The sequence below is a fragment of the Microtus oregoni genome, unplaced genomic scaffold, assembly GCF_018167655.1.
Source record: "Microtus oregoni isolate MIOR12 unplaced genomic scaffold, Mior012 000008F_ref0000371, whole genome shotgun sequence".
Taxonomy (NCBI): Eukaryota; Metazoa; Chordata; class Mammalia; order Rodentia; family Cricetidae; genus Microtus; species Microtus oregoni.
In genome coordinates, this window is record NW_024543067.1 from 12,458,735 (window position 1) to 12,530,823 (window position 72,089).

The 72,089-nt window shown below is 41.3% G+C and overlaps 1 protein-coding gene across 1 annotated transcript; it reads right to left on the minus strand.

Moving 5' to 3' along the window:
* Positions 1–8,578: 8,578 nt before the first annotated feature.
* Positions 8,579–30,000, minus strand: Bpnt2 (3'(2'), 5'-bisphosphate nucleotidase 2). Its single transcript, XM_041656941.1, has 5 exons — positions 29,431–30,000; positions 21,455–21,617; positions 20,156–20,251; positions 15,143–15,304; positions 8,579–13,960 (listed from the first exon to the last, which is right to left on the minus strand). The coding sequence occupies exons 1-5, from the start codon at positions 29,815–29,817 to the stop codon at positions 13,689–13,691; spliced, it is 1,080 nt and encodes a 359-aa protein (XP_041512875.1). The 5' UTR covers positions 29,818–30,000; the 3' UTR covers positions 8,579–13,688.
* Between the last annotated feature and the right edge of the window lie 42,089 nt (positions 30,001–72,089).

Sequence of the window (72,089 nt, forward strand, 5' to 3'; positions counted from 1 at the left end):
TGTCATATCCTCCTTCCACAGCCAAACGTAGCCCATAGATTTACTCCTCGAAAGACCAAATCAGGGCCAGCTCAACCCAAATCTTTGGTTTATTGGATTTGTTGAAATAAGATTATTTCCTCTCATCATGGATTAAGACCACAATACTTACCAGTATGGAAGGGGACTTGTGGTCTCATATTCTGTTCTTCTCAGGGTGGCGCTATCACAAGGGATAAATGACAAAACCTTGAACCTGGGCCCCTGGGCACCAGTCACCAGGCCACACAGACCCATGTGCTCTTGTTAAAATCAGGCAGCCAGTCAATTAGACACTGGGCGGCACTTAGCACCATAAGCTTTTGCTGTCGCTAACAGATCTCCACAGAAGGATATGGAACCTGTTTGGTAGAGATAAAAGTTCTATAGCCTGCGGTCCACTCCTGGAGGAAGGATTTCTATACCTACCCCAGCCTAAAGAGCCACAGAAGAGCAAGCCGCGCATAGGGGAAACTGTCACAGCTTGGGAGTGTGGTCAAGCCCCAGGGTAAAGACCTGGAGCTGGTAGTAGTGATCAGAAGATCCTCATAGGTTGTCTCTGACCAGAGGTGAATTAGGTCCCTTACTTCATCATCATGGTTGGGCCTTGGAATATTCAGCTTTCTACTGCTTTAAGGAAAGCCCGAGGTAATCAACTTTAAAAGAGGAAATTTTTATTTTGTCCCAAAGTTTCTGTCCCCAGGAAATCAGCTAGGCTGTTTGGGGCCTGCGGTGGGGCATTGCGTCACGGCAGTGGGCTTGTGCTGCAGTAGAGCACAGGCCAGACCGGAAGTAAAGAGATGGAACAGACCACAGTGCCTTCTGAAGCATGCCCTCAGAGATCAAGCTTGATTCCACTCTGTGGAACCTGAGGGTTCTACCACAGCCTGGAGACCAAGCCTGCACCATGAGGTTTGGGTGACGCCTCAGTTGTGAACTGCAGCAGGCCGTGACTAGTGATGGTTGGGGTCTGTCCCATCCAGACAGCTTTTAGTTCCTCTAACCAGAGTTCTGTTTTTCATCAACAGACCTTGCCTGCCCCCCTTTGGCAGTTTTGTGCAACTGGCCTAAACAGACTAGATTACTTTCTAGGACTTTCCTGAGAAGTCATGCTTGTGAAGCCGCTGAAAGAACGTGGGTCTGGAGTCACTAAAGGTTGTGTCTGCCATCGAGCGAGGAAAGATTTTGACAGAAAGTGTGACGGTGACAAGGGAAATGGGTCAGTTGAGAAAGTGCTTATCAACCAAGCACGAAAACCTGAGCTGGGACTCCCAGTACCCATGGTTTTTAAAAGTCAGCTGTGGTACCATAAGCCTAGCATGGGGGAGGCAGAAGCAGATGGATTTCTGCAGCTTGCTGGACCACAAGCCTAGCCAATGGATGAGGGGGAGGGGGAGAGAGAGAGAGAGAGAGAGAGAGAGAGAGAGAGATCAAAAAAGTTGTGGAGAGCATTTGAGGAAGACAGCCATCATCAACCTCTGGACCCCACACACGTGTGCACACATACGCACTTACCCCCATCCCCCACACACATAGCCACACTATATACATTAGTAAATCTAAAGAAGCACAGTGTGAGAACAGGACAGCATTGGACTGGGAGAGCCAAACAAGGGAGAGAAACACAGGAGGAAAGAGCAGCAATCACTTTCCGCTTAAGCCTTCACTTAAGTTCTCTGCTTCCCTTCCCTAGCATGGGGGAAGTACCAGATGGATGAAAACTGTACGCTGAGAGGAGCATAAGCAAGGGTCCGGCAGGAAGCAAGCACAGAGTGTTATATCTATAGGTCTGTTTGAAGGTGGCTGGGCATTTAATCTCAGGTTACCCTCACCATAACCCAAGAACCAGCCCTGCTTCCGCGTGTTCACAGCTGAGGAGCTTGCCTACTGAGAGCCTCGGATAAGAGGCAGCCGGTGTGCGGTTTGCGTGTGCGTGCTCTGCCCCACGCTGGGGACCTCACCTCTGCTGTAGACTGCATGGCAGCTGGAGACCGGCCTGTCACTTTCACACCCAGAGACCCCCCTCTCTCGTTTCTAGGGGCTTCTAATTCCAGACTGACAAAACCCAGTGAGGAGACTTTCTTTGAAGGGTTGAACTAAGCGCTTCAGAGGCTGCAGCTTTCCCAGCCCCTCCCATCGCTTGCGGGGTCCTGGACTGACCTTGCCCATCGCCACTTTCTCTCAGTGGCAGTCCCCGTTCTGTTGTCGCACAGGACTGACTGCTTTAAATATTTCCTCGTTTTGAGATACGTAATCCGCTGAGGTTTCCAGAAAGTGTTTGGCTCGAGGTCCCAAACAACTGTTTGACACACTGCAGGACGTTGTATAGCCCCTCCGGAGAATAAAAAACGCATTCAGGAGAAACGATTTCCCTCCTGCTGCTCCATGCCACCCCAGCAGCTGCTTTAGGTAAAACTGCAGCCCCCTTTAAAAATATTTTTCCATGACAATGTTCTCTTTGAAAAATTACATCTGGTCCTCTGCCAGATGGAGATTTGATGTAACCAAAGATCTTAATCCAGCCAGAGAAGTAAATTCACCGAACACAGAGGGCGAAGCAGGGCCAAGGGTGCTGTTTGTGTTCCTCCTGTGAAATAAAGCGCACGGATGTGGACCCACTCCCACCAGAGCTGTGGAACTCTTGTTGCATGATAGGAAGTCTGGTTTGCGAAAGAAACTGCTCTGCCTTTTGGCCTGACAAGATGGAATCCTTTATTTCCGGGTGTTCTCATGTTTAGCCCCAGAGCAGATTGGCTTGCGAATAGTGCAGCAGGAGGAAGGGGTTGCAAGCTCTGGGAGGAAATGGAGACCATGTGAGGTGCTGGCCTCCATCAGTGAGTTCACTGTGAGTCATGCCTTGTCTCCTCTTGCTCCAGACTCCAAATTGCTCCAACAAAACAAATAAAAGTTGGGGGAAATTACAAAAGATAGAGAGTCAAATACCATCTTTAAAATACCAGGTTCTGTTAGGAATTCCTTTAGGAGCGCTTGAATCTGTGTTGAAAACATGGAAGAGTCAATCCACGAGCATTGTGCTTTCAAAGAACTAAACTTTTAGAAGTAATAGCAAAAATAATGGCCTGTATCCTAATACATTATTAAAATGTCAAATTCCCTATTATTTATTTGAAAAATATAGAACAATTTAAAAATACAGTAATAATGTTTTAAATATTATTGACTTCTGCATCCGTGGTTCCTGCTCACGTGTCAGTCACATGAACACCCAGAGTTGAGTCAACAGGACCCTAATGGCCACAATAAAGAATTCCTAAAACAAGCAACAGATTACATACTATACGTTCCCTTTATCTATCTGGTGGCAGTACTAGTAGCATTCAAAACGGACCAAAAATCCTAAGTCTCATAGGGAGGGGACAAGAATAATATGATCAGAAGCTTCATAGTATTCTTATTGGCCCTAAAAAACAACCGTCTAAGACACTGGGTGCTTCACACAAAGACAAAAAGCGTGCTAACGCTATAGACTTTGATTAAACCCGACTGTGTAAATAAGAGTGTATCAATCGATGAATGTTCTAAAGCCACAAAATGGAATCCTGTTTGTGCAGAGACTCGTGTTAGAAAATGGGTTGATTGTGTCACATCTGACTAAGAAGACGCTGGTCACAAAGGGTCACATATACAATGCCCTTCGTACGAAATGCTCAGGGTAGGTAAATACACAAAGAAAGTAAGCAGATTCGTGACTGCCCAGAGCTGAAGGGCGCAGTCTGGGGAGAATTTAGAGGCAGGTGTGGACACAGTTGCACAATTTCACACTATTCTAACGTCTGTGGAACGGTCCACTGTCATGTGATGTTTTCTCTGGCATGTGAGTCATAGCTCAATCAAGCTTCTATGCTGGAACAAATAAACAAACCCCTGGGAATTTGTAAGCATTTTTGGCTCTAAAGCACTGTCCGCGTTTAGAGTGAATCTCAGCACCACCTGGATGTGTGCAATGAAACCTCCTGGACCTCGCTCTTCCCCTTTCGCTGTTTCCCAGCCAGGCATTCTGGGATGGGGCTGAAGATTTATATGCTGAATGCAGTCCCACTTTCTAAGTACTGCTAAAAAGTAATATTTCTCTCTCTCCCTCTCATCCTACCCCCACATGCATATCTGTATATGTTTATGTGTGTGTAGACCAGAGACAATCTTGATTTCTAAGGAGCCACCTATCTTGTGTTTGAAGACAAAGTCTCTGCTTGGATGGAGCTCACCAAAAGGAAGCGGCAAGCTGGTCAACAACGTTTAGGGAAAAGTGAGTCTCTACCACTTCACCACTGGGATTATGCTTTATAAGTAATGCCAGGCCCTTTACAATAGTGTTATGGATTCAACTCGGGTCTTCATGTTCATGCAGTGGGCGTTTTACCAGCTGGGAAGTCTCCCCAGGCCCTAAAAAGAAAACTTTTAAATAAGAATATCACTTGTCACAAACCAAGCCCCGGCTCCTCTTTCATGCAGTGTATGTGTGGAGTAAGCTAATGCTTGCTGGGCTATACGAGCTTGAGCAGCAGCTGGAGTCAACCAAGGCTAGCCCTTCTCTGGGGAAGTACACTTATCCATCACTCAATATAAGTTCTGCTGCACAGCACCAGGGGCAATGTGTGGCTTTGGGAGCTGTTTATGATGAACAGGTGTGGACAAAACTCTGCAATCACCAGCTCCTGGGACTGAAGAACAAGCGAACTTTGGTGGAAAATGAAAACCCTCCTGTGGCTGCGATTCAATGAAGTATGTCTTGATTCTCTGATTTATCTTTTTTTTTTTCGGGTTCATGGCAGAACATATTGGCCTTGCAGTCCTATTAGAACATGTTGAATTAGCATGCTACTCTTTCTACTAAACAGGGGTGTTCTGAGCTGAAGATCCACTATATGTTTCAAGGGGAACATCCACTGTAGATACCCTTTTCTTTCTCTCTCCTTTCCTTCTCTTTCTGAGGCGTGGCTCCACAGAGTACCATCTGTATGACCTTGTCACAATATTTTTTCACAGCAATGTTTCTTCCTCAAGTAATTGCAGAATGTCCACTGTGGTCTCTTGCATTCCTTTAACTGGTTTACCTTCCTTCCAGGTGTGAAGGCTAAAGTTATGTTTTACATTTAAGTGACTTTGCTTAAGAGATCTACAAAACAAAAACACTTCTAACCTTAAGCCCCACTTGCCCAAAGACAGATGACATCCCAGAATTCTGGGGCTGTTCATGTAAGATAACAAGCCTCGTGTTTTCACTTCTATAAACAAGTTTGGTTGCCCCAACTGCACAGAATGTGCTTGATCACACATAGATGGGAGGTACATAGACAGGAAGTACATCAAGGTTTAAGTTTGCCAATGGTTGGACAAAGGCAGGAAATGCCTAGTCTTGTATGTTTTGCCTTTATAAGCACTGTGGTGGTTTGATTAGGAATACCCCCATAAACTCTTGTGTTTGAATGCTTGGTTTATAAAGAATGGCATTATTAGGAGGTGTGGTCTTGGTGGAATAGGTGTGGCCTTGGTGGAAGAAGGGTGTGGGGTTGACTTGGAGTTCTCATATGCTCAAGCTACACCCACTACACAGTCTCCTGCTGCCTGCTGATCAAGATGTAGAACTTTCAGCTCCTCTCTAGCTCCTTATCTGCTTACACAATGCCGTGCTTTTAGCCATGATGATAATGGACTAAGCCTGTGAAACTGTAAGCCAGCTGCATGTTTTCCTTTATAAGAGTTGCCATGGTCATGGCTGTCAGTCTGGAGTCAGTGAGCTCTCATTAGCCTCAGGTCAGCTGTTCCTGTGGGTTTCCCCATCATGGTCTTGGCCTCTTGCTTGTAATATTGCTCTTCCCTCTCTATGGACTCCAGGAGTTTGACCCAGTCCTTAGCTGTGGATCTCTACATCTACGTCTATCAGTTACGGAATGAAGGTTCTGTGATGACACTTAAGGTAGTCATCAATCTGATACAGGGGAAAGGCATTTTAGGTACCCTTTCAAATATTGCTTAGATTCTTAGCTAGGGTCTCTTTGTAGTTTCCTGGGAATTTCCCTAGTGCCAGATTTCTCCCTAATCCCATAATGGCTCCCTCTTTCAAGGCATCTTTTTCCTTGGTCTCCCTTTCTATCCTTCACCCAACTCAATCTTCCCAATTTCTCATGTTCTCCTCTCTGCTCCTCTTTTCCCTTCTATCACCCTACCACCCTCTCTTGTTCCTTCCTGGGAAAATCCATGTATAACTCTCTTAGGGTTCTCCTTGTATCCTGTCTTCTCTGGGGTTCTAGACTACAGGTTGGTTTATGGATAATATCCATTTAAGAGTGACTACATACTGTATTTATCTTTTTGGGTCTGGGTTACGCCAATCAGGATGGTGTTTTCTAGTTCCTTCCATTTGCCTGGAAATTTCAAGATGCCATTGTTTTTTACTGCTGAGTAGTACTCCATTGTGTAAATGTACTACATTTATTTATCCATTCCTCTGTTGAAAATTCCCTATTTAGATCTATACTTCACTTTTTAACTTGGATTATTTGATGTTTAGTTTCTTGAATTCTTTAAATATTTTAGGGATCAACCCTCTGTCTGATGTGGGGTTGATGAAGTTTTCCCATTTTGTAGGCTGTCGTTTTGTCTTGTTGACTATGTCCTTTGCCTTACAGAAGCTTCTCAGTTTCAGGTCCCATTTATTAATCCTCAATCTCAGTGTCTGTGCTACTGGTGTTATAGTCAGGAAGTGGTCTCCTGTGCCAATGCACTCAGTGTTATTTCAATCTTTCCCTTCTATGAGGTTAAGTGTAACTGAATTTATGCTGAGGTCTTTGACCACTTAGACTTGAGTTTTGTAGATGGGACTAGACATGGATCTATTTGCACACTTCTACATGTCAGCATCCAGTTATGCCAGCACCATTTGTTGAAGATGCTTTCTTTTTACCATTGTATACTTTTAGCTTCTTTATCAAAAATAGGTGTTCATATGATGGAGGAAGGTCATTGGTTAAATAAAAAGAAACTGCTTGGCCCTCATTGGTTAGAAGATAGGTGGGAGGAGTAAACAGAACAGAACGCTGGGAGGAAGAGGAAGTGAGCTCAGACTCCACAGCTCTCCGCTCGGGAGCAGACGCCTCAGAGAGACGCCATGCTCCCAGCTCCCAGGCAGACGCACACGATGAAGCTCCGACCCAGGATGGACATAGGCTAGAATCTTCCCGGTAAGCGCACCTAGGGGCGCTACACAGATGATTAGAAATGGGCTAAATTAATATGTGAGAATTAGCCTAGAAGAGGCTAGATAGAAATGGGCCAAGCAGTGATTAAATGAATACAGTTTGTGTGTTGTTATTTCGGGCATAAGCTAGCCAGGCAGCCGGAGTGCTGGGGATGCAGCCCTGCCACTCATATTACTACATTCATAGGTGTGTGGATTAATATAAGGGTGTTTGGTTTGATTCCATTGGTCCACCCATTTGTTTTTGTGCCATTACCAAGCTGTTTTTATTATTATAGCTCTATAGTAGAGTTTGAAGTCAGGGATTGTGATGCCTCTGGAAGTTCCTTTATTGTACAGGATTGTTTTTGGCTGTTCTGGAAATGGATGCTGAAAACTTCAGGATACTCTTAATGTATCTTAAACTGTAGATGCTCTTAATGCCACCGAATTTTACATAAAAAAAAAGATAATTTTCCTGGCACCGGGTTTCTCCCTAACTACATAAGGGCCCCCTCTGTCAAGATATCGTTCATTACTCTCTCCCCCGCCTTCCAGACCCCAACTCAACCATCCTGATTGCTCATAATCTCCCCCACCTCCAGTTTACCCAAGACATCTAATCTATTTCCTCTTCCCAGTGGGATCCATGCATTCCTCTTAGGCTCCTCCTTGTTACTTAGCTCCTCCGTGGCCCAGGAATCTACAAGAATGACCCCTAGCAATCATAGAGAGGTGCCTGAACTGGTCTTCTCCTGTAATCAGATTGGTGACCGCCCTAATTGTCATCCTTGAGTCTTCATCCTGTACCTCATGGAAGTAGATGCAAAGATCCACAGCTCTGTGATTTCAGTCTAAGAGATGGTTGAGCAATTATATGAGCAAAGGGGTCGAGACCACGGGGAAAACCACAGAGACAGCTGATCTGAGCTTGTGGGAGCTCATAGATTCTGGACAGACAGCTAGGGAGCCGGCATGCAGCTGGGCGAGTTGTGGAGCTTGGTCATTTGTGGGGCCCCTGGCAGTGGAACCAGGATCTGTCCCTGAGGAATGAGCTGGCTCTTTGGGACCTATTCTCTATTGTGGGACGCCTTGTTCAGCCTTGATGCTGAAGGGAGGAAACTGGTCCTGCCTCAACTGGATATGCATTATACTTTGTTGATTCATACAGGAGGCCTTACTACATCTGAAGGAGACTGAGGAGGAGTGGATGGGGCGGGGATTAGAAGGGAAATGGGCGAACGGGATGGGAGGAGAGGAGGGAGGGCAAACTGGTTAGTGTGTAAAATGATTTTTTTAAAAGAATGAATTAAGAAAGAGGTAAAATAGAAAAACACAGACACAGCATACCACCTTTTCAGACATGACCAATTTATTCAAGAAATTCAAATTTCATTTTTCAAAGTATATCCAGGGGCAGGGTTTAGAATAATTATGTCACCAGAAGCAATCACATTTTATACAGTTAATTGACCATGGGGGTGGTATCCAGAGGAAAGGCAAAACTTAAAAAAAAAAAAAGTTGTGTGTTGGGGGTGGTAATTACAAATATCAGCAAAGAAAACAACTAGCTTATACTACTGAGGCATGAAGCATGCTAACACTAGTAGTGACCCTTTAGTCCAATGCACCACACAATCTGGACCTAATTTGTGCAATACACTAGGTATTGGGAATATGGTGGAAACACACACAAATCAAAGACACACTCCACCTCTTTAGCAAGTGAACCAACAGCCTTTATAATAAAAGTGGTGTGGTGAGGCACAAAGCACTCTTTGAAGGCCATGGGAAGAAGTTCAGTTGACAATGGCTCCACTTTATTCTGGTGGAGTAGATTGGCAGATCAGAGCCTGCTAAGAAAACGTAGCATCTCTGCAACAAGAAACAGTTTATTTCCTCCACGGCTTTGAATGTGTGGTAAGAAAGTTTTCAAAGGTAAAATATCTTAATTTCTCTCACTGTTGACCCATTTTAGAAAATCAACTAACAGGACGTGAGGATGAGAAGTTTAGCAGAAAGGTGAGCTCTGGCGATGCAGGCCCAGCTGTTCGGGCAGCACTGCAAATGCTCACAAGCCAGAGTGGAGCTGCATCCATCACTACAGACGCCCTCTAGACCACAGGCTGCTCTGCCAGTGTGAGCACAAGGCAGGAAGGGCACCTCTGCAGATTGCTCCACATAATGAAGGCTGAAGGCCACATCTGGGGACATGAGATTGTTTACAGGTTAAGTATCTCATGTTAACTTACTGTGTTTATAGTTTAAAAAAGAAAAATGAAGGAACATCTCTCCAGAATGACAAAGGTACCACTTGTTTTACACCTTAAAATAATTTAATTAAATATATTGACAAAACATCACAACCTCGGCTTTTGCATTTTACACGGATACATTCGTTACATAATACTTTAGTAGGGAATGATCACAACCATGGTATATAAGCAGCTGTTTTAGCATTATTCATCATCCTTAACTTCAGTTTGACTTGTATTATTATCTCAGAGAAAGATGCCATTTCTTCCATTAAATTACCATCCAGCTCAAAAAAGAATAATTAAAAAAATCCTTTGTCAATGCTAAGTCAAATACATATACCTGCCAGGCTTTGATAAAAGACAACAATGCACACATGTCAGCACTTCACAGAATGTCACTGCAGAACTCCACTATTGTGAAGCAGCCCTCACAACTGTGGCTGGTCAAATCTATTAGTCACAATACACAATATTATTTAACTAATAGACCACCAAAATGCTACCACTAACAGCTATTTTTTTTTAACCAAAATTACCCCAGAGGACTAGAAAAGGTAAAGTAGTCCAAAATGATTTATTTAAAAGTAAAATGTGTAAAATGCAATCTCTCTTGGTCTTACATTTAATTAAGAACCAAATGTTGAAACATCATTTCAGACTTATATACATCATGATCCAGTTTTTAGAAAAATGGACTTCAACTGGAAATGCTACATTATGCAAAAATAACTTATCAGTTTAATTTTAATGACTTTCCCCAACTCTGATATAAAAAACATTACAAGAACTTAAAGTTTAATGAGAAAAAAGCTATTTTTCCCATTTATTAAAAAAAATTGTTTTGCATCAGTAACATACAATGCCCTATTTAAGGCACAACTTTTTTCTTAAGGAAAAAACCCCACAGATTAGATATTTTTTCTACATAGGTATAGGACAGAGCCACTTTGCAGGCATATCATTAAAGACATCTTAATCCAGACCTAATATGAAAAACTACTGCTGTTTCTACACAGCAACACTCTTATCTACACGGCCAAGACAGGTAGTTGCGGCTAGAATAGCCCCAAAGAGTTCTTGCTTTAACCTCCTGGGTTGTCCCAGGAGGCCAATTTCAGCATCACCAGGTTAAAATGAGTGACTTCTGTTTTGCATTAGCCCTCCACCTTACTTGTCGGGGCAGAGTGCTGCCACCTCCACAGCCAGAGTATTATCAGGTACTTGAACTCAGCACCTAAGAGCATGGGGTCAGGCAAGGCGAATGCTAGCCTCCCTCCATCACTGCTGTCTCTTGTGAGCGCCCACATCTTTCTTCTCTTGTAAGCCTGGCCCTACCTGTATCTTCTGAGACAATCTTCAGAACAGTGCAAAGCAGCCCTAGGAAACAGAGAATCCACACAACTGCCATATGAACACGAATCTAGATGCTCTCATCAGTTCATTAGATACTGTTAATACCTCATTTGAGTATTTCAGTTAAAAAAAAAACCATAAAACTGGGGAAAGGAGAAAACCCGCAAAGTTGAATATGACTGTCTTGTAGGGCCTTGTAAAGGCAACTGAAATGGAGGGGCTATAAGAATGAAAACCATCCGAGAAAGCAGGTTTCTTCAAGCGAGCTTACCTATCCGATTCACTGGTATATTCCAGGCTTGATTATATATAAAGATGAGTCGGGAGAAGTGCTTTGTGAAAACATTAGTTTTGAGACACAAGACAACATGAACTTTAAGGTTTTGAAGGTGATTTTCTTTACTTCTCAAAAATAATGGCTAAGCAGATCTCTTCCAGGATTGATCACTTTCACTGTGAACTTTACCAGGCTCAATTCAGTGTTCAGTGGCCAATATAAAGAAGAATGAGTTTATAGAAGAAATCTGGGTTAAGCGTGGGGCAAGGTAGCACAGGAGCTAAGAAAGGGGGCCCAAAGGAAAGATAGGGCAGGGTGCGAAGGGACTGATTGGCGGCCTCGGAGACAGGTGCGGCTCTGGTGTCTCTGCTTCTACTAAAGGGAAAAGAGGTGCACTTCCAAATGTAAACTTGCTTAGTTATGTTTAGAAATAAAACAATTTAATGTTAATTCTGAGAGATATTACATACTCCATGGCTAGTACACTCTGGCACAATAATACCTCATAAATAAATATAAATACCATTTTCCTTGTAATGTATATTGGCTCTTAAACAAATTTTTTAAAAATGAACTATAAATGTCTATAGAAGTATTTAAAATCGTTAGTAACTAGACAACACCAACAAATTATAAAATAATACTTTCAATTCTCAGCCAACATCTTAACTTTTGAGCTTAACACACATTGTTTATATCCTTAGTTATATAGATTAATGAAATTAAAATCTAAAACAGTCTTGTTTGCTAATATGGACTAGTTTTGTTTCTACTGAATAATAAGTTTCCGCACATTAGAACATTTTCATTATATTCCATTTCCTGTTCTGACATACAATGAAAACAATGTCTGTATCACAGGACTCTGGTGAGTACTGCTTCTGTCATCTCTGGAGAAAGCAGTGTTTCCTTCCTCTTGCCATATTGCTTAGTAATTAGTGTCAGAAACTGTTGTCAAAACTCACAACTCCTGCTAAATAAACAATAAGTTTCCAACTTCCAGAACTTTGACTTTTCACTGCATGAAGGCCAATACTAGCAGCGGCTAGGCCTGGGGAAAGCACTGTACAGCACCAAGATTCCGTCCACTACTGAGGAACCACCTGGGCCTTGCACCTCATGACGTGAAAACCTACATGAGGTGTGTCTATCAGGCTAGCATGGCCACTCAGCTCAATTTTACCTCTAAGATAGGAAAATAAATAGAAAACTGCTTTAGGGTTATATTTTTAAGAAAAGAAAATATGAGAAATTACTCATTCAAGTTTAGAAGGGTATCAAAGCCACATGTAAAAACATGATACCTCAATTTTCTAGATCACGCTAAGAAAAAAACACACCAACAAAAACAAGTTCTTAGAGCAACACAAAAAACACAGCTTGGAAAGCAAGCTTAGTCACAGCAACGTGACAAATGCCATCATCTCTTTTTCTAACCACATTCTGCCAACTGAGTGGGGGGAAATTTTCATCAATGTTTCATTAACAGTAATCTGAGAGAAAACAATGGGATTATGGTCAAAAGTAATTTCTTTGAGAATGTTGTTATAAGTCCATTAAAGTTAAAAAGGAACTGTGCCCATTTTTGATAATAAGGGACTCTCTACTGATAAACCTGGCAAGGATGCAAAAATTTGCTGAAACCAAATTCCTGAAAAATAACTAAGACCTCTAAGTCCATTTAATGTGAAATAACTTTCAATTATTAGAAAATCATTTATATTCTTATAGTGTCTTACAGTATATTTTATCTCTAATAAAAATATAGAACTCATAATGCTAATATTGAAGCTTAAAGCCAACTTCTAGCTCAACAAAGAAAGAATGGACGAATGCATCTTCCAAGGGAAAATGAAAGTCAACGTAACATGGCAGAAATGTTGGAACCATAGATAGACTTTGATCAAAACAAAGCCCACATCACGAAAACTCTAACTCTAATGCAGTTTATCATTTGTCTGGACTTTTTATCAGCTGGTGAATCTGTTAGTCAAGTTTCAGAGAAAAAATCTGTTAAAGCCTTTTCTACTAAATCCATAGAAATGACAGATGACCAGGCCACTTGTTGCAATTAATGAATATGAGACTTCTTGTGCTTTCCATCTGAGGAGTAAAAATCACCAATGACTTTATTTTCAGTAAGATACAACCTCAAAATTACACTACACAACTATACAAAACGAAGCCTTCCTCAAACCCAATTCTATACGAAATTCTCAACAGTGTAGACTCATCATTTGTTGAGTGAAAATGGTGACTCATAACAGTGTAGACCTAGCTATAGATTTTAATACACAAATATATATATATATACATACATACATATATATATATATATATATGTGCCTTGTGTATGACAACTGTATGAAAATAGTCTCAAAAATAAAGACAATACTTGAGAAATGAAGCAACCTAATTTCCCTGATTTTACATTCTATTTCAGGGAAACTAAGTCTCTGATGCTTCATAAGTACTTCCTAAGTTCAGGACGGCCTTAACCATGCATAGTCTCCACCAGTCCTTTGAAGCTTCCGAAAGTTCAGGCCGAACAATTCACGGAGTTGCACCCTGTGCTTAAAAATGCTTATTGATGTCCTGACTTTTCTAAATCCGGGAGTTTTCTGACCAGGGCTTGATGATTCATTTTAATGCTAGCAAGGAGTCCCCCTTCAATGCCATCGGACCCAGTGTAACTGATCTCTTCACCACTCAGAGTGGTCATATGCCCCCCAAGGGCTTTTAAAATGGCATTGCCAGCACATATATCCCATTTTTTGATGTATGTCACATGAATATATAGATCTGCTCTTTCTTGGCTCACATCAGGCACATCCAAGAGTGCTAAAACTTTATAACCTAGAAGACAAAGAAAAAATTAGGTGATTACTGAAATGCCTTAATAAAACATTTACAAGATTTTTAGGTATACAGTTGAAAAGACAGGATGAGATGTTCATGAGCATTCCACACTGCCTTTGTCTAATCTAAAATCAATCATCTCCAAACATAATCATGCTTACAAGTAACAACCCCAATATCAGGCAGTCAAAATAAGCTTACTATTTAAGTTAGTCTCAATTATAGCAGTCGGTCTAAGATACCAATTTTAAAAGAGTACTAGTTTAGTGCTTTTTAGTAATGAGGTATAGTTCCATTAGAATAAAAAAACAATAACAAAAAAATTTCAAAAAGGGAGGAGGACATTACATCTAGAAACTAGTTCATCTCAACCCTCCTAGCTATCTGGACATTGAGTTTTCCTAACCAACATAACAGGCATCCTGTAAGGAAAAATCTAGGAAAGAAGATATATACAACTCGCAAATTAAATATAACGCTGAATCATTTCTCCCATTCAAATACCTTAAATACCTTAGCACTGCTGAAAAGGAATTAGAACATGAATGTTTTCTGATTTAATTTATTTACCTTAATTAAAAAATTTCTGATGTGATAAATGTTCATCAAAAGGCTCTTTCAAGCCAAACCCACGCTATGGTTTGCTCTTGTACACACCTCACAGTAACAATATCTGAATATTTATTACTGTCCGCTTTCAACTGTGGACTCTGACTTCTAATCAAGTAGTATAAGAGCAAGGGATATATATTACAATGGGTGAGCACAGTACTTCTCGCTCACCCCAGACGAGAGAGCTGCAGAGGTCAACATTGCAGGGATTAGCCATTCTAGCAGTCCCTAGGATGACGACAGCTTCCCACTGCAGGACATCTCAATTCTTCCACTTTTCCTCCTGACAGGCCCACCATTAAACACATAGGAAATTGATTCTAGAGTCAGGTCATATTAAGAGCAGCTCTGCTGGTGTACAATTGTGGCAGTATGCTTTTGTGGTCATTTATGAAGGTTTCTGACACGGGCAATGATAATGCAGGAGTCTGAGCTTGTCTTTAAAGTACATTGCCTCCTTATTTTGTGTCCAAGTATGAGATAAATACTTTGGTATCCCGAGAGATCTTTGCTCCTGCTGGAACATACTATGGAATCACAAGATGGGGAGAAACAGAGGGAACATACCAGCACCGCCAGCTGGGATGATTGACGACTGATTTCCAAAGGTCTGTAAAGCAACCTGTTTGACCATCCCTGCGTGAGAGCGAGACACAATGATCTTTGGGGTCTTCTCATTGTAGGAGGAGCGGACTTTCACATTTGAACCACCATCCACCATTGCCCAAGCTGAAAAGCAAGTAGGATGCCCATTAACAGCATTGAAGGTTTACAATTCCAAAGCATTACACAAATTACAATCTTCAGAATCAAGTGACTTGGGAAAAAAAAGAATCATTTTCTACAGATTTAATCATTTCCCTCGAACAGATTTTTTCTTTTTAGCTAGAAAAATTACTTAAGTATTTAAGTAAGAAAACAGGCATGTATTGAAAAAAAAGCTTCCAAGTGCACCGTGTTCTTCACAGTTAGAATGACTATCAAATATTTGGCATAAGAATTCTAGTACTCTCTCCATTATCAAATGAGCATCTTCTGAGACCACCTCGTAACTTGACTCCTAACTCTACTCAGCCCATTTTCTTCCCTTCGTGCAAATGTCTCACTCAGTACACTTCTTGCCAAGCATCTTGCACACTGAGCTCATCAGCAAAGTCAGATTCATGATCTGTGACAAGGACACAACTGTTTGGATCATTCAAGTTTCAAAATTGATTTTCTTCTATCTCTACTTCTGATATACTCAGGTTCATTTATTTGCATATTTCTCATTCTCCCAAATGCTTTAAGAACATAAACTATTTAAAGAAGTGAGTTAGTTTTACTGACTGTCTTATCAAGAGCATGTCCTGGTAAGATGTTGTCTTGACATACTTGTGAGGAGGGAACCTCAACTGAAGAATTGCTTCTATGAAATGGGCCATGGGCATGTCTGTGCAGCATTTTCTTGACTGCTACTTAATGTAGGAGGGCCCAGCCTATGGGCAGTACTATCCCTAGGCCAATGAGCTTGGACTGTATAAGGTAGCTGATCAGTTAAAGAGATGGTTCAGCATTTAAGAGGACTTGCTGCTCTTCCAGAGGACCTGAGTTCTGTTCCCAGCCCCCATGTCAGGTATTTCACAACTGCCTTTGACTCCATCCTAGAGGATCTGATCCTCACTACCAGCCGCTGTGGGCACTCTTACATATGTGGCATAGACTCACAAGACACATTCAGATACAGAAATAACATTTTAAGGAAGGTAGCTGAATGTGGAAGCCTGGGAGCCAAGCCGGGAAACAGTGTTCCTCTGGAGATTTTGATTCATGCTTCTGCTTTGGCTTCCCTTGATAACGGATTATACTTTCCAAGATGAAATCAACCCTTTTCTCCCTATGTTACTTCTGGTCATGGTGTTTATCATAGCAACAGAAAGCACAGTAGAACAGAGCATAAAAATGCAAAGTCAATTGAGTATGGTGGCTCTTACCTATAATCCCAGCATTTTAGAGGTGGAAGCAACAGGGGTTGCTTTGAGTCAAGGCCACTGCAGGATGCATAGTGAATTCCAAGCCATCCTAGCACAGAGTGTAAAACTCCCATCTTAAGAAGAATGAGTCAAAGAAAAAGAAACCAAGAAACAGGTAGTGGTGGGAGAAGTTTTGAAAGAAGGAAGGGACTTTCCAGGGATAGCTTGAAATACATGTCTAGGTTGAAGTTTTCCTCACTCTGGTGCAAATAAGACAAGAAAGCAAATTTAGTCAAAAGTAAACCAGTTAGATTGCTATTCTAATACCATTCACTATGCCATACCATGTTTATCAATGAAGGTAGTTTATTCCTGGCTACAGGAAAAAGAAAAAAGAGAAAAAGTGGAGTCTGGGTTTCTAAGTCACCATGGATGATGGCAGCCAACTAAAAACTATACACAATAACAAGGAAGTGAATATATATATATGCCTCCCCAGAGTAAGTAGGAAACAGAGACAAATCCAAACCCATGAGATAACAAGGAGACAAACAGTGTAGATCAGCAGAACAACTGCCAAATACAGTTCCAATGTCTCCAATAGCAGGAGCTTCAGAGAAGTACCAAGAGAGCCAAGGTTCCTTCTTGACTCAATATAAGTCAGTAAGAAACACTTAGAAGGAAAGGCTTAGAAAGGACACGGAAATAGGGGCAGTAGGAGGAAGAAAATATCTTCGGCATTTGGAAAAGCAGCCAGAGCTGTGAGAAGGCAACAGGACAAAAGTAAAGTAGGCGCCTGGTAAGAAGGCTCCCATCCCACAGGAGAAAGGTCCTGGAGAAGGAGTAGCTAGTGGCATTCCATCAACACACCCAGAAGACTAGGTGTCCTATGGGAGAAGAGGCCTGCTCTCCGGAGCAAGGAAAGACATGGGGCGAAGTGATGCAGGAAGCTGCTCCTCATTAAAAGAACAGAAGGCAACAGCTTAGTGGCTGAAAGAAATCCACCTTACTTGACAGGACCTTGTTTTAAGTAAGCACCTTAAATCCATTCAGGAGCATGCAGAAAAGCGAAAATGCTGCATGTCCCGGGGAATACTGGTTAGCTGAGGCAAATGTAGTACTTGTAACTTTAAAGTACACTGGAGGAAAAAGCTCATGAGAATTTATCATAATTTTGTCTGTAATTATTTACAAAAAGTTTCAAAAAGTGGGGGAAAAAATCCTCAAATTCTCTAAATTCTTTTCTAACTGGTCTTTACCAACTATTCTGTTTTACTGAGAAGTGAACTTACAATGTTCTAGCTCTAGGGTTCAGTATTGTGTAGGATACTAGCAATTATGAATTCAGTATTTTAAAAGGTACTTCATGTTACATATGTAATACATTAATTTATAGCACTTTAATGGACAAATATTTTTTAAAGTTTTATTTTTAAACCATGGTTAAGTCTGTGTGTGAGTCTATAACATGGGCACAGATGTTACAAAGCCAGGGTAGCGTGCAGACCTCCTGGAGCAGGGGTGTCAATGTGGATGCTGGGAACTGGAACTTGAGCCCTTTGCAAGAGTAAACAGGTACTCTTACCCAGAGCCATCTCTCAAGCTCCAATGGATATATTTAAATTAGATTTGGGTGATAAGGTATAAGAGCAGCTACATATGTTTATTTTATGAAAAATAAAGAAAAGGCCTGCAGGGGCCAAGCAGAGAGCCCTGACACCTAGCATATAAAGCTTAAGGCAAAGCAGTGCCTCTTGCTCCTCCTACTGTATTAGTTACACTTAGCTACAAAGACTGTAAATCTGATTACTGTGGCTCAGAAAGTAAGGCTAAAAAGTAGGTGTGGTTCAGTAATCAAAAACCTAATGCCTGTTTTTTTTTTCATTTTATATGGTATATTGATATATATTTTTTTTTTTTTTTTTTTTTTTTTTTGGTTTTTCGAGACAGGGTTTCTCTGTGGTTTTGGAGCCTGTCCTGGAACTAGCTCTTGTAGACCAGGCTGGCCTCGAACTCACAGAGATCCGTCTGCCTCTGCCTCCCGAGTGCTGGGATTAAAGGCGTGCGCCACCACCGCCCGGCTTCCACAATATTATCTTGAAGTTCTTTACATTTAATATATTTTATTATTTAAGTATTTCATACATATGTAGAATATTTATATCTTTTAAATATAGCAGCTGTAAGAAACTAATACACAAATTTAAGGATGACACTAATATTATCCACAATACATGGTCATAGTTTTCAATACTGGCAATGTGGACACTGTCATAACTAAGAGCCTTGTCATCTTAGAGAATGATGGTGCCAAGGACCATAATATTTGTCCTATGAGTTGATGGGAATTAACCAATTAAAAGCACAACAAATCACTGCAGGCAGTCAGCAATAATATTTATACTAACTACTCTTCCCCCACAACAGTAATAACTTGTGCTGTCATAGTGAACATGAGATCACTGGCCATACTGTAAAGACCAGAAGGCCACAGGCCACAGGCAGCCTGAGTAACTATACTATCATTTCTTCTCTGCTGAAGAGACTCTACCCAGCTCAAGCAAGGTAAACATGGCTCTAGCAAGCCTTGCCCTTCTCTCCCATTCCCTCTGCCTTCCTAAAAACTGTTAGGTAGCACTCCTAGAGCTGGTCATCAGGTCTGTTCCCTTATTTGACCCTTTCCTCCTACCAAAGACCAGCTATCAAAGTACTGAGGTCCAGCAATCAAAAGCCCCCTTGGCTCACCTAATTAACATACCCAATTAAAATTACACACCTCACCCTAACCCAGCGCTTCCCCTATCACCTCTATAAATGGCCACTTACTTATGAGCACCACCTGTCTCCTCTTTAACCACAGGCAACAGATACTCCTTTCCCTGTTCACTTGTTCCCTTCCCTTTCTCCCTCATCCCCTATTGCCTGTATTTGTCTCTTATTCCCTGCCCTATGTTCCAGTGCAGTGCAAAAAGAAAAAGAAAAAGAAAATCTCCTTTAGGCTAAGAATTTGGCCTTAGGGTGTCTTGAACCAACTTCAAGGTTCCCTATTCCTGCATCCACTGACTTTGGTAGGGCTACACACAAAGGTCACACCCTAACTAAATAAGAACTTCCTTGTCATGGCCATCCATGTCTTCTTACAACACAGGCACCACTGAGCTGACCTCCTAGCAAACGTGACTGTGACTGTATGACAGAGGACCCGAGGATCTCTAACAGATGTGCCGTGGCTGCAGACAGCTCCTCTCCCACTTCTTAAGTCTCAGTGTCACTTTTTGTCACAATAGTGCGCTCTGAATACTAAACTGTACAGTTTCACAGCAGAAGCCATCACAGGAACCCAGGCCTCACCTCCAACGACAGCATGAAAGAAACACAAGATACCTTACTGGGGAATATTTCTACCTTATTAGTATTTCCAACAGATTTTTTTTTTCCCATAAAGCTCTGTTTTACCACATACTCTTAGTGTCAACCATAAAATCTGTATCCTCCCCAGACAAATAGTGTACAAGGGTAGGAGACAGACTTCAATTACTAAAATCCTAGTATAGTTAAGTACTACAGACAAAGGGTTCAGTACCACAAGTAGCACTGTGTCTCAAAAGAGCTCAGGTATACATCATACCTGTATATTCAGAAAATGGCTTGTGAATAACTCCTAGCACAGGTTTGCCATTCACAGCTACACACACCATGGTAGTGACATACTTCCGAAGATCCTCTGGGAGAAAACACAAAGGCATGGCTGTTAAAGTACTGTGTTTAACGCAGCACACAACATGATACTGACGTCGTCAGAACTGAGATGTGTACAACCCCTTTCAAAAGCAAAACTGCTCTAAGCAGGAAGAGAGCTGCTAAGTACATGTGAGATCTGGTTCTTGGGTTAGTCACTCAGTCCATCATTTTAGTAACTCCATTTCTTAGTATGAATTAACTAAGTCAAACTTAGTTTCCTTATCTGTAAAATACAGATAACAATTGTCCATCTTCAAATATAAATTAACCTTTAATCTTATAATCAAATTTAAAAATCAAGTTAGAAGTTTAAAATAGTTTTGTAGAAAGGGATATGCACACTAATTATTATTATGGACTCAAGCCAGTTCATTTTAGAAAACAAACTCAAAAGTGTACATTTCTGCTATTTACTCATATAAATCAGTTTTGCAATGTTAGTTTTATGTATGTACATATGAATGTATGTATGTATGTATGTTCACACACACACATACACACACCTGTGCCTTCCCTTAATAGTAATAATCTATTGAGTACACATTACAGTTCAAGTTCAGTATACAGAATGCCAAGGTGGAAAGTACAAACTCACATATTCTGGGGGTCTTGCCTTCTAGGGGACAAATAAATTTTAACATATACCGCCCAGGGTAAAGCAAGAAGTAAATACTGCGTGTAAGAGAGAGCCTGAGGAAGGACCAGAGAAATGAAACTTGAGCTGGCAAGAATAATGTAAATGTGTGTGTGTGTTTGGGGGTTGGTGGTGATAATCTTGTTTTGCTACTTTTCACTTTCTGGCTCCATTAAATGTACTACTTTAAATTCATATATCAGATGTATATATAACAAAACCTGAATTCTTAATAACCTACGTAAATATTATAATCTGGCACACACTTTCCTTAGTGTTAGGCAGACATGGGTAGTGTGCTGGTGCCACTGAAAAAGGCGGTGTCATTAGAGGAGCATGCTACGGTAGGGAAACAGATGAGAATTGTCCGTCCGTCTGAATGGTTCATGCAATATCCTGATAACCTAGCCTGCTTGTCTGGAAATCTAATCAGATTCTTAAAATCCAACTGGAAGGTTCTTAGATTTGTAAAGGATCTGCCACCATGTGTACACTATCTGCCTTGGTCCAGGCTCTCTAACAGAAAATGATAATGGAATGCTCGAGACTCACCCGTGTACTCCTGGGTAGCATCAAGCGGGTCAATCCAGACAGTCACGCTTTCCGCAGGGACTTCTTTAGGAGCAACTATTTCCTTCAGGATGTCCTCAGGAATCTTACGATTCCATACAATGACCTCCTTGTCAGATGCATCCACATGTTCCTCAGTATTTATCTATAGTGGAAATAGTTGATATTACAAAAGAGAAAACCATTATTATTTAATAGATCTCAAAAAATGTATCTCAGATAATTCATAAAAAATCTTATTAATGATAGCCTTAAAGTATTTCAAGGAATTTAATGCATTTTTTTAAAAGCATCATATAAAAGCATTGTAGTGACATTTTATCTTCAAATACTTTCTAATCTAATATTCAAGTTTAGTGTTTTGGTTAATGATGACTAGACTCCAAGTACAGGCAGAGTTCTAATACAAATTGAGAAACCATGTATCACAGAAGTAAGTTAGTCCTGGCTGGATCAGGAGTAAAGGGCCTAAGGGACTGAAACTGGGGCAGTCTACAGCCCAGTGCTAGGGAGGTTCATGGGGGAGGCGTGGGCCTTATGCCACCATTAGGCTATTATTATAGGACTCATTGTTAAAAAAGAGTAAAAAAAGAAATTCTAAAGCCTGAAAATAGATATTTTCTCGAGCATTGGACATAAGCAACTTCAGCTAGAATCAAACAGAACAACAATGCAAGTTACACAAAGAATGTGCCTTAAAAACAGAATTTGGGTGCTAAGGGGTAAAATTACTGAGTGGACTGTTTGTCTAAAATGTACCTTTAAGCAGTAAGGAGAAAGAAACCTGGAGATCACTAAATAGATAGGCTAGCATATTACAAAACCCAAATAAATTGAAACAAGAAATCAAAAAGGGCATAAAGATAAATGCCTAGCTATTTTTTAACTATCAAAGATGTATCTGAGGGAAAGAAAGTAAAATAAAAAATTCTTCTTATTCATAAAAGAAAAAATTAAAACATAAATCTGATTTATGATAATTATGTAAAATTGTGGAGTGAGGAGAGAATATATAGAAATATATTTTTACTTCACGTTTGCAAGTGTTTTGCCTGCAAGAATGTTTGTGTTATCACATATGCCCAGTACACTGGTGGCCAGAAGATGGTGTAGAACCCTCATGAACTAGATTTACAGAAGGTTTGTGAGCTGCCATGTGGATGCTGGAAACTGAACCTGGATTCTCTCTAAGGACAGCAAGTCCTCTTAACTGTTGAACCATCTCTCCACCCCAACAGTTTTCAGAGCCAGTACTTTCTATAGGCCACCATCTCTATGGGCACATGCAGTAATGTGCACAGTAAGAGCTCTGTTGAGCAAAGGACACTGCAGACCTCTTTCACTGGCATTTTCCACTGCTACACCCTGACTACTGAGCGAATACACTAGCTATGAAGTGACCCATGTTGTGTACTGTAGACTGTCTTGAGGCAGTCCTGAGTTCAATTCCCAGCAAACACATGCTTACATGAATTACTTTATTCCAAAATTGAGCACTCATACATGAAATAATGTAAATAAATCCTCATACCTACAATCTACATAATCACAACATACATGCAGAGGACCTAGGTCAGAACCACACAGACTCCCTATTGTTACTTCAATCTCTGTAAATCCCTATGAGCCCTGTCTAGTTAATTCTGTGGCATGTTCTCCTAGTGTCCTCAACCCCTCAATCCTTCCCTTCTGCAGAGTTCCCCAAGCTCTACCTAATGTTTGGCTGTGGATCTCTGCATGCGTTCCCATGAGCTGCTGGATGAAGCCTCTCTGATGATAACTAGTCAGGGGTGGGGCGCGGTAGTGTCAGGAGACACACTTAGCCACCAGGGAAATACAAGTCAAAACTACTATGAGATTCTACCTTATACCTGTCAGAATGGCTAAGATCAAAACCACAAGTGACAGCTCATGCTGGCAAGGATGTGGAGCAAAGAAAGCACTCCTCCATTGCTGGTAGGAGTGGAAACTTGTATAGTCACCACAGCAACCAACTGAATCTACCTCAAGACCCAGCCATACCACTTCTGGGTACATACCCAAAGGATGCTTTATCCTACCACAAGGGCACTTGATCAACTATGTTCATAGCAGCCTTATTCTTAATAGTCCAAAACTAGAAACAGCTTCCCTTCTTAACAACCTGCTATCTTGTTAAATCAGATTATGTCGATCCTAATTTAAAAGAAATAAACAAACAAAAACCCTCCCAATAACTTTCAGCATGTAAAGATTGAATACAGAGTTTTCACATCTACCAGGTAAATCCTAGATGATCCAATGCTAGCGAACACTAGGCAGAATGTCTCTCCATTTGCGTATTTATGTTTGCACTCAAAAACTTACCATCTTCTTACGGGGTTTTTTATACTTGCTGTACTTCTCCGCTAATTCAAACTCTCTCCAGCTTACTTAAAATGGTCTACAGATCTCAATTCAAATGAAAATATCTCAGTCTGACCTTCCCATACTAGCATAAAGATCCCTAACATACTCTTCGCACATAACAAGACTTTTTCCTTTTCAAAGACCTCATAAATTCCCAAAATGATCTTGTTTGTTTGCATATTAAATTACTTATCTTGAATAGCCAAGTCATAGATTCTCTTGCAAAACACCCATAAAATTTGGCACCATCTAAACCAAATGTAAATGTTCAACTAACACTCCCTAATTGAAGATACTATTCTTAACCTATAGTGGTTTGGGTTTTTTCCCTCCTTCATTTATTCTCCTCCACTCCTCTTCTGTGTTAGCAATTCAGCCTCCTGCATGCTCAATGTCTCTATTCTTGGATTTCAACAGGGAACCAAGTATAACAAAATCACAGAACCTTAGGACTTCCCACAAACAAGAGTTCTCACCATTCACTATCATCCCTTCTTATCCCAGACTGGCTACTCTCAAAGAAGTCATTAATGATTGGAATGGAAAATGAAGCTTTCAAAGAACCTATAATTTTAGTGAGTGATATAAAGCATTTCTAGAAACCAGAAAATTGCAAACTGATTATAGGCTATTCCTGTAAGTGATGCCTAGTCTTGTAATTTCCACCCATTCCTGGCAACTACTGATCTGACATTGTTGTTTATTAGCCTTAAGTATTATTAAGCATATATTTCTTTTGGTCAGCTGTTCTTCTTTGGTAAGTCTGCCTAGTGCTCACAAAATCTAATTCTTATTTCCTTCCCAGGCATATCAAAGTTCACAGAACTTATCTCCCTTGCAATGAGAAAACATATATTGAATGTTCTAGCCAATGAATTATGAACAAAAATGTGACATATCTAACTTTGTCGCTCATGAAAAGAAGAACAATTTTCCATGTTTTCCCTGTCATGTTGCCATGGCAGAACTACACATTAACAACAACAGGGTCAGAAAGACAGTATGAAGAACAGCTATGCTAAGAGTGCTTCTAGAGCATTGCCTGCTCAGTGTTTGGTGATGAATGCATTTCCTCTTTCATATCTAATACTGTAAGCAGTTTAAAAGGTAGAATAAATTCTTACATGTATGATTGAATTTAATTTGATTCTCTTTCTCTAAACCTCTACATTGAAGAGCAACAGAAGGAAAACATTTAAGTGGTTTGAGAGAGATAAATAAAAAAATAATATAGCAAAATAAAAAATGTAGATCTGAAGAGATAAAAGTCTTAAGGGAAGCATAAACCATTATAAACTATGGCTTGATACAACATCTCAAATCCACTCTAAGGGATAATAGGGTGCCCAGATTTCTGTGATCTTTGTGAGACAGCTATAAAACAGAAGATGGAATCTGTAACTTTCATAATGGAAAATGTTAATCGGTGCAACCACTTCAGGGTTAGCAATCATATTTATTGAGCATAAAGGTTATTAAGCTAGTACACTATATGTCCTTATATGTATATGTAACACATACAGACATATATACAGGTATTTAGGCTAGTTTTGTAACTTGGACTCCAGAAAGGTGAGACAAACTATTTTCTATCAGTTCTAAGAAAAGTTTAATGCCCCAAACACAATTAATGCTGTTATGATAGTTCAGTTAATTTGGGATTAAAGGGGCTTTTGGCTTTTAGAAGAATTACCCATCTAGTGCATTCATCCGTAAATAATTATATAATTAATATAGTTTTAAATATAACATCTCACACATAATTCTCTATATGCTATACATTATAAAGGACAATAGGGTACCAAGATTTTTGACTAAACATTATTTCTGAGTGTGGCTTGAGTGTTTCATGGTAAAATTAGTGTTTAAAAGAGCAGAGGCACCAGGTGGTGGTGTTGCATGCCTTTAAACCTAGTACTTTGGAGGCAGAGGCAGGCGGATTTCTGTGAGTTCAAGGCTAGCCTGGTCTACCAAATCTAGTTCCAGGACAGGCTCCAAAGCTACAGAGAAACCCTGTCTCGAAAAACCAAAAAAAGCAAATAAACAAAAAGAGCAGATGCAGTACAGTTCTTCAGTCTCCCGTAGTCCTATGGGAAGCCTAAGAAACAGAAAGGAAAGAGAAAGGGAATGTGTCCCTTCATGAACCATGACAGCTGAACTGAGCCAGGAGTCTTCTCTGTCCTCTGACAAAGACATACACTATTGGATCCGTGGTTCTTATGCCTTTGGGTTTTAGCTGAACCACACCACCAACTTTCCTGGGTCTCTTTGTGCAGGCTGAAGACTGTGACTGTTCAGCCTCCTAAAGAGTTAACCCTCCTACTAAATAAATATCAGCTGTTTTTTCTGGAGAATGACTACTTTCAAAATGTATAAAAGAATGTCCCCCTCCCCCCGTACCTGTCCTATTTTATTTTCACTTTAAAAGACCTTTTCTTTTTTTCCAGACAGGGTTTCTCTGTGTAACCTTGACTGTCCCGGAGCTCTTTCTGTAAACCAGCCTGGCCTCGAACTCACAGATCCACCGCCTCTGCCTCCTGAGTGCTGAGATTAAAGGCATGAACCACCACTGCCTGGCTAAAAGACATTTTCTTAACACCTTCCTCTTGACAAACCTTGTAACAGATACCTTCTATTATTTTAGATCTTAAAAACAAACACTACAAAACCCAAAGTAAACAAAGCTCGTTCTTCTCTTACTTCCATGAGTCAACTACTCACAGGCCCAGCTTCTTAAGTCTCAGCATTATTCCCTGCCTCTGTTCCTCACCTGCTCATCAGCTTTCCTTCTTCTACATCATGCATGGTACAAGACACCTTCACACAAAGGGGACTAATCAGCTCCAAGGGAGCTGGGTCTCCACTTATACAGTTTCATTTGGTTTCTAGTCTAATAAATTGGGACTAAAAGGAGATAGCTCAGTATTACACATGCTAAGTGCACTGATGTACAAAAATGAACACAACATCAGATCTGATATATCAATCAATACCTAGCCTGAACACTCAAGGCAAACAAAGGATTCAGCCACAAGAAAACAGTTATCTTCTATTAAGGCACTGTGTTAATACCTGAAATCCAAAAGCTACCCTTGGTAGTTAATCTTTTTGTTTTCTACTTATATGTACACACACACATACACAGATATTTAAAAACTTACGATGTAGCTGACTTTACCTTACATTAATAAAGCAGCTGTGCTTGCTACAGTCCTGTTGGGGAACATTAGCTGAAGATGTGCTGTTTGTTTATGCTGTGGAACATTTGCGCGAGGATTCGAGATGCCTTGCATTCTTTTATGTTGCATGTGTCTGACTCTGTGAAGCTGAGTTACTTTGCCTGTCTAAAACACCTGACTGGTCTAATCAAGAGCTGAATGGCCAATAACTAGGCAGGAGAAAGGATAGGTGGGGCTGACAAGCACAGAGAATAAGCAGAAGGAGAAACCTGGGAAGGAAGATCAAGGAGGAGAGAGGACAAGGCTGCCAGGACCAGCCACCCAGTCACACAGCTGGCCACAGAGTAAGTAAAGAAAGGTATATAAACTAGCGAAAGATAAAAGCCCAGAGGTAAAAGGCAGATGTGATAATCTAAGTTAAGAAAAGCTAGCTAGAGACAGACCAAGTTAAAGCTGAACATCCATAAGTAAGAAAAAGTCTCCATGTATTTATTTGGGAGCTGAATGGTGGGACCTCAAAGAGTAAAAGAGTTAAAAATAAAACAACCCCCCCAAAAACACATTTCACTATCACTACCTTAATAATTACATGTTTTTTCCACCAAGAGGAGCTCACACAAGCTCAAATGTTATGAACCTGACTACCATTTAGAAAACAGGCATGAATGAAATATACTTGTAAAAACTGCTATGAAGTTCTATTAAAGTCCTATGTGACCACTATCTGAGCCACTACCTAGATTATATTAAATGTATTCATTGCACTATTATGTAACTATTGTATATCAATAGCCCCTAAACTCCCATTTCTTTCACTACCTCTGAATGAAATTCAAGTGATTTGAGAAGACAAAGATATTTCACAAGTATATCTCACATCTAGATGTAAACAACGGTGTGATTTGTCACAGTAACACAAAAAGCAGTAAGGTACAAGAAAAAGTGGAAATATTCAGTGTTTTGTTTGGAAGGCATTTGGAAAAAAAAATCTAGTAAAGTCAATGACATTTGCCATCCAGCAGCTTAACAATTGAAATTCAATGTTTCACGGAGGCAAAAGGGGGAGACAATGACACAGAACCAGGAAGGAAAGAAAACCAAAACCATAATGGAAGAGGGGAGAGCGTTCTGTAAGTTAGGAGATTTTTCAATGACAATTCTTTTGAAGATCAGCAGGTCAGGAACCTTCCAAAGAAACCCGAGTTTATTTTTACTGTTTATCTAATCAACAAAACTATTGGAAGCAACTTTTATTTTCAGAAGCCAAAACCTATCTATTGTTAGGTGATACATTTAAAAGATTCTGTTACACTATGTTGAGCCCTTCCCTCTGAACTACAATAAACTGGAAAAGAGCCAGGTGGTGGTGGCGCACGCCTTTAATCCCAGCACTTGGGAGGCAGAGGCAGGCGGATCTCTGTGAGTTGGAGGCCAGCCTGGTCTACAAGAGCTAGTTCCAGGACAGGAACCAAAAAGCTACGGAGAAACCCTGTCTCGAAAATCAAAATAAATAAATAAATAAATAAAAAATAAACTGGAAAAGACCCAGTGAAAAGTCAGAGGAAGAAGCAGAGGCAAGTGGATCCTGAATTCAAATCTAAGCTTAATTCCAGCTCCACCTGGACTAAAGAACCCCTGCAAGAAAGCAGACACGCGCACTCACACACGTGTACACACACACACACACACACAGACACACATGCACACACCCCAAAAAGCAGCCGCACTGAAATGATTAATTTTAAGAGATAAGAAAATGTCAATTCTTATCTAAGAAACCTACCAAAGGGAAGGTCGATGTTACTTAATTCTCTTTGATATAAAGACTCTTGAGAGCTAGGATACACTTAAGTGAAATTTCGAGAAAGCCTATCTTCAAATATTTCTTGAAAGGCAGTCCAAACTACGGAGTATGAACGGGGTCTTGCTAGCACAGCTTCGGCAACTGGCAACTCGTGAGCACAACCCCTTCCTCCCGCTGCTCTGCACACTCAAGATTTCTACAGGCCTTGGCCTAGTTGGCGGGGTTGTCTGCCAGAAAACACAGACTCAACAGCCAGGTCCTTCTCCAGTCATCCAATCCTAGGAGCACACAAAGGCCCGAGAGGTCCAACCCCTTCACTCGAATAAGAGCCTGTTACAGACGCCCCTGGTTCACTCGGCCAGCACCCTGGCATCCAAGCCCACCCAGGTCTCCCCAGTGCGGACACATCCGCCCACCCACAACCAGGGAGGGGAGGAGGAGCGTGACCCTGAGTGGGAAAAGTCCAGGCTTGCCCAGCTCCAGGGTGCGTGACCTTGCACGCGTTACCTCCTCGGTATCTCCAAGTCCCCCACCCCTGCAGACCCGGGGCGCTCCCGATCAGCGAGGGCACCGGGGCCAGCACCCACCTGCACGTTGGGGAAAGCCGTCTTGAGCAGGTAGAACATCTTGCGGTTGGACAGCACGTCGCCGCTGGTCATCTTGTCCTCGGCGCCCTCGCGCGTCTTCCCCTTGGACTTCTCGTGGAGGACATTGCTCTCGCGGACCCGCCTCACCTCCTGGCCGCCGCGCTCGGCCGCCAGCACCGCCACGGCCAGCATCTCGCGCAGGTCCACCGCGCCCCCGTCCCCGCCGGCCAACTCGGCCGCCCCTCCCGCCGCCGGCTCGCCGCCCAGGCCGAACAGGCTGAAGCGGCCGGCCAGGAAGCCAGAGTAGAGGTGGTAGAGCACCCCGAGCCCCAGCAGGAAGAACACGGCCACCCCCAGCGGGGACAGGCGGATGCCCATGGGGGCCATGGCGCGCGACCGGGCGCTAGGGCCGCCTCCGGCCCGCCGCTCAGTCCGCTACAACGGCCCCTGTCTCCCGGCGCCCGTGCGCGCCATCACCGCCCGGGGAAAGCCGCCCCGAGCCCCGAACCCCGAGCCCCGCCGCCCCTGGCTAGCAGCAGCCGGCCACTCGGCCTTCCGCGTAGGCCAACGGCCGAGAGGTGAAAGGGGAGCAAGGGTGTATATCCGGGTTACGTGAGGAAAGAGGGCGGGGAATAGTCAAATAGACCCCGCCCTTGGGGCGGGTCCATATTTGGGGGCGGGGCCCGAGCGAGGCCGCGTGGCATTTTAAGTCTGTCACGCTTGTGCCTCTACAATTGTTTGAAATAGAGCCGCGGTGACGATGGCTTCCCATCAGTCTGATGACTGAAAGCACGACGGAAAGGTGTTTTAGTACGAACCGACCTGAGCCTCTCCCACGACACGTGTGCCGCGGACCAAGCTGGGCGGGGCTGACGCCGAGGGAGGATTGTCATTTGCTTTTTCAGTTTTGCTGGGCTTGTGATGGCTGAACAGACGCTCTCAACCTGTGGGTCACAGACCCCTGTAGGGTTGCCATGGCCCTTTCACAGGGGTTGCACATCAGACATTTACATTACCATTCATAACAGTAGAAAAATAGTTATAAAGTAACAACAAAAATAATTTTACTGTTGAGGGGTCACCACAACGGAGGAACTGTATTAAAGGGTTTCAGCATCGGGAAGGTTGAGAAGCACTGGTCTAAATGGTTATGTGTTGATGTATAGATTATTCCGTCTCTACTTGTGATCCTCTAAGAAGCTGTGAATCCGAGCTACATGTGCCTAAGTTTTACTAGGGGGAACACTGAAGGATTCTTTTCCAAGGAAATTTTAGCACAGACCTCTGTACAGAGATTAAAGGGGAAGAATTACTAGACTGGGACCACTTGGTTTAAAGTATGTCGATTGCATCATTATGAGCCAATAGAAGTTCACCAAATGTGGTATAATGCAGATGTATTTAAAAGAAATAACTGCCTTCTACAATATCACCAATTCTCAATTTTAGTATTTAGTATTCAAAAGTTTCTATTCATTTTTAAAAGCACATCTGATGTTACACTAAATAGCCAGGCATAGTAGTTCACACTTGCAAACCCAACGCTCAGGAAGGCAAGGCAGGAGTGCTGTGAGTTCGAGATTAGCCTGGGATACATAAAAGTTCCAGGTCAACCCCAGCTAACATATAAGATTTGGCTTCAAAAACAAACAAAACAATGCATAAATAAAAAAATACAATTCCTAAATATTGTAATGTTTATATAAAAATCAAAATCTCACCCATTTTGCTCCTCAGTTAAAAAGCATTGGTATAAAGTGGATTTTTAATATTAGTCACCATAAAAGCTACAAGTATCCAAACTAATGGCTATCAGTTATTTGTTGACCTTTTAGTTTCTACACTGATCAGGCACTTTGATGATACCTAGCTGAAAATTAAGGGCATCTAACACTAACCGCCCAGGAGACTCAGTAAAAAGACAATCCCACAAGCACTGACAGAGAGCCTACATAACTGTATGATGCCATGGTGAGTAACATCACAACAGACCTGAAAGTGAGGTCATAGAGTAGCTGTGGATTTCCACCGTAGCACAGAGATAAAGCCCGAGCTCAGCTCTGTAGGGTAGGCTACCTCGAGCTGACACCAACCAACCAACCAACCAGCCAGCCAGCCAGCCAGCCAGCCAACCAACCAACCAACCAACCAACCAAATAAGACTGAGCTCAGCTCTGTAGGGTAGGCTACCTCAAGTTGACATCAACCAACCAACCAACCAATCAATCAATCAATCAATCAAACAAAAAACTAATTGCAGGGAAAGCTGAAAAGCGGGATGTCTGGTAACATCAGAATAAATTGAACAGTGCTCTGTGGTGATTTTAGGAAGAATTTAGGGGTGCATTCACTGTACATGGTCTCAGTGGGGTCACTGGGGGAGACAATAATAGGCCCTTGGACATTTCTACCACAGGAAAGGTATCTATTCCCCAAGGAAGAAAAGACCAAAGCTTAGAGAATGAGGTTAAGGCCAGGCAGTAGCGGTGCACACCTTTAATCCCAGTATTTGGGAGGCAGAGATAGGTGGTTCTCTGTCAGTTTGAGGCCAGCCTGGTCTACAAGAACTACTTTCAGGACAGGCTCCAAAGCTACACAGAGAAACCCTGTCTCAAAAAACAAAACAAAAAAAAAAGCAAAAAAAAAAAAAAAAGAGTTTAAAGACCATTGCTCTAAGAAAGACTTCAGTATGTGGTAATAAGTAATATTAAATAATGATAGAATAGTAAGAGAAAGTATGAGCTGATAGAAACATTTAAATACTTATGGATTACTGGGGAGGCGGGGAAAGGTGTCCTAAGGATTGAACTCATGGTATCTTAAGCAAGTAATCCATCACGGAGCATCCCCTCTTGCCCACGTATTTTAAAAACCTTTATAAAAATAGTAACAAGGTGTCAGAAGTTTCCAACATTATGTGAAGTGGCTGTTGATTAATTGGCACGTGATCCCAGGCAAATGGTCTTTTTCCTCAGTGTTGAGGATGGTGAGCATCACCTGACAGTGTGTACGAACTGAGAGCCATGAGAACCCACTTGGAGGAGGAACTTCCCTTAACTAGTTCCACCTACTCAGAGCTGGTGGCGAATCTGTTCGTTGAACTTGATGTGCCTCACAGTGGTCAGTTCTGCCTGTTTCCAGACCCCTTTTAATTATTATGTAGAACAAAAACTGTCAGCGCCAATTCAAAGCTAAAGGATTTCGGCAACTTCATGAAGATATTAGAGCAGAGTCTGGCTGACTTGGGCCGGGGAGGCAGTTGTGCAGCTTCAGTCCTGCTCAAGTCACATCTTCAAGCTTTCAACTGACTTTAAGGAAACTGAAGCCAGGGAGAGATACATTACATCTACGGAAGATGCACCTAGGGGGGTCACTCAGAGAAAGCCCTTGCCATAGATGAGAAGACAGATCTCCTGCCTGAGAACCGCGTGTTCAAATCCATGAGCCTAGGAGAGACACTTCTCATTCAAACTACCACAGATTCGCCACGTTTGAAAATCTCAATGGTTCTAATTCTTTCTATTTAATCTGTGACTAGCCAATTTAACTCATACCACATCCTTCGTATTTAAATAATAAAACCCACAAATGTGGGGGGATCATTTTAAATTCTTTATTTCAACCTATACTTCCCAAACATATTTTAACTAAATAATTAACTGCCAAACCAATGACAGCAGTAGCAATAAAAAACTGTCTCTAAAAAGCTAGAAGAAGATAACAATGTGTAGTTATGGATCACCTTAATTCTTAAGTTTCTAAGCTTAAAATACATTCAAGGTCCTAGTTTGTTGATTTTGAGCATTTGAGATTTAAAACATTGTATAGAACAATAAGGAGAAAGACCATGACAAAGATGAGCTGGACAGAGAGTTAAAGTGAGACAGGATGTATTGTTGGGGACCGGAGCTTAGGAAAAGGATGTAAAAACATGAGCAAATATAACTATTCTTATAAATGACAACACACACACACAAAATAGTAACCTATAAAATGCAAGGGTATTTTAAAACGATGTCCATGGAAAACAATCCTGAAGGAAATCGTTCACAAAAATTGTGCTTACATTGTTTATTGTTAGGTGGCAGGCATATGGGTAACATTTCTTGTTTTTTTATTTTTGTAAATGCAAAAAAAAATTTCTTTTGGGGACAGAGTTTATTATTTATTTATTGTATGTGTGCCTTTGTGTGCCCATGTTTGTATATGTCACATGTATGGGTGCCCACAGAGGTCAGAAGAGAATGTAAGGTTCCCTGAAGTGGACATTACAAGCCGTTGTGAGTTCCTTGCCATTTCTCACTTCGAGCCCTGAAGTTTCTCTGTGGTTTTCAACTGTATTTCTGAAAACTCTGCTATGATAGCATCATATTTTTCAGACTTCCAAGCCCCTTTCCTGTGCCCAGTGTCTACTCTGAGGGCGTTTCCTATTTTAGTAGCTCTCTGTGGCTTCAGTCAGGGCTCTTCAGCCCACATTGGCAGAAGAGCATCGTGGCGATGTCCAAGGACAAATTGCCTGAGCTTGTCTGCCAGCGTTTGTTTTCTCTTTGCTGAAAGGGCTTCCAGTTCTTAGGAAAGCTGACTTCTTACGGGGCTTGTCTAAACATTCTTCTCGAGCCTGCCACTTTTCAAGGAGCTCCTTAGATTTATTAACCTTAGATGCTACTGCTACTCTACACCATTTTTTCTTCTATACCCAATAGTTGAAACTGGACAGTTTATGAAGCAAGGAGATTTTTTTTGGGGGGGGGGTGGGGTCTAAGAGCAAGGTGCCGGTGGCTTCAGCTCTACTTTTGGTAAGGGCCTTGTGCTGCTGTATGCATTGTGGGAAAGCAGATATCAAACAGCCTGTGCAAAGAAACAAAACAGGATAGTGAATCTTTATATTTTTCATAACAAGCCACTGTGGTTGCTGTTCAGTCCCATGAGAGTAAGCTCACTTGAGGGAGATGGCATGCATGCATTCATGAGCTCTCCACCCTTATGGTTCAAATTCCTTCCACTAGGTTTCACCTCTCAACACAGCCACACAGAGGAAACAGCTCTCAGCATGAATTTGAGTATGGACAAATACACTCAAATCACAGTAGTGACCAGGCTAACTCAGAAATGCCAACATCTGTCCTCTGTGTCCTCCCCTCAAAGCCAGCATGTGTTTCTGTTACTCCAACCTCTTTCAGAGCTCCTTCCACTGGAGATCCGCCTCCCTGTAGTAATTGCCATGCTGACAGGCACAGGAAACCTCGGTGCATTACTTGGATGAAGACCCGATAGGCTACACTTCAGACAGAACTCCCATAGCATAATTGGAGGTCAGTTCTCCCTGCCAACCAACTATGCCTTCTGTGTTGTTTTGTCTATTGTGTGTGCACAGATGCACATATGTGTGCATGTGTGTGTGCATGTGTGTGTGTCCTTGTGTATGTGCATGTGTGTGCATGTGCATGTGAAGCTTAGAGGACAACTCAGATGTTACTTCCGAGGTACTGTTCACTTTTGCTTTTTATTTATTTACTTTTCAACATGGTCTTTCATTGTCCTGGAACTCACTAATTAGACTAAGCTTGACTCTGTAGCAAATCCAGGAATTCACTGGCTTCTGTCTCCATAGCTCTGGTATTCCAAGTATGTTCCACCATGACTGGCTTTTTAAAATTTTTAATTGAATAGAATTATTCAGTATATTTTGACCACAGTTTCCCTTCTTCCAACTCCTCCAATATCCTTCCCACCCTCCCACAGACCCAACTCCACACCCCTTTCTCTCTCTGTTTAGAAAGAAAATGAACACAGTTAAACGACTACAGAAAGACCCCCAACTAACCAAACAGAAAACAGAATAAAATCCGCAAAAACCACACACATCATAAGAACATAAAGTCAGAAACCAAAACATACATGAAAAAGACCAGTAAGACAAAACTATGTTCAAACAAAGTATGAAACAAGAACGTTAATATTTCAATACATCTAAGTAAAAAGATCATGAGAGTACAGATTGATCTTTTTCTCCTTCAAATTATTATTAGAGTGTAGTTGCCTACACTCGAGAGTAGGCAACAGGCTCTGGGAGCCATGTGGACAGTGACCCCCCTGGAAGCAAGCTCCCCTCTTGCTCACTGAGCCACAGACTGGATCCAGCCTTGCAACTGTGTGTTTCCCTTAACAACAGCTGTTTCATGCTGGGCGTATAAACTGACAACATGACCACCTGACCCCTCCATGGTTTGGTTAAGGGAGACAGGTTTTATTATAGCTATGAGATAAAGAACGGCCAGAGGCATCTGGAAGATTCCGGAGCAGAGAGAGATATAAGTGGACTGAACATGGGCATGAGAGATACAGGAGCAGAACACAGAAAGAGTGGAACAAAGAGGGAGGGGGTCACACATGCGCACAAGCATAATAAAATAGCAGGGTTAGAAGGAGATGAGTAGCTGTGGTTAGGAAAGCCAGCGAGCCAGAGGATAGGGGACATGACGAGAAGAACTGAGATGCTAGACTGAACTTTCAAATGTGTGATAGGTCCCTGTGATATGGCGGGAACTGGAGGCCTGGGTATACCTTGGTATACTATTAGGCACCACAGATAGTCACTTTTTCCTTCCATTAATGAAAAGGAAAATGACTCCTTTGGGTGGAAAGGAACTGGCTTCACAATTGATCCTGAGGGATGCTGGCCTTCATCTAACTGTCAGAAATCCTCCTAGAGTCCAGGCTGAGCCATTTCTGGATATTTGGATTGGGGAATTGGAGTCTCCTCTGAACCTATCACCAGGCTCTGGAATGGCCATTTGAGATGCCCTGTAGAGTTTGTAGAGAGTTGAACAGACCTGTTCCCAAGGGCCCGATTGTGTGTATGATTCCCACGTCAATCATCTGCACAGTGTAGCTATTCTGCAAGGATATCAACAAGCTATTGTAAGACTGAGCATGGAAATCTGTACTCGATGGAATGGTGGCTTTAGTCTGGTGAGAAAGCAGAAACAGGTGAGCAGTCTATCCAGTGTTGTTCAGCTGCTGAAATCAAGAGTCGTTTCCAACATTTCCCTTTCTTTTACGGCCTGTTAAATCTACCAAATACTCTAATTTCAGAAATGTTTTTAATTTTTTATTTAAGAGTCCTAGTCTATTTTGTCTAGTTTATTAACCCATCTTCCTACTTTTCTTTGCTATAAAATATGCTCAGACTTAGACATTATTATTGTTATTATTTTGAAGACAAAGTCTCACTGTGTTGCTCAGGCTGGTCTCATACTCATAATCCTGAGCTCTGTTCTTTTTGAATTTTCAGATGTATATATTCCACTTGGAAAGCACACACCGGTCAGAAATTCAGTTAGGGGTTTTTAAGAATCGGGTTCTTCAAGTGATGGGACATGGAGCATAATAATCTAAAGGGCTAAAGGGGAACAATGGAATAAGAAGTGTTAAATTGGGGTGCAGGATGTGAGGGCAAAGAAAAGGAGAGACTATCAGGAGGGATAACTAAACTAAGGGTCTTTTGAAAAAGCCTTATGGAAACTTTTTTTAATTCAGCCCTATATAGTGTGTCTCACACAGTGACTATTTCGCCACTGACTGACCATATATGGCAGTGGTCATATAAAATACATTGCTTCACATTGTGTTTGGATTCTTTGCTTGTGTAATGCACTCTATGATGTTCAAATAATGAAAGCCACACAACAAAGTCTCTCAGTGTACATTCAAACTGTACTAAACAAACTGTGACTGTCTACTGGGTCCAGATGATGAAAGGCCTGTCTTTTGCCATTTTTTTCTTTACATTTGCTCAAGAATGCCAAAACAATAGTTTCCTTTTTTTTTTAGGCTAACATTATTTTAAGAAGGAAAAAAAAACTTACATAGAATTTCCAATATTCACTGTAGCAAGTAAAGATAATTTAAACAATGCTTTTTCATATGAAAAAGATACTTTAACACCCAGATGTATTAGAAGGACTCAGTTTTAGAATAAGATTCCTTAAACAAAGTATATTTAAGCTATAAAAGGACAGCTAAGTGTTAGAACACATACTTCACACGCAGAAGACATCAAGCTCAATCATCTGCAAAAACTAACCAACTAAATGAATAAATAAATAAGATTTTATGAAAATCTTGCTCAAAAATTCTCCTTTTTAATTGTGCAGCAGAGCAGTTCCAGCATTGTCTTAGGTCAACATCAGCCTGAAAAGGCAGTTTGAGGAGCACTAGCTCAGGACTGTGGAGCCATCTCCACAATTCGGTAGCCTCATGTCTGTTTCTGTTTGCTCCTGGACCCTCTGTAATCCAGCAAACCCTCTTTGCATGATTCCTTGACACACCCGTTTTAGGCTCTGGACATACTCTGGGAGCTGGTAGAACAAGGAACGTATCACCCAGTTCCCACTCAAAGCTCTAATTCTGTATTGGATTCTCGAACATTCAAACCCAGTTCATCTCTTTCCCAGCTCTTATTTCTGCTCATTGGTCTTCTGACTGAGTATCTGGAACCCTTTCCATACAGATCTGCAGTTTTTCTCAGGCTTGAATGTTGCTGATTGAGTTGAGCAAACCTTCGAAGCTTTATAAGTTCAACAAAACAAGGAACCTTTATCTCAGGTCTGTTCTCAATAGGCAGCTGTCCCTCCCTTCACCTGCTTCACGGGAAGGAACTGGAAAATAGGAGACTTATCTGTGTACTGTGCCATGAAATTTACAGCTTATAATAAAGTTATGTGTGAACTACATCTGCCATTCCCACCTGCACTTTTCCAGATTCTTGTTTGGAGAGCAGAACTGCAGTTCTCCCTTGAGGGAGAATATGTTCTTCCTGTCAGTCAAGCTGGGTCAGATCTGCACACAACCCTACCACACCAAGTGACTGGTAAAAAAATCTGTGTGAGGAGAATCAGGCAGTTTTCCAGAAGTGTGAGAACACGTGACGCTGAGAGATTTACGGAAAAGCACAAGGCAGAGAAGTCCCTGCGACTGAGTCACCCAGCTACAGGGCAACTTGAAGGACTGATTGCTTAATTCACAAGAAAGTTCTCAGAGCTGCCTTGCATCCTGCTGTTTTGTTTTGTTATTTTAATTGAGTCTTTCTGTTACTTTTCTGCTTTACTCCTTCCAAAATGTGGCCATTGTGCATGTGTGTTTCTGTGTGTCGAATGCATGTCTTGATGTGTACATACTTGAAGGTGTGCCCATGCTTGGAAGCTAGGGATAGACATTGGGTATCTTTCCTAATCACTGTCTTAGCTAATTTTCTATTTCTGGGAGAAGTTCACAACCAAAACAGCTTATAAGAGAAAGCATTTAGTTTGGGGGCCTTGTTTATGGTTTCAGAGTGTGTTGGGGAACATGGCAGCAGGCCTGAATGCACTGGAACACTAGCAGGGAGCTTTTACATCCTCATCAGCAAGTTGGAAGAAGAGAGACTGGGCTTAGCATGGGCTTTTGAAAGCTGGAAACACACCACCAGTGACGCATGCCCAGTTCCCAAATCAGTTCCACCAGTTAGGGGCCAAGCACTCAAATAGACGAGCCTCTGGGCGTCACTCTCAATCAAACCAACATAATCGTTTCCCACCTTATCTGTTGAGACTGGGTAGCTCATTGATTTGGCCAAGCTGGTTGGCAAACAAGCTTTAGAGATACAGATTCGCTCAAACAGTCCTGAAACCCACCTTTTATATGGGTTATGGAGATCACATCTCAGGTCCTCATTCTTGTTTAGTAAGTACTTTTATCACCTGAACCATTTCTCCATCCTATAGCTTCCCAGTTTTTGTTCACATTAATACGCATCTATTTCTGATGCTTAAATACCTTAAATATACTAGGTGAAGCAATCTTCTTGGTTTTTTTTCATTATTATAATAAAAGTTGTTAAAATAAATTCAGAGTTTACCTTGCAGCATGTCCTAAGCTTTCCTCATAATTCTTGATGTCTACAATGAGCTCAGGAGATGATCAACAGTTTTTCTGATAATTGACCTTTGCTCAGATATAAACTAATAGAGATGAAGCGGTTTACTTGAAATTACAAAGCATAAAGGCAGATCTTGACCTTTTGAGATGTTTCTAATCATGACCAGAAAATCAAACAGTGTGTTCTTTGGATTCTGTGGAGTTGTTTTCAAATTATACATTAAAGTTGCAATTAAAAATGACCCCTTCTGATCTTTCTGTAGATAAATACCATTCTGATTACTTGACCTCTCAAAATTTGGAACCACACCATGAACAACTAAAGCTTGCAGAAGTGTTTTTACTATCTTATTAAAAAGTCTCCTCCCCTGCATATGCCATGCGCAAGGCACCTCTCAGAATGGTGGGGTACTGGAATGCATCTAAAGAGTAAAGGAGAGGTGAAACTGCCTGGCAGGCCCCAACTGTTCAGTCACTAAGCACTATGGACAATCTATTCTGTGATGGGTGCTGTCCCTAGGCCTTAGTAATGCAATGGAGATGCGGACAGCACACATAAAGCCTTGCAGAGAAAAATGATACCCAGATACTTGTTAAAGATGCCGTAGATGGCAACAAGTCCCAGAGAAACAGACTCTTGTGGCAAGTGAAAGAATGGCTCCACCTCTGACTCCAACCAAGATAAGTGGGAATTTATAACCAAGGAACAGGGTGGGGACAGTGGATGGAAAATGCTATGCTGTAACAGTAAAGACTCATTATTTACTTTCCAGGGTTATTGCAGAAGGCAGACCAGCTGATAAAATGCCAAGGGCGTTGGTACCGAGAGTCTTGTGTTTTCACCATCAGTTCAGGACCTTTGAGTCTACAGATTGAACAAGCTGGAATTCCGCAAGCTCAGAGGATTTGACTAAAGCATTGCTTAAAGAAGAGTTTTAGTCAAGAAGCTCAGAGTTGAAAACGTTAAGGGGCAAGTACGTAAGGTAGAAAAATGATTTAATTTTGTAGTAAAGTATTTTACTTTTGTTGTTCACACAGATATCTCTGTAACCTTTCCTGCAGAAACAAACTATTCAGATAAACATATCACAGGTTACCTCACAGAACAGAGAAGAGACCAAAGCAATCTGAGGTGATACATATGCCCACCAGCGTGTACTTGGCAGTAAAAAGCATTTTGCATGTTGAGATGGTTAAAAAAATGTAATTTTACCCAAAGAATAATACTGTTACCAGAAAATCATTTCCCCCAGCTTCAGTTGCACAAATGACATTCTGAGTTCTCAGTCTCACACAGCTGCTTGCCGTGTGATCAGGCCCCGAATACGTGTGACTAGCATTTCCTCACTGACTTTATACTGTATACAAATAAGTTAAATTTGAAGTGCCAAGGAAGAAAACCTATTTATAGATAGCTAAGACAGGCTTGCAGACTTACCTCAAAGCTGAAATGTTCTGTAACACAAACCAAACACAGCTATGTTCACTATGAGTCCATAAACAGAGGTTCTCAGAGAGGAGATTATGCGGGGTAGTAGGAAGACCTGAAGGATGCTGTTTTGATGTCAGCAGAGGAAGGGTTGTCTTTCAGTTGTGAATTATCTCTTTGGGCATGATTGCAATAATTTGTTAATAAAGAGCTGGACATAGTTTTAATGATAAGTTGGTAAAGAGTTGGCCAACTTGCTAAACTCAGATGCTTCAATGTCATTTCTCTCCTGCACAGCTGATGGAGCAGTCTTGCCATTGCAAGGGTCAATATGAAGGGGTAATGACTTCCTTTTCTCATGCAGCATTTGGAATATTAGTGGTCTGGATATTTCCAGCATGTAAATCTAGCTGTCAATTACAATGTTTACACAATTCAAGAGCAAATAAATAGTCCAATGAATATTTTGTGTCTAAATGGAGATACATTAGAAGAATAAATTAAAAATTTAAAGATAACTGAGCCATGGCGGGTGTAGCCTTTTAATCACAGTACTTGAGAGGCAGAAGCAGACAAATCTGAGTTCAAGGCCAGCCTGGTCTACAGAGAAAGTTCCAGAACAGCTAGGGTTACACAGAGAAACTCTGTTTCAAAAAGCAAAACCAAAAACAACAAAAGAGAAGAAGAAATAGAGAGAGAGAGAGAGAGAGAGAGAGGAAAAGAAAAAAAGGAAAAAGAAAAAAAATTGAAACATAATAAGTGACTGATTATTTTCAGTTGAAAACATTTAATTAAATCAAGTTTTACTCTTCTATTTTTCACAATGAGGCTAGCAGATGATTTAAAGTTACAGGTGTTATCAGCACTGTGTTCCTTTTGACCAGAAAGGCTCTGGAGCAAAACTCATAGGACAGGTGAGAATAAACTTGTAAAGGAAATTCAGAGTAGTATAAACCTTCAAAGTAGAAAAATCAGGGGGACCCAGGAAAGGAGAGGATGGCGCCAATGTCATGTGCCATGGAGGATTTAAGGAGTAGCAGCGGGGAAAACTCATGGAGAGCCCCAAGGCCTCAGAACTGTCACTCAGTTCTCACAAGCAGGTTTTGCCTGCTTTTGGTTCTGGCTGCCTTGGCCTGCTAAGCTTCATAAGACAGGCCTAGTCCTCCATTTACAAGTAAGGTTTGGAAAGTGCTGAATGACTCCACAAAATAGAAAAAGAAGATTTTTATTTTTCTGTACTCCAGCACCTGGAATGTTTCTCGAAGCCAGTGTTGGTATAAGCTTGTTCTGCAGCCCAGCGCTATGAGACAGTCTATAACCTAGGGCCAAGGGCAGTCTGAGGTCACTGGGCTTGTATCTTTTAAGAGAACTGTAAGCTTAGGACCTTTCCTTCCTTCTCGCTTTCAGGCCCGGTCATGAGGCTGATGGACCTACTCAGCTGCGTGCCCCCACAATGACAGTACGTTCCCATGTCTCCAGTGCAGCCACCCAACTCTGGCTTGAACCGATAACTCCAAAACAGTCTATTTGTGTTTAGATTTACTTTTATATGCGAGTGTGGCACTCATGTCCTGAATGCACGAGAAGAGAGGACAAACTTGGCATTGGTTCTCTCCTCCAACCACATAGAACCCGATCGGCTACCTAGGCTGTCAGGCTTGCAGGCATTTAGCTGCTGAGCCATCATACTGGCCCAGCCTTTTTATTTTTAATTAGATTTGCATTGGGTATTTGTTAGGATTATGAAAACCGAGAGAAAACTTAATTACCTGTCAGGCAAGGATGGAAACAAGAGACTCTTAAGAGTGGGATATAAGGAAGCAATCAGAGGGGAAGAAAGAAGAGCAAAGGAGATGCTGCGACCTTAGGTAGAAGCAGATGAAAGGAGGCTAAAGAGTCCCTGCAAGGAAGGATGGCAGACATCACATTTGAAGGTGGCTGCTTTGCCTCTGTGGAATTTGTCTCTTCCATTTTTTCAAACTCTACATTTTCTTCCCCAGCCATGTACTGGTATGGATAACTCAGCATAAACTAAGAATTAAAAGTGATACAAGTTCTCACATATAGCAATTATATATGACAGTCTCTCTCTCTCTCTCTCTCTCTCTCTCATGTGTTTGTGTGTGTGTTCTTTAAAAATGTGGTAGGAGAGGAGATTAGTAGATACAGGTTATTGACACAAGTCTATAATTCTAGCACTTAGGAGGCTGGGGCCAGAGTCTTGCAAGGACCTGGGAGAAGGAGGGTGACTGGGGCCATATAAAATATGTGGAGCAGTCATCACTGGCTGGTGCTCATAAGACTCTCACACAAGTACTTCCCTCCCTCTCTCTTTTCCAAGATTTATCTATATATGCTAAACATTAGTTATGTGAACTGACTTTTCCAGGGCTAAAACTAACCTGTGTTCAGGATTCTAGAGTTGGCTGATTAGAACCTACACCGGTGTGGAGAGTTAGATTATTGCAGTTCCAGAGCCAAATTGTGTTAGCCTATCTTTACCCCTTTAATAGCCATCCACTGTCTGCCTTTGCATCTGACCCAATAGCCTTATGGCTATCACATAGAACCTTTTGGGATGTCTTAACAGAACACTGGCTTCCATCAGTCTAAAAACATGGTGTTAGCTAGAATCTAACCTACAGCTGAGATTTCTCTGCTTAGCCAATAAACAAATCAGAAGCTTTACTAAGAAATTGAGAAAAAATCGTAGTGGGTCTATCATTATTTTGAAATATACCCCACCCAGACCCCTGCACAGGATTTAGTTTATAACATCTACTTTTTTTTTTTTTTTTTTTTTGATTTTCAAGACAGGGTTTCTCCGTAGCTTTTTGGTTCCTGTCCCGGAACTAGCTCTTGTAGACCAGGCTGGCCTCGAACTCACAGAGATCCGCCTGCCTCTGCCTCCCAAGTGCTGGGATTAAAGACATGCACCATCACCGTCAGGCCAACATCTATTTTTTTTTTAACCAAATCAGGGCTTTGGGGTTGAGACCCTGAACAGCAAGCCCAGCCCTAGTTTTGAATGACTCTCAATTGTCATTAAGACAATGTGTTAGCCACAGGTACTTCTGATGGATTGTGTCTCTGTAAGGGTGACAAAAATAGAACAATTTTTTCCCTGTTATTTGTGAGTCCTCTGGGACTAACCAGAGACCCCTCTACAGAAAGAAAAAGTCCCAACCAGGATTTCAAAGGAGCTACCAAGTTGTTCATGAAAGTAGGAGTTGGGTAGACCTGCATAGGTAAACCTAGACCGGCGGCAGGTGTGTTTATGGACAAAATGTTCTCTAGACATTTTGTTGAATGGAATTAGTGTATTTGCAAAGGATTACGGGCTGCTGAAGATCTTGGCAATGGAGGTATGGAGTGAGATATAAAATACCCCTCTGGTATAAATTCTTTCTGTGAAAACCACATGCCTCCTCTTTACTGGAGTTTCTCTTTGATAAAGCGATAAATTTGGACCACATGGCCTCTCCATTCTTTTCTGATACTGACTTAGGGAATTTTATCACACAGCATGGCATGTTGCCTCCGTGGTGTCCCCAGGCCGCATCTGCTACTTTTTATCATTCCTTAGCAAAGCAAATCAGTTTTCATGGGAAAATGTTGTCCGCATTGCCACCTGGAAGGACTGCCTTGGGAAAACACAGCAGAGCAGAGACTGAACTTCTCCATCCTCTTGCCATAATGTCTGAGACTTGGCTTGCCCTCCCTCTATGAACAGCTCGATAAACTACACGAAAGAGTGTATTTTGGATACTGAGCGTAGGCATTGTATGATGATCTCTGTGGGAAACTGAAGGAAGAAAATTGTGGGTTATTTTTATATTCCTATTCAGATACAGCTTGAACATGTCCCCCGGGGGTTAGCGTATTGAAGGCTTGGAAGCCAGTGTGGCTACCTGAGAATGTGGAACCCTTAAGCAGTAGGCTCAGTGAGGGTTATAAGACTAGCTTTTTCCTGTGCCTTGGCTTCCTATCCTGCTATGTGATCCTTACCACACATTCTCTGTCACCATTATGATGCCATGGAACCCTGACCAGAGCTAAATTGGTGGTACCGCACCATGTCCTTGGACCTTCGTTTAAGTGACTAACTTTGTATATAAAGCTGCCCAGTGTCTCAGTTAGGGTTTCTATTACTGTAAAGACAGATCATGTCCATGGCAACTCTTATAAAGGAAAACATTTGATTGGGGCTAGCTTATGGTTTCAGAAGTTTAGTTCATTATCATCATGGTAGGATGTAGCAGGATGCAGAAGACTTGATGCTGGAGAAGTAGCTCAGAGTCCTACATCTTGGTCCACAGGCAGCAGAAGCAACTGGGCATTGCTTGAGCATAGGAGACCTCAAAGCCTTCCTCCACAGCGACTCACTTCGTCTAACAAGGCCACACCTACTCTAACAAAGCCATACTTCCTAATAGTGCCACTACTTACGGGGGCCATTTTCTTTCATATCATTACAACCAGTTTCAGGCATTTTGTAATACTACCAGAAAGCTAAGATGCTTTCATTTGTGTTTGGTTTTGTCTGGGAGCAGTTCAAGAAGAAAAATTCCCAATACTACCTGGAGATCTCTCTTTATTGAAGAAACAGTGATTCACACTTCATGATGCTAAGGGGCTTGTAATTCACACACACACACACACACACACACACACACACACACACAGAAGTCACAGAAAGTATGAAGTCTGTATGTGTATCTGATTCTTCTGTTGAGTGTTAAAATGTGCATATGCAGACAAACTCCACAAGGTTAGGAAGAGAATGGAGTTCAAGGAGAAATGCCAGGCCCTCTGCTTAGAATTTAGACATGGCCTTCTGCAGAGTTACAAAAGGATCGGACCTTGAATTGATCAAAGCTAATGCTGAAGAGCTCTTGATATAATCTGGCAGATCATCCTCAAAAAACTTTGAAAAAAAAAAACAAAATACAAACTTCTGAAGATAAAACTGATGAGTAATCTGGTAGTCTGAACAGAGACACTATTTGTAAAAATAAACACAGAAACTCAAACATTCAGGCATGTAATCCTAGGAACACCCAGAACACAATAAAGAGGAATAGGTGGTGAAAAAGCAGCATATAACCAGTAGAAAACCAAGTCAGTAGAAAGATAGAAATAATGGAATGTCCAGAAAAGGGTTTAGGCAGTTGTTAATAAGCTCAGAATTTAGAATAAGCAACAACATGAAGAAAACGCAGAAAAGAACCGAGTGGGACCGATATGAACAAGGGGAGGCTTACATGAAGCTACCCTGCAGGAGCTGCACTGCAGAAGAAAAGCTGTGTATCTAACTGTAGTTCAGAGACCCTTCTCAGCCTACAGGAAATGGAAACAAAAGGGCTGTCATTAGCCTCTATACCATTAGCAGGTGCTCTCACACACATGCCATCAGAACTAGGAAGATGCAGTGACAGAAAGAAATGGGTTAAAATGTCTGAACCTTGTCAATTTTGATTTAAACCATGAGCCCACAGATCCAGAAGCTCGAGTGTGTGAAAAGTGAGAAAATGTCTCTGGTGCTTCATAATCAGTGCTGAAGCAGCAATGGAGAATAAAACTTAAAATTTTAGACAGAGGCATGCGTGGTCGTACACACCTTTAATAGCAGCACGTAGGCAGACCTCTGTGAGTTGGAAGGCTGTCTGGTCAGCATAGCAAGTTCCAGGACAGCCAGGGCTCTTAGTGAGACCTTGGGGATGGGAGGGGAGAGAAGCAAGAGAGAGGGAGAGGAGGGGGGGGAGAGGGAGGGAGGGAGGGAGGAGGAGGAGAAGGAGGGAGGGAGGGAAGGAAGGAAATAGATATACACAAAGGTGAAAGACAAGCTTGAACTTAACATCAGAAATATTGTTGCCACAAAACTATGGAGTGACCTTTCAAAAGCTGAATGTAAAATGTTGCTAGAATATAATTTCATAGTGAGTGAGAATAGCTTTTGAAGTAAAGACCATTTCTGACAGACAAAAGTTGAGAATTTTTTGCTTTCTGGATAACCCAAAAACTGTTATTTGAAGTGTGAGAATGCTTTAACAAGGAAAACAACATTGTGGAAATCTGAATCCACACAAAGGAATAGAGAGAGTGTCAGAAGCAGTCAACAGACTGGTAAGATTAAAACAACTATTTTATGTAAACTCTTGAAAACTATTTCAGGAAAATCCACAGCGTATGTTTGTGCCATTGTGCACATGCATCACGATGGTGGAGTGGTGGAATGAGGAACATAAAGCTTGCTGATGGAAGTTGCTCTTCTTAGTAAAGGGCTGGGCTGTTCCCCTATTCCATTTGAATGAACATGCTGAAAAACCAAAGAAGAGCAACAAAGGAAGACTGCACGAGGTATAGCCAATCAGCTGTGTGAATTCAGACAGCCTGACAAATGCCTGGGAAGATAAAGAATATAATTCAAACAGAGAAGTACTTCTCCTGGCTCCCTCCTTGAGGATATGCTTCTCCCAAGAAAGTTCATCTCCTTGTTTACACCACTTTCCAGTAAGGAACACGTCAGATTCTGACTTTATTGATGGATCAACTCATTTACTAGGTCAGTGGCTCATGATTTTATCGTGGGTTACAAAGTCTACCCTCTGAATACTGCACTGAGAACAAAGTCTTCAAACAAGAGCCTTTGGTGGTGGTGAGTGGGGGGTAGGGACACACTTAAAAATCTAATCATAATGTCAGACCAGGAGATCTTAATCCGAAAAATCTTAAAAAGTACTACATTTTCCTGGTGTGGTGGCTCACATCTTTAACACCAGCACTCATGAAGCTGAGGCTAGTAGATCTCTATGATCTCATGGCTAGCCCTGTCTACAAAGCAAGTTCCATGACAGCCAGAGCTTTGACACAGAGAAACCCTGTCTTAAAAAATCAAAACAATAATAAAACTGCATTAATTTCAAAATAACAGGAATAGGGGTAAAAATGAACTAGACACTAGAAAGATAAAGTCTTGGAATAAGTCACATTTATAATAGGATTGAATGAATGTCATTTAAACACAGTACTCAGCAGACAGGGATTTATAGACTGAATAAAACAGAAAAATTGTTATATATACACATAAGCAATACACTCTGAATAAGCAGTTTATTCAAATATAAGCATTGCTAAGTATTTGTAATCCCTCAGAAGGCTGAGGCAGGAGAATTGTGAGATTTATCAGAGTGGAAAAAGAGAGAAATATGGAGAAACTATAGTAATATTAGAGCAAATAGAAGTTGGGCAAATAAATAGTACCATTTCCTAATGCGGTGAGGGTCAGATACTATTGACATAATGATCTAAGCATGTGTGCACCTCACTTAAGACCGTGACCATAGGCAGAATAAAGTCTGGAGAATGGAGGAGCGGGGTGGAGCCACAGGAGTAGAGAAATGTTTACCTTGGCTCTCTACTGTTATAATATGTGCATAAAGGAGAAAAGCAGGAAGCACATGGAAAATCTGAGCAGCACCCACAGTGTTGAGCAATTGGACCTGGGTGACATTTACAGAAAACTCCACCCAACATGGCAAACAACGCTATTCCTCAGTATACTTGAATCATTGACCAATAGTATGTGCAGAACCATAAAAGAAACCAAAAAAGTCAACAGAGTTCTAAAGGTAGAAGTGTGAAACATATGCTAGATCGAAATAGTGCAAAGCCAAATCTTTATACTGAATAATCTCTGTGTACTTGGGAATTCTACAATGTTCTCAGTAACTCATGGTTCAGAAGAAAAATGAAAAGAAAGGTAAAAGTGTTATGATCTGCATGATAGTGAAAACACATCTGTTTCCAGGTGAGAGCACAAGTCTCCAGAGGGGTGCAACATGCTTACAGAGTGTTAGAGTTTTAAAATATAATCTTTATTTGTTTAATTTTATGTATATGAGTGGATATATGTACACTATGTCCATGCATGGTGCCTGTGGAGGTCAGAAGAGGGGTAGGATCCCCTGTAACTGGAATTAGGGGTGACTGTGCAGCCGTATGGTGCTGGGAACTAAACTCAGGTCCTCCAGCCCATTTGCAGCATTTTAAAACCAGCTTCTCTACTAAGACCTCATAGCAAATGTATTTTATGTCATTTATATTTTGTTCGCTAGTATCCCACTGCATGGTTCTACTGCTTTCTTTTTAAGTCATTCTTTTCTAATTGACTGATTACATAATTCTCCTTTTCTTCCTGATTTTGCTATCATTGATAATGACCTAATAACAAAATTACTATTGTACTTTCCTTGCATACTTCATGAGGAATGCATATTCTAAACAATAAAATTAGTTAAAAATATCTAATCTGACATGGATTGATATGTCTGTGTATGCAATGCACTCTCTACTCTTGGTGCAGAGGTGCCGAAGGAAAAGATAAATTATGTTGATCAGCCTCTGCCCTCCAACCTCAGCTTTATTCCTATACAAGGTTCATACTTGGAAGAAGAAAGCAGCATTACAGGATGCTTTAGTTTTATATTTTTACAGTTTACCCTTTAATATTTCTACAATTCCACAAACTATCTCAAGTAAAGGAATGCATGCCCTAGAGAATAGTACCGGATATGAATTCTTCAGTTGCTTCAGCTTTTCCCGTTCCCCACTCTGTCTTGGGGGATCACAAATGCAGATCCAGAGGAGGCTGAGCTGACTTAGATGTTAACAGCAATGATGATCCAGAGCTTGTTATTGTTCTTGACAGGTGTTTCTGTACTAAATATTTTTGTAATAAAAACTCTGATGGGATTTTCTTCCCATCCCACCAGTATTTTTTAATGCTTTTTGGCATTAATAAAATATCCATTAAGAACCAAGTGTACACAATATTTGCAAAGCACTGGCTGTAATAGAAACAGAAATTGGCTTAAATAGAACCTACACAAGTTATCTCCATCCTGCTTCCAACAAATAAAACTATTGTAAAGTGCTGAATCGTTCAATCTTTGTAACTCCAAAAAAGCAGATCATGATTAAGGGGAATGTTTTCTTCTCTGTGTCTGTGAGCAATTCCTTTTGAGATTGATAAGGGTGCAATCGCACTTCAAAGAAAAGAATTTCTTTTCTGTGATGCCTTTTGCAGGTGGTTAAAAGAATTCTAAATATCATGCACAGACAGACGGCTCCGCTCACACTCAGAAGCTCAGCCAAGCAGATGACAGCAGGACACGGAGAAATCCCTAAGTTTAGGTCTTCTAGGGATGGCTGGATCCACAGTGAGAGTTTCATTTCCCACCTTTCCTTCAATAAGGAATGCCAACATTCTGTGTTGATCTTCTGTGAACAGGTACAGCTAAACTCTTAAAAATGGCGGAAGTTTGACTTAATGAGAGTGCTATCATCAGGATCACTTAAGGTTCTTCAACAGCTGCGACCTCTGTGATAGCCAGCATAATTGGGTGATGCCTCCAGCCCTCCAGCCCTTCTTAAAATGTTTCCAATCTAAGATCTGTGGTCTTCTGAAAGGTTTGTGGCTTTTCCCCTAGTGCTCGATTAGGGGTCAGGTAGATGCCATCCCTTCTCATTCAGGTAATGTACCCTTTACCACATGACTTTTAACTTCAATATTCTAGGATGCATCCTACTCTTTGGCTTTCGTCATTTGTTTCCTTCCTATCAGGGAAACTACCTATGGTTTGACCCACCACGATCTCTTAGGAAACTACCTGTGACTTGACCCATCATAATCCCTAGTTCTAAAGCTTCTGATACTTTTCTAAACCCTTGGACAATTAAATGATTTCAAAATAACAAGTTCCTAACTTTCCTGGAGAAAATGGCTCAAACTTCCATGTTACTGTTTTCTAATGCTTTTATAGGAGGGAGAATAATGCATTCAACCACAAATTAATATCACCATCAATTTTCCTGCTGAAAATTAAAAATTTCAGGACAAACATACTCATTTTTATATAATATGAATGTAGTCCCAGGGGCACCAAATTTAATGATGAGCAAGGCAGTGATGGCAGTGTGAAAATATGGCTCCAGGACAGGATAGAACAGATGTTGGGATTGGTGTCCTTGTTATCAAACAATAAAATGACGATTCTTGTGTACTACTCTGTAAATCTGCCTAAAATGTTAGAGTGTGTTGACAATTAATTAGCTATTAAGCTTCATTTTAATGCATGAGTACAATTCATCGGAGGAGTCATTGCGTGCACGTATGTGCTAAATGCATGTGAATGCACTAGTGCGTGTACAAGGAGGTCAAATCAGGGTATCCATTATCTTCCTCTATTGCTTTCTACTTTATTTCCTGGAGAAAAGGTCTCTCAACTGGACTGGAAGCTTGCCATTTTGGCTAAGATGGTTGAACAGCAAGTTCTCAGGATCCACCCTTCTCTGTGTCCAGGTGCTAGGATGGCTTTTATGTGACCACTAAGAATTCAAAGTCAGGTCCTCATGTTTGTAGAGCAGTGCTCTTGTTATAAGAATTAATATCCTTGGAGGTGACGAAAGATGGACTTCCTTCGTGGTTGACTTTGAACCCAGCTCCTGTTTTCTGGTAATACTAGAAAGGTAAACATCAGATTTGCCACTCTGTACAATTTAAAATACCACAGGAAAAGGTGAGGTCTCAGTGCTTTGTTGGTTTCCTTTAAGGGGAAGCTATTTCTTCCTGGTCAAAAGAATGGAGTCTACCTCTAGCCGTGGGTGGAGATACGGCAGTCTGATCTGCTCCAAGACAAATACTATAGACTCCTTTCTTAGAAGATAATCCACTAGACCTCCAGGTGACCAGTTCTCCAGAAGGTTGATTCTTCTGAGGACACAGTGAGGAGAGCAAATGAATATAGTTGTCTCCTTAATGAGATAATATGCCTCCTCTCCCACTGCGCAAGCCCACACACAACTGTCATTGGGGAAGCCCCTTGAAAAACTTCCTTCTTGTCAGTACTGCTAAGCCTGGCTGACTTTCTGAGTTACAACTCAGGAAGGCTTAACTGTACCTTTAAAAAAAACAAAAACAAAAACAAAAACAAAAAACAAAAAAACAGTTTCTTTGGGACCTGGCCAAAAGCCTATACCTGCTTTCCCTGACATTCTGTGTTTTCCCAACTTTTCTTGAAAGTCTCCCTCCTCCTCTATCCTGTAGCAGCTTACTGACTTCCATTGTTGAAAATGCCAGCTTGCTCAGGTCCTAGCTCAAAAGGCATAGTTTTCTCTTCTTTGTCCATATCTCCCTCCTTATAGCAGTTGCTGAGATTTTCAGCTTGTCCGCCATGTTGTTTTCGCTCAAGCGCTAATAAAATTCTCCTTGAGGTATTTTTATGAATCCACTTTTAATTTGTCTGTTAATGAGAATAAGAACCTGAAAGAGAAATGATTTCCCAGAGCTACTGAGCACTTTTCCAGTCCCACAAGTCATTGTTTAATAGAGTAAATGAGTTTAATGAAATAAAATATAGCTGTTGCAGTGACTGAGGAAATAAAAATGGTCAATATTGGACCTTTTATGAGGAAAAAAACTATTTTTTATTATAAGGGAGATTGAGCTTTTTAAAAAATTTAGTACAGCTCCAATTCTTGTTTGTGTGGTCCTCCCCTCATCCAGGGACTTTCAAAGGTGCTCAGAATTTCTAAAAACACCACTGAGAAGGATGTCACAATCTACTTATCGGATCTTGTTCTCACTGACAGAACTGGTACCACTTGCAACAACAAATAAAAATGTCGGCCACTTTTTTCCTTTCAGGAATTTGTAGTTTATAAAATTTAGTTTTTGTGATAGTTAGTGTTAATTAACCAATTTGACAAGATCTAGACCCACCTAAGAGACAAGTCTTTGGCCACACTTGGGAAGGATCGTCTATTGTTAGTTTCTGGGCATGTCTGTGTGAGATTATTTTGATCACACTAATTGAGGCCGAAAGATCCGTACACTGTAGGTAGCACCATTCCCTAGGCAGGGAATCCTGGACTGTGTAACAGTGAAGAAAGCCAACGGATGCTAGCATGTTTACACTGATGATGCTCTGACTCCTGATTGTGGGTATAACTGAGGGCTAGCATGCACACACTGACCACGCTCTGACTCCTGATTGTGGATATAACTGAGGGCTAGCATGCACACACTGATCACGCTCTGACTCCTGATTGTGGATATAACTGAGGACTAGCATGCACACACTGATCACGCTCTGACTCCTGGTTGTGGATATAACTGAGGACTAGCATGCACACACTGATCACGCTCTGACTCCTGATTGTGGATATAACTGAGGGCTAGCATGCACACACTGATCACGCTCTGACTCCTGATTGTGGATATAACTGAGGACTAGCATGCACACACTGATCACGCTCTGACTCCTGGTTGTGGGTATAACTGAGGGCTAGCACGCAGCACTGATCACACTGATTTCTGGTTGTAGATATAACTGAGGGCTAGCATGCACGCACTGATCACGCTCTGACTCCTGGTTGTGGATATAATGTGACCAGTGGCGTCAAGCTTCTGCTGTCTTGATTCTAAGCCATGCTGCACTGCACCCTTGAATTGTGAGCCAGAGTCAAACCTTTCGTCCCTTAGGTTGCTTTTGTCAGCCCTTTACTACAGCAATGGAATGAGAAATGAGACTTCTTCTATAGTAGATGTTATACATATCTAATCTAAAACTCTACTTGATATAGATGTCTTTACTCTCAAAGATTAGATTTAGTAGCATAAGTAGAAAGAAATATTCATCCAAATTAACAGTAATAACAAATTATTTCCTACATTGGTTTCCCATCAATGTTTTTATATTGCACACTTTATTAAGTGAGATAAAAATCAGTTAAATGAGTATTTTGTTTCTTTTTTTGAGTCATACAAGATTTGAAAATAAGAATGCTGTCATACTAACTGATGATGAGTATATTTTAGAGGTACAAACTATATAAACGAGATGTATTTGACAGAGCCTGCTTGATCTTGTAAAGAGTTGGGGAATATGGGCTAAAGTTTAACAAGAGGGCTAAGGAGACAGTGATGCGAGAGGATGTAGAGCTAGTTGTTTGTCTGGTTCTAACTCTGTCATGGTTTTGGTGGTAGACAAATGCGTAAAATGTACTCGATACTGAGAGTATAAAACTGAATAGGAAGTTTTGCAGAGACTGTTTTGAATGACAGTTCTAACTGCATAGAAGTTCATTAAATTATACTGACTTTAGGTCTAGCTAGTTCTTGTATGTGATGTTTTTCTTTATTTGCAAGATTTTTATAATAAAATTTATTACATATTTTAATGTTATAATTTTTACCCAGTTGAAGTGGAAGTCTATTATTGAAAAGTTATTTGAAATTTGTTTTATATTTTTTATAGCACAAGTGGAAATAAATAAGCTTACTCTTTTCACACAGAGACTAACATATTTATTCTTATGAAATAGTGTTTCTGAGGTCAGTGTTTGACCATGAGGCAAGTCTAACTCACTTCAATAACTGTGAGATTATTCATTCAGTAAAAATGATTCCAGGAATATTACAAATACTCAAGCCAGAGCTTTGGTTCCAATTCTTATGCAATATTGTCACTAATTTCTACAGCAATGGTTACAATGTGTGAGTATAAGATACAAACATTGGTGTCAGAATTTGTTTTTAACTTTGGATGTTGCGCATCCCTACTCATTTTAAGTAACTTGGGACTAGACTAACGACAGTGGTTGGTTGGACTTTGTACAGGAGATGCTGTCAGTGGTAGGACGTGGCATACCCTGGCTGTACTGTGAGAATATTGAACTTCTCTGCTCAACTGTGCACTGAGGTAAGGGGACTTGCAGTTTGGGGCTCCAGCATTGGGCTGCTTCATAGGGTTGAATGATTTTTTTTTTTTGAAACCTCTGCTTCCACTGTTAAATATCTATGGCTTGTTTAAGTGGAAGAGAAGATAGAGAGTAATAAATGCCAGAACAATTATTACAACATACATTCCTTGATTATTTTCTTTTCTTATTTTCTTTCTTGAGACAGGGCCTCCTATATTTTAGGCTGACTTTAAATACACCTTTAGCCAAGGATGATCTTAAATGCATGATACTTCTTCCCCTCTACCCAAATACTAGTAGTTCGGGTGTGTGCTATCTGGACCCTTTCTTGTTAAAAAATGTCTATTAAGAATGTACTATAAGCTTCTCATTTGCCAGATATCTTTAGTAAGAACAAGTGTGTGTGTGTGTGTGTGTGTGTGTGTGTCCCTGAATATATACAAACACAGGAATGAAATGGTAGATACAATGTAGTTGATACAGTGTATTTCACACCCTGGAAAATTAAGCATCTTTTAAAAGGTCTAAGTTGATTCTATTATAATTAACTTAAAATATGTTTGAAATGTATTCAATGGAAATCATATTATAGAAAAAAATAAATTCATAATACACTCATATGTATATAATATGCATATCAATATATTATGAAATATGGGTTTTGCAAATGAAGGGCCATTCTCTGGCGAGTGGTTGCTCATATTGAACAGAAGAGAGGGGATGCTGGGATGTGTAGCAGGTTGCTTATGTGTCACAGCTTTTGACAGGGTGGCACAGGAAGAGTTGGCCCAGACAACATCATGGCTCTAGGTGGCAGCACAGGCCACTCAAATGGGCTTGGCCCTGGTGATGACATGGCCCTCGATAACAACATGGCTCAGGCCTGGTTGTCACCCTGGCCCCAGATGGCAGCAAAGGCCACTCAGACTGGTAAGGTTCCAGTGGCAGTGTGATACTCCGACACCAACACATTCCAGACCTCTGGCATTGTCATGGTTTTCGATAGTGTTATGAGCCATAGGCATCAACACAGACCCTACAGTAGGGCCACGAACTGAGACTCGGCTCCCAGCTGCAGGCCAGCCCAGATGTCACCATGGTACCTGTGGTAGTGCAAGCCTCTCAGCTCTGTATATCCTCCCCTTGAAACATGACCCTCTGAATCCCTCATGGCCTCAGGTGATGGCCCAGACCCTGGGTACTTGCATGGCTCTGGGTGGTATCAGGAATCATGGATATCAACCCAGGGCCTGGTTGTAGTATGGTCATGGACCCAGACATGGTCCCTCACTGCAGTCCAGGCTCAGATATCAATATGGCCCTGAGTGGCAGCCTAGGTCATCGAGCTTAGCATGGCCTTGGCTAGAGGGTGGCTCTTAGAGACCAACATTGACTTGGTTTTTGACTGGACCCTGATTATCCACAGCCTTCAGTGGTTACTGAAGCGATAGACATCAACACAGATCCCAACTGCTGCAGGACTGTTGGCTCAGACATGGCCCCCCAGCAGTAGCCTAGACCTGGATGTCATCATATCCTCTGGTGGCAGCACAGGCCATTCAGATCACCATGTCCCCCATGGCAGCAGCATGAACCTTGGACACCAAAATGGCTATAGATGGTTATAGACCCCAGGCATCCCTGTGGCCTTGGTGGTAACATGGGTCACTGATGTCAACTTAGACCCCGACTGTCACAGACCCAAATATGACCATAGGCAGTAGCCCAGGCCAGGACATCACCCTGCCCCCGGGTGGCAAGTATGTGGCTAACATTAACCCCTTCCTCACAGCCTCCCTTTTCAGAACTCATCTCTCCACAGCACATAAACCTCTCTTTCTTTCCCATTTCACCACTACAGACTCGTGGCCTGACACCACAAGGTGCTGGGTGGGCATGTGGATGCTCTAGGCAGGCTGAACCATGAGGACCCAGGCTGCCCCATGGGTGTCTTCCACCAGCCTGAGCCATATTTGTTTTCAATTTAACCTATTTTCTACTGTCTCCTATAATTAGTTTTGAACCATATGTTATTGAGCGGCACTCTTTTAAAATTGGTTAGGGTTTAGGATACCATAGCTATTTCTTTGTTCTTAATCTGAACCTGGTGTCATCAGAAAATATTCTCTTCGGTTTGTAATCCTGAGCGAAATTCAGTTTTTCTTCATTGTATTAATGTTTTCTTCTGAGCATTTGAATATAGCTTTACAAGAAACACTGAGCTAATTCCTCACCTAAACCATTCCTAGTCTTATTCCGTGGCCTGGCTTTTCTCCTGACATGTTAACCTTTCCTGCCTCTTTGTGAGTCTACTAATTTCTGTTAGATGTTTACCATCATTCACATAGGTATACTCTGTGTCTGCTTCTGTTAACTTCCTTTTAAAAATGTTAGTTAGGTTTTGTTCTGGTCGGCAGTTAGTTTAGCTGCATTTGAATTCTCTCTAGTACTGGATGCTTCACAGCTCAGAATGATCTCTGTGTTCTTATCATGTTCAGTAGGAACAATGAACAGCTATGATCTGAGTATGGTCTGCAGAGTTGCAATTCTGATTGTTAGGAGCAGCCCAGAGGATCCAGAGTTCAGGCTAGCTTAGATTTAGAGATCCTGGCTCAAAAACAAACACAGAATATCCTAGTGATTGTCGTTTTATCTGGATTGCTGCTCTTGTGTAGGTTGCCATCCTAGGCTCTCTATTATTTAATATCTGGAAAGTACATTTTTCAAAAAAAGTACATTTTACCGGAATCTCTTGTTGTTTAAGGCAGAAGTGTTTATCATTGCCTGTTGTTTCGTTTTGGACTGCAAAAATACCCTGAACTCTATCTTGAAAAACTAGGGGAAGGACTCAAGATCTGCCAACTATATTTAAACTGCAAAACATATTTTGAAATAAATAAAGTCTCAAGTAAATGCAAATCAGAGAAGGGTTTTTTAAAGTCATCTCCATTCAATAATATGCAAATATATCTCAAGTCCTTAACAAGTTTAGTTACCCACTAAGTAGCAAAATTAAGCAGGCATAATTTAAGCAATTTTATATTTTTACATTTATAGTTGTAATGCCTTCTCCTGTGCATCACTTCCTGGAACCCTACCAAAGCCTTGGTTCTCGGTAGGCCTAGAAGATAAGTATCTTAATTGCAAGCATCTGACCAAAAACTGTGTTATATTTGATTGCTCATAAAGCTTTTTGGGGCTTCATTTAAATTACCAAATAGTTTAGAAACTGAAAACAATGGGAAGGAGTAATAAGATTTGAAGAGGAAAAGGAGAATTTGCATGAAAACTTGGGTGCTTTGTTTCATACACATAAATATCTCAAACATATAAATGAGCTTCACGGGACAAGGTGAGGTTTTATAGACATCCTCAAAAAGAAGGCTTACCTACCATCTTGATTCATCTTTCTAAACAGTCCTAGTTTAGAAAGTAGAATAAGCATAATGAAAATGATAGTTTTTAATTAGGCACTTACTGAGCAATTAGGTCCTTGCCAAGTGCCTGTTACAGAACTTAATTCTCAGAGCAATGCTATTAGCCACAGATGCACACACTAAAGCATGAAGAAGATTACAAACCCAACCTCTAGGGTATGTAGTTAATAACCAACTGAGCCTGCATCTGATTCAACTAAGTTTCAGTTGTAAAGCTGAGATCTCAACCCTAATTATCTAACTTCCTCCAAAGAAAATCTGTATTCTCTTGCCATGCTGAGACAAGGTCCTTAACTTTTTCTTCCCTGCACTTCTGTTTATTTAGTTTTGCAATATTTACCATAAAATGTATATTAGATTACGCAAGCAAGATTCAGCCGACTTTAAAAACTGACTCATTGAATACTTGGCAACCAGCAAGGGGGAGTTGCCCATCCAGATGCACAAAGATGTGTACGACAGTTTTGAAAGTCTGAAATGAATTACATTTCAGTAAGTTCTAAGATTGTGCCAACCCATAAATCTGTTTATGTTAGTGCACCACGAAAACTTTTCAGATTGATATCTGAAATGCTAAGAGTAGGTATCAGAAATGAAGAAGCTAGATACTGGTTTCTACTAAGAAAAAGAAACACGGACTTGTGGCTTTCTCTTTCAGACTCAAACCTAAAGAAATAATGGAAATAAAAAGAAGAATTTGAGGAATTAGATTAACAAAAACCTAACAAGGATGAGGCATGGACCTAACATGGTCATGGTAAGCTGTTCTGTGTGGAGGGCTGCTGGGGGCAGACTAAAAAAAGGCTTCAAAGGAAGTCTTTAAGCAATGATCTAGTGCATATTAAAACCATTTAATTTATACCAGATAATACAGAACTGACTTTATTATTTATTCAGTTTCAAAAATTAACCATCATTTTAGTTTTTACAGGATCCTATAGAAATAACATCACCCACCATGACATCTAGAAGTAATTCTAGAAAACAAAGTTTCCTCTCTGAACAAAGTTTGTCCTCAGGTTTACTTATAACTACTAGGTATGGTTATAAGTGATTAAGGTTGGGAGTGAAAATAAAGTTAGCTCAGGGATCTCTTTTGATAAAGAAAAAAAAAGAGGATTGGATAGGATGGGATAATAGGTAGATTAGATTATTACTTGTGAGCTATTATTTATAGATAATTTACATTGGTATAGATTCTTGTATATTGAAACAAATTCAAATTATGTTTTATATTGAATATTCTATTTCTATTTACAATAAATGTATACTTATGCAAAGTTATTTTGTCATATTGTATGCATGAATATTTTTACCTATGCTCAAGATATTTTGTATATTGATGCAATTTTAGGATATATTTATCATATTACACTATACATTTCTACCCAAAATAAAGATACTTATATATTTTTTACATTTTGAGGTCATTGTCCTCATTTGCTGAATATTTGTTTAAGAATTGTTTAATATTTTAATATGAAGCTTTATTCTTTAAGCTCTATTAGTATTCCATGTTTATCATACTTGTAGATGGACTAATCAGGTTCCTTAGATGCATAGAGATTGTATTCTACATAGATAAGTAATCTTCAAAAACTTCAAAGAACTGTAGAATATGGCCTTTAAATAACTTAGGATTCTTTTGATGTGAGACACGATTGCTCCTTGGCAGCACTGATCTATTCCTGAAAGAATGTTGACTACTCCACTGGATCTTGTTTTCTTTTTGGCAAAACCGGCTCTTGTGCAAAGAACTGCCCCAATTCAGTCACTGACAAAATGCATGGTGCCTAGATCGGGATACAAGAAAAAAGGCTGCCAAACCTTGCCAAGACAGGGTAAAACAGTTTTTCAAATTTTGCTGCCTCTGAAAAATGGCCTGTCAGTTACTCTAGGCTTTAGCCAAAGTTGGTTGTCCCAACATTGCAAATGAGACTTCAGGTGATTGCCCAGGTAGCCAGTTGTCTTTGTCATTTCTTGCACCTTTTGAAGTTACTTGATTGCACTTTCTGTTTACTCAAGTAATATTATTTCCCTTGTCAGACCTTTGATGGGATTGAAGACTAGATAGTCACAGTTACTTTGCTCTCATGACTTAGCCAAGCCATTTTTAATTTTAGACTTAGATTCCTTAGGATAGGATAACTATTGAAACATTTAGCATATGTTTCTTGTTTGAGGTGTTCATGCTGGTTGTAATTCTAATTTTTATGTATGTTTTTGCCTCTTCTTTTCCCTAAACAATATTTAATGTTTGTTTTTATTGTCTAGTTTTATGTTAGACTTAGAACTCTTTTATTTAGACAAAAGGGATAAGTACTGTGGGAATGCCTTCAGCCAAAATCCTTTATGATACCGGCCCACTTAGGGTACAGCTTCATGTACCATAAAAGCAGATGAAAAGCTTGCATGGGCCTCTTGGCTGCTGGATTCATTTCCAGTTCCCAGTGCATGAAGAAGACTGCAGATCATTACTATTTTTGTGAGTTTATCCCTTAATAAATAAACATTTGTTATACTCCATTCTGGGCTATTTTGGAACTCTTTTGTATGCCAACAATCACCTTTATTTTTATTTTTTAGACAAGAAAAGGAAAAATGTTGTGGTATCTTGTGTGTACAAATAAAGCTTATATTCCCTCTTCCCTCTCTTTGACTGGATTCCCGGAATTTGGCCTGGTGCTTGCTTGTGGGTTTTTGCATCTAGTTCTATCAATTACTAGAAGTCCCTAACTTCTCTGGAGCTTTGGATTGTAGTCTGATTATCCTTTGCTTTGTTTTATATCTTCTATCCACTTTTGGGTGAGTACATAACATATTTGTCTTTCTGAACCTGCGTTATCTCACGCAGGATGTTTTTTCCTAGTTCCATCCATTTGCCTGAAAATTTCATGATGTCATTGTTTATCACAGTTGAGTAATACTTCATTGCACAATTGTACCACATCTTCTTTATCCATTCTTCAGTTGAGGGACATCTAGATTGTTTTCAGGTTCTTGTTATTATGAACAATGCTGCTATGAATATTGTTGAGAAAGTGTTCTTGTGGCATGATTGAGTATCCTTTGGGCATATGATATCACTCTTGGGCATATCACTAGTTGCGGTAGATTAAGTACCAATTTTTGAGAAACTGCAATACTGATTTCCAGAATGGCTGTACAAGATTTCAGTCTCATCATCAGTGAATGAGTGTTCCCCTTATTCTACATTCTCTACAACATAAGCTGTCCTCAGTATTTTTGATCTTAGCCATTCCAATGGGTATAATAAGATGGTTCCTCAGAGTCATTTTGATTTGCAAGTCCCTCATGATTAAAGATGTTGAGCAATTCCTTAAATGTCTTTTAGCCATTTGAATTTCTTCTGCTAAGAATTCTGTTTAGTTCTCCACCCCATTTTTAACTGGATTATTTGGCGTTTTGCTGTCCATTTCTTGAACAAGTGAGATCAAGATCATGAAGGAGAAATCTACAGAGACAGATGAACCAAGCTCGTGGAAAGCTGTGGAGCTTTCATGGGTCTGAACTAGGTCAGCCACATGCAGGAGTCACTTGTGAAGGTTGGGATATCTGAGGGACCTCTGGCAGTAGAACCTGGATCTATCCCTGGTGCAGGAGCTAGCTTGTTAGAGCTCATTCCCTATGTGGGGATGGCATACTCAGACTTAATGCAGAGACAAGGGTCTTGTTCCTGCCCCAAATTAATGTGCCAAGCTATGTTAACTCCCCATGGGAGGCTTTACTTTTTGGGAGGAGTGGATAGGGGCGGGTTAGGGGTGAGGCGAGGGGGCAGGAGGAGTAGCACAGAGAAGATTGTTTCGAATGTAAAATGAATTAAAATAATAAAATAAAAACAAATAAAGCTTGCCTGAAGATTAGAGGGCAGAGCTAGCTACTAGCTAGCTACAGGGGTCTGGAGGGCTGTACAGACAGATAGAAAGTGATATCCCTGGACCAAGAGAGAAAGTAATAAGGTGGGAGGAGATGGGAACTCAGTCTCTTTTGACTGGGAAGTTGGTAGGTAAGGTAACTCTGGTTTTGCTCCTTTGTCTTTTTGATCTCTCAGTATTTCCTCCAATATCTGACTCCAGGCTTTTATTATTAAGACTTATTAGAACTCGTGCAACAATCTAGCCTCTTCTTGACCTGGGTGTGGGAGAAATTGCTGCTTGCCCCTCAGTGGGCAGAAGTTACATCTTACTGATGTGCAGAAAGTATTATCAGGGCAATGCAAAGCCCTAGAATCAGAAGTCAGCCAAACTCTCTCTCGCCACATCCCCAGGGTGCAAGGATAAAACCTCGAGAGACTATATTCTCTCAGTCTTTCTCCCTTTTCTAGTCCAGAGGAGTGCCTACAAAGCAAATGATCTGAGTGCTTCCTGTGCATGGGGCTCTGTGACCTGGGACTCATACCCTTCTTTTTCCTTGAACTCATTGGGTGGCATTCTTTGTGTGTGTGTGTTTTGTTTTTCAATACAGGGTTTCTCTGTGCAGCACTGACTGTCCCAGAATTCATTATGTAGGCCAGGCTGGCCTCTAACTCAGAGATCCACCTGCCTCTGCCTCCTGAGTGCTAGGATTAAAGACATGCACTACCACTGCCTGGCAGGGATTGTCAAAGCAATAAAGATTTTAGTTATGAATATGAAGTAAGAACATGAGCAGACAGCCACAAACTAAGGGTGTGAAGTATATGGGAGGTAATTAGACTAGGAAGGGATAGATGGCAGTGAGTTCACAGGCACTCACAGGACCTGGACTCCATCACTGGTAAGCAGCACTTAAATGGCAGAGGAAAGACACTTCATTACTGGGTTCAAGGTATTTCTAAGTTAGGGTAACAAAGTGTTACCTTTGAAAACTTCCAGGAATGGGTATCAACACCCTCTAAAAAGGATGAGACATACCAAGATGAGAAACCAACTTAAAACTGTTATTTTATCAATGGCCCCCATGAGGAACCTGGCAGAAGACAATGCAAAAAGTCCCGCGTGCTCCAGAGTCCATGGGAGTGTGAGGCCATGATTAGATAGTCAGGAAACTTGAGAACAGATGCTGCCACCAGCAGCAGCTGGCAGAATTTACTGCTGAGAGGAACGGAGTGATGATTGCATCAGCCACATGGAAAGCAAATGACTAAATAGCCAGTTCAGCGAGGAGAAGCAGGAAAGCGTTGGCTACCCCGTGCTGCTCTCTCACTGGTAGCAGACAATGTTCCACATCCACCTTCCTCATGCCCCTGCATGCCTGAACTTCACTGGGATCTTGTTCAACTGCCAGGACAAGGTCTAGAAGCGACTCACCTTTGGCTCCACTGCTGCTTCTTTCGTTCCTGCTGCAGCGCAGTGAGCCTGGCATGACCACACTTCACTTTAGGGATCTAGTTATAGAGATTTGCTCCATCTGTCAATCATCCCTCCAGCATGCCTTATGTAACTTAGGGAAGACACTTTAAAGAGCAGCCATGCTTCCTCCAGAGCATGCTGTGTTTCCAAACTGCAAGGCGAGTCTGTGGTGAACCTAGGGGATAGGGGACGTTAAGTCACAAAAATGCCACTGATTCCAAAATGCTGGAGGTGCCAGTTTTCAAAATGATCCCACCCACCTTTTTCTCAATTGTTCTGTCTTTTCAGATTGTCATGAATTCCAGGTCAGTTCTTCCAGGTCATGGTCTCATTTCCCATTGGCTTCTTCAAAACATTTCTCATTTGCTCTGAGAAAATGTCCTCATTGATAGAATCCTTATCACGATGGGAAATCCCTAGGACCATTGTCCTTTTCTGAATTGTTACCACCTCCACCTTGGCACTGAAGTAGATGACATACATCACAGAACCAAGAGGAACCTAAAATCTATATTTGACCAATGGGAGGAAAGAAGTCCAGAGGCACCACGTGGGGCATCCAATCACAATAGTGAGAAAGCCGGAAGCTTTCTTTGACTCAGACTAGACTCCTGATAGGCACTCCGGGCATCACTTGTCTCCCATGGCTCCTAGGAAACTTTTTAAAGTTGTTTAGACAGCACCATACACCTTAGCATCCTTCTGCTTTTAGAGGCCGAGGTCTATCACTGTCGGGTTGTCACAGAGGAGGGCTGTCCATATGAGGAAGCCAGAGCAGAGCAAAGGGCTTTTGCTAGACCTTAGTCTCCATCTTTAGAGACGCTCTGGAGAGAAGCTAATCTGTCTGTAAGGTTTGCAGATGCTGTTCAATCGGGTGCCACTCCAAACCACAGAGGGTTATAAAGCGTTATCAGCGCATTAGAGAAGGCAAATCAGCTGCCGTGAAATGGGAGGTGCATGAGACATCAGAGCTCTGTTTTGTATCAAGAAAAAGGAGGCAAATTTCACAGCACTTAGATTACATTAGATTTAAAAGTGAAGACATTGCACGATAGGTGGTTTTTTTGTTGTTGTTTTGTTTTGTGTTTTGTTTTTCTGTGTGTGTGTGTGTGATTGTCATGCCTTGGTTTTCCGAAAGCTGCCTTCTCCGATGTGCTATGCTCACTTAAAGAGCTCAGGCAGCAGTTTGCCGGATGGCCGCCGGGGACGATGCAGCTTTCTGTCACGATTGTTCAGAAACATGAAGATATCTTTTGCGTTTTCTTTCCTTCTCAACAAAAGACTCTGACACATCACCAAATTTTAGTTGGCTTGACGAGAGGATTTATTCTGCCATAATTAATACTGCACCATCGCAACTGTTCTTTTTGATTCTCGCTCATTTAGTTTGAAGCCAGGACATTTGGAAGCTCTACAAAATAGACCCCAGCAATGAGTTTGGAACAGGCAAAAGATGACAGCTTACCCAGGGCCTCTTAGCAGGTGAACTAGCCATGAATGATCACTCCTAAGGCCACTGCACTCTTCTCTAAACCAAACTGCTTTATTTTCGGTGGGTAAGCGCATGCCCTTGTGGTGCCATCTAGCTGAATGGGAGAAAGACAGTGGACTGCAACTGACAACACTGTTCCCAATTCTGTTAGAACACTGCTTTTTTTTTTTTAAATGAGCTCTACATTTTTCTCTATGTCTCCCCTCTTTCAACCCTCTCCCAAGGTCCCCATGCTCCCAATTTACTAAGATCCTCACTGCTTTTTAAAGTTTCAGTGTTTGAGCTTCAACCAGTCAAATGCCACCTTCTTATAGTGCAAACAGACGTTGGTATTTCTAACGACTTCCACAAATAACTCTTTTGCCCAGGGAAATTTCAGAACCCTGGCCACAGAGAGATCCGTAAGCAGTATTTTCTCTCCCAGTATATTGCTGCTACCAGCAGAGGGCCCACTGTGTCTTACACAGGCTTCAAGGACAGAAGAAGGTTTAAACACTCTGCCTCCTCCTCCTCCCCTCTGGTGGGAGGAGCTCACCAGCCAGCAACTGCACTCTGCTCAACACTCCCTCCTGAGCAGCTGGCTTGTGGAAGGTTCACTGAGGGACTGGATTTCCATTTCAAAAGCCATCTTATCTGTTAATTCAAACAAGTTTTATCAAAGTCCCTTAAAATAAAATTATGGGCTAACTAACTGGTTTTTTGATGACTAGAAGCAAGACAACAAAGTTCTGCTTTTTCCCCTTACAAATCTGTGCATATACTTGTTCTTTGCTGACTAATTTTAAGGTGTGTAGCATCTCTAGAAAAAAGAAAAAGCTGCTGCAAGAGACTGGAAGAGTTAAGCACTTGCAATGAGCTCCACTTACATTCTGATGTAAGTTAACGAAGGGCACGCAGAGAGCATAGGTGCGGAAGAACAATGCCTCTGAAAGAAGAATTAATTAATTATTTACATCTCCCCAAAGAAGGACCACTTTCCCCCATGCAGGGGAAGCCCCAAGTTTAGCCGGGACAGAAGGGCTGGACTGAGGGGCAACCCTAGATAAAGTCTTCCTGGGGCTCTCTTGAAGAAAGGCAAATGCAGGAAGAGCTTGGTTCGCATCAATCTGTGCACCCTGGGGCTCTGGTCCAAACGGGTTGTGTCTGGTGGTCTCTAGTTTCCTAGGATCTCAGCTTGGGATGTGTTAGGGCAAAGGACCATTGCCTTAGCATGTGAGCATTGGCTAATCTGGGGTCTGGGGAATATGTGCTTAGCATTAGGGTGATTACACCTGAAAGTTGTATGATTGAGGCCAAATCCTTTGCCCCATGTAGGAACTGTCTTCTTCAGGGACAATGTCTCTCCAGGTAGCAAAACTTTTAAGATGTTAAAACATTGCAAAATACATTTTAAAAAAGTGGGCTTAACCTAACACTTTGATTGGGATAAAGATGTATAAGCTGGAAGGTTCTGGGACATCACATCCATTCAGGGCTCATGTGTCCTCGGTGTCCAAGTGTAGAAGCCTCTGCTGACTTGACTCCCCTGGAAGTCCAATTTCCCCACCAGTTTAGAGGGAAAGAGGAAAATGCAGTCACCTCAGGCCATGTGACCCGGTCTTCTCCAGTCACTGGTGTGTTCTGACTGAATGTATTTACCTGATAATGGCTAAGAAATCCACTGAGAGCAGCAGGGAGCTGGCTCAGCAGACAGGAGAGACTGCAGTACAAGTGTGAAGACTGGCTTCCGAATTCTTCTAACCCACATAAAAACCCAGGCATGGCTGTATGTGCACTGTAACCTCAGTGCTGGAAAAGGAAGAGACGGGAGCGTGCTGGCTGCCTGTCTAGGTTTGGTGAGCGACCTTGTGCCAAAAGAATGAAATGGAAAGCAATAGAGTGGAGCATCCAGCATCCTCCACTAACCTCCACATGCCACACACACACACGAACTCGCACATCTGCACACACACATTCTCCTCTTCCTCTTCCCCCTCCCTCTACCCACCTCTCCCCTGTCCCTTCTTAGTAGAGGAGCTTGCATAATTTCTGTAAATCAGTCAAGAGATAGGACAGAGGCAAAGAACCCCACCCCCCAAGAGTTTCGAAGCAGTGTGTAGTGTATACAATGTCCAAGTTGAAGGTTGTGCTTGCTAGGACATCCTCAAGTGTTGGAAAGTTTGAAAGGTGACACTTCCTCTCATCTTCCACCCACATGGGAATGGAGGAGTTTGGTTGACTTGTAGAGAAAACTAATTTAGATTTGTAGTAAATTTAATTTGCAAAATCAGATCTTATGAATCGTTCGTTTTTGTTCATGTTCCATATGTGAAAATGAGTTTTGTTGAGTTTGATGCTACTTGTATCACTTTTGTCCCCTGCAGGAGGCTTTCCTGGAGCAAACAACTTGTGAAAGTTTGATGTGGGATTCCCCTCTGTATGCGGTATATGTTTTATTACCATTGGTTAATGAATAAGCTCTCTGGCCAATAGCTCAGGTGTCTTTCTAGCTTGCTCTTACATCTTAAACTAACCCGTTTCTCTTATTCTGTGTATCACCACAAGGCTATGGCTTACCAGTACACGTTCTGGCGTCTTCCTCCTTTGGCAGCTACATGGCATCTCTTTGACTCTATCTACTCTCTCTCTATATATATTTCTGTTCAGATTTCCCGCCTGGCTTTGCTCTGCTAAGCCATTGGTCAAAACAGCTTTATTCATTAACCAATGGTAACAAAACATAGTCATATCATACAGAGGGGAATCCCACATCAAAAATACTATGATTTATTGTTGATATATTTAGTATACAGTTTTGATAGACAAGTTTGCAATATGAGTAGAGTAGGTGCTCCAGGCTCCACAAAAGGGAAATTTCCAGGGTACTTAGGGGCACAGCTTGGTTTGGCTTTGCTGTGGTCTGTAGGATTCCTCAGGAGTCACACTGGAGGCTGGGGCAGACTTCATTCCTGTGGTGGGAAGTGAAAGTGAGCGTGGGTGGTTAATGTTCTCTGCTGTTTAGCAATGGTAACAAAGAGAATATGAACACAATATGCTGCCAGCCATTCTTTTCACAGCTGACTCATATTCTAAATGATTGCTCTTTAACATCACAGTTTGCATAACAGAAGAATATCGTGGAAATATAACCATACCACGCCGAGGTTATGCTTCTCTCGTATCCTCTTTAGAGCAGGGAATTTTGCTCAGCACGGTCAGAGCAGTGGGAGAGGGGAGCCCATGAGTCATGCGCATTAAGCATCAGTGAAGAACTGTCCTACTGCAGAGACAGTGGGGCGCGGCTGTTAGGGTCAATAAGGACAAAGTCTATGCAGCTATGGCTTGCATTTGTCTCTTTATCCATGGGTTCTCTATTCATGGACTCAACCAACAGAGATTAGAAATATTAAAAAATTGTGTCTGAAGCTAGGATGCTGGCTTGGCCCACTGTGTACTTGCTTTAAAACAAACATGATGATCTGAGTTCAAATTCATGTAATAAAACCAGGCATAGTAGTGTGTTAATATAATCCTCATGTTGTGGAGGCCAAGACAAAAGGGCCCCTGGAACTAATATCAGCCTCTGGCTTCAACACATACATGTGTGGGAGAGTGGACTTGTACCTTCATGTACACACACACAGTCTGCACTAAATATGTAGACTTTTTGCCATGTTATAGACCATATAGGCTAAGCTTAAGATGTGTTGTAAACAATCAGGAGGTGACCTAAAGTCTGCTGGGGGAAGATACAGAGGCTATGTGCAAAACCACATTGTACTATAAAGTTGTCTGAGGAACATCCTAGAAAACTGATATCCATGAAAGTAAAAGAACAGCTGCATATGAACACATATCAGACAAAGTGGCCTTAACCAACAAGGAATAAAGTGCAGGCTAATGTGAAAACAGAGAAAACGGCAGCTCACACAGGTTGTGGGCTTTCTGGCCTTTCAATTAAAATCATACTAACAACTTAAAACTAAGGAGTAAGCTCCAACCCTAAATCAGAGTTGTGGTGGTTTGAAAGAAAATGGCCCCAAAGGTACACTATTAGGAGGTGTGCCCTTTGTTGAAATAACCAGGCTGGCTATAGATAAAACAATTATATTTTATTTATTATAAGGGAAAAATTTACGAAACAGGAAATGAGAAATCCAAGCACAGCCATGTCTCACGGAAAAAGGCTCAGAGAGAGTAGAGTATACACGGTGGTGCACACATTTTACCCTGGGTCCCAGCAAAGCCACACCTTAACTAAGACTCACCTCTTAAAGATGGTTGGCTAACAAGGTTCCCCATTAACCCTTGTCTGAGGAAGTGTGTCACTGTGGGACAGGCTTTGAGGACTCTTTTTTTCAAGCTTCAGTCAGTGTGACAGTCAGTTGACTTACTGATGCCTGTAAGATGTAGGACTCTCAGCTGTTCCTCCAGCACCACATCTGCCTACATGCCATTATGCTCTCCTTCATGATCAGGATGGACTGAATCTCTGCAACTGCAAGCAAGCTAGTAAGCATTTCCCTTCCACGGATTCTGCATCAGTTCCTGTCTTCGGGATCCTGCCCTATTTGAATTCCTGTCCTGATGTCTTCAGAGATGAACAGCAATGCACAACTATAAATCAAATAAACCCTTTCCTGCCCAACTTACTTTTGGTCATGATGTTCCGGAAATCACAGCAGTAGAGACCCCATCTAAGATGAGAGTCAATGCTCATTATGCCAGCAAGGCACTGTCCTTCCAACATACAGAATGCCATGGAGCCAGGGCAGCAGGCTGACTGATGCCCCTGTTCCCTGATGATGAATTTGAGGCTGCTTGAGGTGCATGACCTGCTCCAGGATATGGCCAGCTAAAACCCTGTGCCAAATGATGCTATTCCTTGAACACATAATCTGTGATAAGCAAATGTTGGAAATTGTACATTAATTTTATGACTGTTGAATAATACAAAATAAGTTTACCTTTTGTTTATCTTTTTGCCCATTTCCAGCATACACACAGTTCAAGGGCATTTGGACATAGACAGCAATCATCACCTGTCTACTGCAGAATACTTTTATCATCCTGAATGAGAATTTTTGCTACATTCAGACAGTGAGTGAGCTTCTTAAATTCCAGTCTATATAAATATAGACCTGTTTACATGGCCCGGCAGACTCACCCAGGTAATTTCTGTCAATTGCGTAGAAGAGACTTGTCTCCTTGCAGAAACAAAATCTCCTTTGTCTTTCTCTGTGAGTTTTTTGACCACGTTTCTGTCTGCAGTATTTATTCTCTATTAACTTTATGTCGGCTCTGGTCTGGTAATTTTTCTTTGAACCTGAAGATTTTGGGTCACTGCCACCACAGCCCCATGCCGTCTTCCTGCTTCCTGTGGCTGTGAAACAGGCAGCTTATGGAACCAAGAAACCACACAACAAACTCTCCAAAATGATGAAATGAAATTAATCATCCGCCCGCCTGCTGTCTGTGTCAGGTACACGACTCCACATACCTGCAGACTTCAGACAGTAAAGGATGCTTGCTTAAGTCCCTCAAACCAGGCACCCAGGTTCTTCTCTGCTTGCAACTATGCGGTGCACTGGAATCTGGGCAAGGTGGTAGAGAAAAACTAGGAAACTATGATTCAACATGATTTTTGTAACTAAAGAAAAAAAGTCATCAAATCTTACAATTTAATGTTTTATTAGAAAAATAAAGAAAATAATTAAAAAAAAACCTGTAAGGTTCCAAATCACCCTGACTCTCTGGTTTTCTCCATCCACAACTTCTTGTTTTTCTTATAATTAAGTGGACCTTACGTTAGACTGAGGGATGGATGGAAGAGCCAGGATCTCGTAGCTGAGCCTCATGAAAATAATTATGCACACATTCCATTCTTGCAAAAGTAATGTCATGTTCAGGCACTTAGTTCTTTGACTGCTCTCTTGGATTGGCATTTAAATTGGTATGATAATATAGAGACTGCAATCTCAAAAGAAAGGATACATGGCTTGTGCTCCCCACAAATACACAGGGTTGACTGGAAATGACAGAAAGGTAAAAGAATGTCAGCTCAACTGTGAACGAATTCTTTCCTCTAGGTATGTTTTCCTGTGTTGTTCTTTGATTGATGGGCTTAATATATTCCCATGCACACTGCCCGTTGTGTGAGGCCATGGCTGCCAGTTAGGGATATTAAGCATAATACTGTAATATGAGGCTTCAAGGCAGTTTGGAGATTGGATTTGTGCCTTTGTATTACACTGGAGGTGTTCCTGTGCGAAATTCATATTTTATATTACATCGGGGGAATAAAAAGATGAACAACACACACCACAGGAAATCAACACATCTTGATCTATTTTGAATGTTCTGCTAAAAATCAACCCACCTCTTTTGGCTTTCAGAATTGTCTGTCAAGAAAGAAAGATGTTTGTAATTAATATGTCAACAGGAAATTCACCAAGCCAACACATCATCCTGTCATGAACTTGTCCTAATTCAATGTTGTCTTGGCGTCAGCCTAAAGCAGCCACAATGAACAGGCAAGTGATAATGTTCTTCTGAGGAGCTAGGCAACATCTTTTCTTGAATTCTGAGCAGCTGTTTTAACAACCCAGGCCTAAAACCTTTCAAAAACTTTAATGTGGCAGCTAAAGTGTAGCATGTCATCAACAAAACACACAACAGATCAAATGCACACCTCAGCATTTGAATACCTGGCTCTATTCTTTACTGATTGTACGAGTGAACAAGCTGTTTAAGCTTTCTGAGTTTTAGTGACATCCAAGGATAATGGTGTGGTAGTTTGAAAGTAATCGGCCCCCATAAGATGACAGGGAGTGGCACTATTTGGAGGTGTAGCTTTGTTGGAGAAGGTATGGCCTTGTTGGAGGAAGTGTATTACTGGTGGGTGGGCTTTGAGGGCTCACATATGCTCAAACCACATCCAGTGTTTCAGATCACTTCCTGTTGCCTTTAGATCAAGATGGAGCTCCTTCTCAACTCTTACCTCCTTCTCCAGCACCATGTCTTCACGAATGTTGCTATGTCCCGCCATGATGGGACTAAACTTCTGAAAATGTAAGCCATTCTCTTCAAGAGTTGCTATGGTCGCTATGGTTATGGGGTCTCTTCATGGCAACTGAATCCCTAACTAAGACAGATGGGAACAATTGAGACTGTCTTGTAGGGGTTTGTAAAGATTTAGTAACATGCACATGTTAAGTGGACACACCAGCTCTGTTTGGGAACCAGTCCTTTCCCTCCAGGAGATGACTAAGGTTTAACCATAGCAGCCA

Coding starts and splice junctions, on each gene's coding strand:
- Bpnt2 (XM_041656941.1), bottom strand. CDS start 29,817: ATGGCCCCCATGGGCATCCGCCTGTCCCCGCTGGGGGTGGCCGTGTTC. Junction 21,618..29,430: donor CGGCTTTCCCCAACGTGCAG/GTGGGTGCTGGC, acceptor TTTCCACTATAG/ATAAATACTGAGGAACATGT. Junction 15,305..20,155: donor GCCATTTTCTGAATATACAG/GTATGATGTATA, acceptor CTTGCTTTTCAG/CTTGGGCAATGGTGGATGGT.